Source organism: Procambarus clarkii, chromosome 39 (assembly GCF_040958095.1).
Source record: "Procambarus clarkii isolate CNS0578487 chromosome 39, FALCON_Pclarkii_2.0, whole genome shotgun sequence".
Classification (NCBI taxonomy): Eukaryota; Metazoa; Arthropoda; class Malacostraca; order Decapoda; family Cambaridae; genus Procambarus; species Procambarus clarkii.
In genome coordinates this window covers 1,313,361-1,378,461 of record NC_091188.1, presented here as the reverse complement: position 1 = coordinate 1,378,461, position 65,101 = coordinate 1,313,361, and the positions used below count along the sequence as shown (strand labels likewise).

At 43.7% G+C, this 65,101-nt stretch overlaps 3 protein-coding genes across 9 annotated transcripts in view; 1 reads left to right on the top strand and 2 right to left on the bottom strand.

Annotated features, from left to right (window-relative positions):
* LOC123760351 (uncharacterized) overlaps window positions 1-3,251 on the top strand; it is a 55,058-nt gene extending 51,807 nt beyond the window's left edge. For all 4 annotated transcript variants that reach the window (XM_069338279.1, XM_069338278.1, XM_045745965.2 and 1 more), the window contains exons 8-10: window positions 1-48; window positions 217-379; window positions 2,068-3,251. The exon at window positions 1-48 is cut by the window's left edge and continues 102 nt beyond it. In XM_069338279.1, coding sequence (XP_069194380.1) covers window positions 1-48; window positions 217-379; window positions 2,068-3,041 — 1,185 coding nt within the window. In that variant the 3' untranslated portion in view covers window positions 3,042-3,251. The remainder of the gene's footprint in view (window positions 49-216; window positions 380-2,067) is intronic.
* A 2,459-nt stretch (window positions 3,252-5,710) lies between these two features.
* Window positions 5,711-25,989, bottom strand: LOC123760520 (ventral anterior homeobox 2). The gene is made up of 4 exons (XM_069337976.1): window positions 25,658-25,989; window positions 19,719-19,898; window positions 7,842-8,029; window positions 5,711-6,926 (listed from the first exon to the last, which is right to left on the bottom strand). Exons 2-4 carry the CDS (start codon window positions 19,885-19,887, stop codon window positions 6,279-6,281), a joined length of 1,005 nt encoding a protein of 334 aa, XP_069194077.1. The 5' UTR covers window positions 19,888-19,898; window positions 25,658-25,989; the 3' UTR covers window positions 5,711-6,278.
* A 4,099-nt stretch (window positions 25,990-30,088) lies between these two features.
* Window positions 30,089-50,500, bottom strand: LOC123760353 (uncharacterized). Of its 4 annotated transcripts, none has more exons than XM_045745973.2 (9): window positions 50,462-50,500; window positions 38,479-38,766; window positions 37,995-38,082; window positions 37,703-37,838; window positions 36,932-37,158; window positions 32,125-32,911; window positions 31,480-31,664; window positions 31,130-31,296; window positions 30,089-30,791 (listed from the first exon to the last, which is right to left on the bottom strand). In XM_045745973.2, the coding sequence occupies exons 2-9, from the start codon at window positions 38,758-38,760 to the stop codon at window positions 30,582-30,584; spliced, it is 2,082 nt and encodes a 693-aa protein (XP_045601929.2). In that variant the 5' UTR covers window positions 38,761-38,766; window positions 50,462-50,500; the 3' UTR covers window positions 30,089-30,581. The 4 variants fall into 4 exon arrangements, with proteins under 4 accessions (XP_045601929.2, XP_069194377.1, XP_045601928.2 ...); XM_069338276.1 differs by having other exon boundaries at window positions 32,125-32,440; XM_045745972.2 differs by lacking the exon at window positions 50,462-50,500 and adding an exon at window positions 42,370-42,479.
* Window positions 50,501-65,101: the final 14,601 nt, after the last annotated feature.

Sequence of the window (65,101 nt, the reverse complement as noted above, 5' to 3'; positions counted from 1 at the left end):
ACCCTTAGAACCGACCTGGTGCTGGGACTCGCCACCGAGCTGAGACAGGTGAGGCTACTTTGGCTTCTTCACATGTTATTAAACATTAGGATGTGTTGTCAAAAGCTCAAATAGGCACTCCCATCGGTCAGTTGGCCTACTACAGGAATCCAGCTTCCTAATAGTCAGTAGGCCTACTATAGTGTTTCTTTTAATTTCGTATACCTGTGACTGCAGGTACTGCCATACGAGGCCGTGTGGCGCACGAAAATAGAGACGTACATGGAGCGTCTGGAGACAGCCGTGCTGGACGCGGCGAGGGCCGGCTACGCCTCCAGAGCGCCTACATGGACAATGTCGGGTGCCCTCCTGTATTCAGCCTCACTCACCACGCTCGTAGGTATGTCCTCACGTTGTCTTCACCAACGTGAGCTCAGTGGTACAAGTCCAAGGTGGGAAAGTAAGAGAATAAGGCTCCCAGAAGCTTCCATAGAAACAATACTCTCAAATTACTGGGAATAACCAACAATTGTAATGAAACGAGCGAGTGAGAATTTTCAAAATATTTGAAACTTAACAGCAAATTAATGCTGGCTGAAGATTAGGCTTTGTATATATATATATATATATATATATATATATATATATATATATATATATATATATATATATATATATATATATATATAACTGTTTACTAATATATTTACATAAATTTCAAAATATAATGTTAACTAGCATCCATGGCCCATCAACATAGAGAGCCTTTACACTTTCATCTCAGATTAGGTGTTGTCTATCGTTTTTATGTGTTGCTGAGCTGTAACATTCGATACGCAAGAAATAATTCACGATACCTAAAACACCGTATTTATGAACATTAGGATATCTCTTACCGTTCAGGTTTCCCACTTAGTCAAGTTGCGACCTCCACAATACGTGATCATTGAGAAACCACGAGTCCCCCCTTTCACCTACACCGATCTCACTGTACTGTCTTCCACTTCTTTTAGATAATATCACAACATCTTGGAATCGCTTCATATTGTTAGAATGACACCCGAGTTGAACAACTCAAGAATCTTCCATTTTTCATTTCCTTAACTTCAGCTTCTGCAAGTGGGTTGTTAGTTTTTTTTTTTTACTGTGTACAGTATATCTTTTATCTTTTTTGTATATACTTTGAACAGTTCGTCCTCGTCAACATGGGCCAATGTTAATTCCTTGCAGCCGTCAAACCCCGTGTTTATGAATAAAAACGCTTTACACGACTCATAACTGATGATGTTCGAACATTTCTTGAACGACCTCTATTCGAATTGCCGCTCTGTAAATGCTTCCCATGTTCTACCAATACAACAGTCCATCCTTATCAACAAAGGGGAAATGCTCGTTAATCCAGCCGCCAAACCCCCTGTTTAATGTTGAAATCGTGCGTAAACAGTTTACCCTCAACTCAAAACTGACGGCGTTCCAACATTTCTCGAACAGTGGTTCGCTGACGACCTCTTTTCGAACCGAATCGCTATAAATGCTTCACCCACGTACTTAAAATACAAATAATCGCTAACAGAACCTAAACACCTAACCTAACCTACGCGTAAATATGCACAATGTAATAATATGGATTTATATCTAAGAAAATTCCTATTTTGAATGAACATCATATTCAAAGTTATGAACGCGTCGTTGGTGTCGGCCGCTGGAGGGAATGAATATAGCCTGAGGACGGGTTGCTTTGTATTGTGTTTTATTATTTTAGTCTTTCCAAATACATTGATTTCTATAAATATTTTAACTAGTTTTTATTCATATCTTTAGCTAATTTTTTGTGCTGAATAATTATGTTATATTTTTAGCACTGATGATGTAGTATTATTACCAAAGCGTTTTTTTTTTAAATCTGTGAAGATGTACGTCTTATGTGTTGTATTAATGTTCTTCATATACGACACTAGCACCACATGGTGCACCTTGATAAATTATTGATCTATTTTACATCTATTTGCATTTACCATATTTTTTTTAATTTGGTGTGACAGTAGTAGTTTGTGTTGCTGATCCTAATTGACCTCTGACCTCTATTAGGTCCCAGCGGCATGACTCTTCGCACAGGCTTCAGCCGGATTTTTGCTATTCTCTTCTCCCTGGTTGGCGCGCCGCTTGTCCTTCTCCTAGCCATTAGCGGCGCCTTCACTATCCGCGAGGGGATAGGGAAGGCGTGGGAGTGGCGCTGTGGATATGGAAAACAAGCCAGAATTGCAGATGGACGTGGCCAAGTTGTGGAAGGTCGAGCGGGCCAGTATGGCAGTGGTCGAGGTGGTTCAGCCATCAGCACCCTCAACTTGGCCAGCAGACCCCAGAGTTCGACCAGCGCGGGTGTTGGCCCCGGAGCCTCGGAGCGAGGTACCCGGGTCACGCCCAATGGTCCCGGCGAATTACCTGGCTCTATAGGGCCGCCCAATAGTGCCAATCAAAGACACCCGGGAGGAAAGTCAGACTTCCAGCAGCAGTCCCGCGTGCCAACCCTAGACTCAACTCTCCGTTCCACCAATGTTTATTCTTCAAAAGACACAGACCAAAGCAGTGCCTCCAGTGAAACTTCAAACAGTATCTCCGGCAGTGGTCCCAATACCTTACCGAGCAGCTCTCAGTATCGGACTGTGAGAAGTGAACAAACGTCTTCTGGAGGTGTCAACACTGCTCAGAGAGCAGGAGACGCGCAGGCGCCGAGGCGTAGCCATGCGGTGCCCTGGGCTATATACCTGGCTCTATTAGTTTTGTACATCATCCTAGGACTGGCCATTTTTGCGCCTATCCAGCGGTGGAGCCTGCCATCGTCCCTATACATTGTAGTGAGTACCTTGCTGACCCTGGACAATGACAGCCTAGGGGAGAAGCAGCAGCTGGGGACGAGCCGGATCATCGTACCGTACGTGGTGTACATGCTGCTGGGGCTGGTACTGGTGGCCACGCTCGTCATCAGCGTCTGGTCCTCCATCTGCAGCTCCCTCGTCACCACCGGCAAGTACCTCACCGTCGTCAGACCCACGCCCAGATAACACTGACTCCACGACACCTATAGACAATTTTTTGAGACTATTTTTACAGAATGTTTATATTATGTCGTAAACCTCAACCGTTACTCCGATGCATTGATTTACAATTTTATAACTGTTTTTCCTAGTGAGGCGGGAGAGGAAGGGACTGGAGCCGGGGTGGCTCTCTGTCCCACCTTTGTGACACCTGGTCAAATAAAAATGACAACTAATTCTTGTCTGTTCATTCCCGTTGTCATTTTATTACTGATCTGTTTCGTTCACAGCTGTAATGCGTGTGAACACAGTTAACTCCTTAATATGTCAGCCTTCTACAATGTTGTATATTAAAATATACATCTTATGGTTTTTGATAATGTGCAACAAATTACATTTATAACAAAATATTATAATGAATGTAGATGATCTGGAGAGTGCACGGAGAAGGATAGCTAAGTTACCGTAATCACTAGCATTTGCCAAATTGTTTATGTAGAGCGTTTAAGAAAAATAATTAGAATTCAGGCGAAAATGAAAAGCGCAGCCATAGTTCTACAGCGCACAGAGTGCTCAAATGGTTTAGTAAGAGGGATATAAACTGCTTTATATAAACATAAAAGAATATATATTTATATACAGTTCTTTGAACGTAGCCACTTTTTACGTACTTGATACAAAAAATTGTCAATTGCATATGCCATTCCGGTTACTTTATCCTGTAGCTGTACTGTATCATTTACAGTATACTGTATGAAAAAATGTCGTTCCTGGATCGGCATCCAACTTATCAAAAATCCTTATGTTAACTAAGGGTTCTTTATTCAAACTATACTCTGATCATTCCTGAAAAACCTCGTCACGATCTCATATATAGTCCAGTAACAAACCGGAAGCATAAGTTTAGGTTCATTAAACCTGTATCACCCGACTGTGCAAGCGTCTAGTGTTTTATATTGGATAAATGCATTACTCAAAATCTTAATCTTTATCAAGTCACTTTTTTGGTGTTATCATAGTTCACATCCATTCTTAAAGAGTATGCATACACCTCTTAGGTGTACAGAATTCTTAGGTCTGTAATTTGGTATATTTACAAAACTAATTATCTAAAACTAATTAGTATCACCCTTGAGTGAAAATTATATTATTTTCATTCCTTAAGCTGCATAGATTATTTTTGATAAATTTAACGTTTGGTTTAATGGATAATTAACGTTAGTAATAATTACAACCTTTTATCTAAATTGATCTTTTATCTAAACTTATAGAAACTATAAGTCGAGCGTACAAAAATGAGCTGTTGTACTCCTCAAAAAAATAAAAGTTTTGTACTATTAATTTGGTAGTTGGAAAAAGAAATTAACAACAAAGCCTAACATTTCCTAAGCTTAGTATAGCACATATCTCTATCAAATTAAGCTAAGATGCCGTATATTAGGCCTACGCTTGCTTATTCAAGGCTGGGATAGGTTAGGTTGTACAGTTTCTCTTCCACTTGTAGGCCGCCGTATGGAGTATTCCAGTGCTACAAACCGTGAACTTTTGAACAAGCAGCTCATTTTGTACCTACAATAAATAGTTAGTATAAGTACTATCATTTTTGGAGGATGGGTCGATTAAGGGAGTGATTATCAAAAGAAGGCATCAACCCTTCTTGGTGCCTTCGAACAATTACAATTCAAACAGGTCGAACAATTAACATCAGCGCTCAGGACCTCGATTGCAATACATGGGAAGCCTCCTGTAGCTTATGCTTCTACGATTATGATAGCAAGTGGGAGGGGGAGAATAGTCAATAAAACTAACATTATTTTAAAACAATATTCAATTATTACTTGGAATAGACTCATACATGTTGAGTATTTTAACACAATGTTAAATATAACCACCTCAAGTTATCCCTTACAAACTATAGCCTCAGACCTTCAGGCACAAGAGATTAACAATAAGGCTTCCTCCTCCGACCACTTCACCGTCTATCTCCAAGCATTAATAATGCATCGCCCCAGACACTACTTCGCTAGGGCCATTAAAGTACCCAAACACCAACACCTCATAAGTTGAAATCCAAAACGAGTGTGCAATAAACTCGCCCTTAACATCAGAGGCTTGTTAGGAGGAGCTCGTAATGAACAGGAGCCCAGGAAAATCTTCCATGCCCTGGCGAGCAATTTTCCAAGTGGCGAGGAACTTAATTGAGCGAAGACTGAAGGGGGTTTAAAGCGCTTTGTTTCCGTGAGATGGTTGATTGTGCGTTGAGAGCGGGTCGTTACGTCTTGAGCGACCAGTACGCCGGCTGGCGGACCCGCGCGACGCCCACACTCCCTCCTTGGATATTGACAAGTGCTTCTGCCATGACCCGGAGCTTAGTTCTTTATTTATAGTTTAGGACAAAATTATAAGGAACTGTGAATACCATAACGCTGAGGAACACACACTCACAATTAGGTGAGCACACACACACACACACACACACACACACACACACACACACACACACACACACACACACACACACACACACACACACACACACACACACACACACACACACACATGCCAATATATGTTTATATTAAATATGCCAATATATGTTTATATTAAATATGCCAATATATGCCATATATTAAATATGCCAAAACTAGAAGACAGAAGAAAAAGAGGTGATATGATCACTACGTCACTACGTACAAAATAGTAACAGGAATTGATAAAATCGACAGGGAAGATTTCCTGAGACCTGGAACTTCAAGAACAAGAGGTCATAGATTTAAACTAGCCAAACACAGATGCCGAAGAAATATAAGAAAATTCACCTTCGCAAATAGAGTGGTAGACGGTTGGAACAAGTTAAGTGAGAAGGTGGTGGAGGCCAAGACCGTCAGTAGTTTCAAAGCGTTATATGGCAAAGAGTGCTGGGAAGACGGGACACCAAGAGCGTAGCTCTCATCCTGTAACTACACTTAGGTAATTACACTTAGGTAATCACACACACACACACACACACACACACACACACACACACACACACACACACACACACACACACACACAACGAATAGAACATTTCAAATTCAAAATCTTACTAATTAGTTTGGGCATTTATTTTGTACTTTACACAAACTTACATTATATCGAAACTTGAAGTGACCATCACCTTTTGATATTAATCATTAAGCCAGTTTGAGACAGCCAGCCATGACCCCTGCTTCCTGCATCACTCACTGCTACAGCTGGACACCACTGTAGTAGGCACTGCTGCTAAGGCAGCCAAGCTGGGTGTGGGCGTGAGAAAGCGTTAGGCTGGAGTGCGAGTGGGTGGAGCTGACGAGGGAAAAGTGGGCGGAAGGCCGAGGGTGCGAGAGTGGTTGGTGGGACGGAGTGGAAGGAGCCCAGCAGAGTTGGTAAGCTCTTGGTAAACGACCTCTCCAGTGGATAAGCTCCGTAGGTGCCAACGTCGAACTTCCCGGAGCCGCCCATGTGGTAGTCCAGGCCGCCGACGGCTAGTGTCTGCAAAGGCGATGGTGGTTTGGCGGTAGGCGGCGGAGAAGGGCAGTCTGACCGCCCCACGTGCTGCTCCTCGCCACCCACGGAAGCTCCAAACCCCCGCCCAGCCGTGGTCGCTGGGCGTGGATCTGGCGTGAGGGCGGCCATGGATGCAGACATCTTGGGCGGGAGCAAGCTGAGGGAGGAGGTGGTGGTGGGTGGGGCGGCTGGCGGGAAAGTAAAAAGGGCGGTGGTGGCAGGCGGCATGACTGGTGGGGTGAGGGGCGGCAGGATTGTGCGGGAAGTGGGTGTGATGGCGGTCGTGGGCGTGAGCGTGGGCGCAAGGCCGGCCGTGGGCGCCTCGTGCTCCCTCTCTCGGTCTCTCTTGTGCTTCGTACGACGGTTCTGGTACCACACCTTCACCTGCAACACCATAAAGCAAAATATAAATGAAAAACGCTAGACCAGGCAGTTACCCGCTATTTGCAACATCATAATGTATCAGGCTGTGTAAGGTGAGGAATCCGTGGTGTGTGTGTGTGTGGTTATCTAAGTGTAACTACAGGTTGAGATATGCTCATGTTTTTCCGCCTTCCCAGCACTCTCTGCCATATCACGGTTATGGCCTCCACCACCTCACCTAACTTGTTCCAAAAGTCTGCCAAAATAAAGTGCTCATTTGTTTCTGCCTCCGCCGGGGATCGAACCCGGGCCCTTAGGACTACGACACCAGAGCGCTGTCCACTCAGCCATCAGGCCCCTAGAGAGAGTGTGTGTGTATGTATACGTGCATGTGCGTTGGGAGCCTGTGTATGTATATGTGTACTCACCTAGATGTGCTTGCAGGGTCGAGCTAGGCTACTAGACCCTCGCTCCCATAGGCCCCACATGAGTGTATATATGAGTGAGGAGCCTGTGTGTGTGTGTTGGAAATCTATGTGAGTCGTTCTATGTGAGTGTCCTCGTCTAAGTATACCTGTGGGTGGAGCTTTTGCTGTGTGCGTGTGTGTGTGTACGTTTTGAGTGCACAAAACGTACACACGTATTTGTAAAAACGTATGTGTATGGCCTAACATATGTTCATAAAAGAGAAATAATATTCATTATTGATATTTTTATAATACGTATAGATAACACTAATTTGCATTAAACAAAATCGCGCATGAGTCGTACCCATGACCAATATCAATATATCAATGCATCCTCCCACCAACCCAGTGAGGCCAGTTCCCCAGACACCCCCACACACACAGCTGCAGTTACTGTCCCTTGAACACACTGCTTAACTCTCACTCGACATTTTCCTGGTGCTCACCAGGCTTTCTCCCTGAGCCTCACCTGTGTCTCGGAGAGGCCAAGCCTAGCCGCAAGGAGCGACCGCTCGCGGCCCACCAGGTACTGGTTGCGGCGGAACTCCCGCTCCAGGGCAGAGAGTTGGTCCCCGCTGAAGGTGGTGCGGGCACGCTTGGGCCGGTCCAGGTCCAGACCTTTAGGGAACACCAGCTCCCTCACCTGCCCGTTGGCGTCTGTAACACAACAAACTGTCAGTGGTAGTCATATATGTGTTCATGTCTATCAAACCATCCTTGAAACTAAGCTACTATGGATGGCATATACACATTATAAACTGTTGTACTTCTTTCCCCCCAAAAAATATTGGAATTTTAAAGAACAACAAAAAAACCGACTAACGATTAATCTGTCCTGTCCTAGATCAAAATATGCAATCTTAGGCCTAACATACACAATTCTAGGTCTATGATTTTTTTTCAGCCCCTCTACAAAATATATTGTTTAAAACGTGGACTTTTGAGCAGCAACAGTTGATATTTTGCACTATCACCCATGGTGACTATGAGTACTGCAGAGGCTAAGTCACAATAATGTGGTTGAACACCAGTAACCCAACACACACACATGTAATGAAAGTGACGACGATTATGTCCATTTTTGGCCCTTATCAGGTGGTAACCGAGTGACAGTGTGGAGGGAGTCATTATATGGAGGTGGAGTGATGGTCACAATAATGTGGTTGAACACCAGTAACCCAACACACACACATGTAATGAAAGTGACGACGATTATGTCCATTTTTGGCCCTTATCAGGTGGTAACCGAGTGACAGTGTGGAGGGAGTCATTATATGGAGGTGGAGTGATGGTGAGTGTGGAGGGATGGTGAGGCGAGGGGTAATTGTGAAGTAAAGCAAGAAGATAAAGTAAGCAGAAATGGAAAGAAGACAAACACGAAATGGAATAAGGGTAAAATAAGATAAGAGAACGAAAAGAGATACACACAGAAGGTATATAAGAGACCAAAGAAGCAAATAGTTAAGTCAGATCACGTAATAGTTAAGTCAGATATATTATATATATTATTTGATCGTCAAATAATAAATAATATATATATATATATATATGTCGTACCTAGTAGCCAGAACTCACTTCTATGCCTACTATGCAAGGCCCGATTTGCCTAATAAGCCAAGTTTTCATGAATTAATATATTTTCTTTATTTTTTTTCTTATGAAATGATAAAGCTACCCATTTCGTTATGTATGAGGTCAATATTTTTTTATTGGAGTTAAAATTAACGTAGATATATGACCGAACCTAACCAACCCTACCTAACCTAACCTAACCTATCTTTATAGGTTAGGTTAGGTTAGGTAGCTGAAAAGGTTAGGTTAGGTTAGGTAGGTTAGGTAGTCGAAAAACAATTAATTCATGAAAACCTGGCTTATTAGCCAAATCGGGCCTTGCGTAGTAGTCATAGAAGTGCGTTCTGGCTACTAGATACGACATATATATATATATATATATATATATATATATATATATATATATATATATATATATATATATATTATTTACTGTACTTTAATTAAGCCAGCAGAGGTCTGTGGCCTGTTAATCAAAGCTTGAATAGTATTATTTAAAATATACCATATTTAAATTCAGTTTTAACAACTTTATTCATAAATGGTTTTACATATAAAATTCAGTTAATTTACATGAAATATTAGCGCTTCATTTACAAAAGATATATTCGTATTAACAGCGTAACATGTAATCATTATAATTGTATACTGTATCTAGATTTAGATATACAAGTTATATCTTTCAATGTTTTACAAAATTAAAAAAAAATCAATCTATGAGACAAGGTTAAGAATATTTCAATATTCCAAACCAAGTTCTCAAGACTTCAGGTGTTATTAGGTTCAATGTTCTTATTGATCATTACTGTTATTCTTCTCTAGACTCATTGTTAAATATTTCTCGATTAATTGCGTTATTGGTCAGTTTATTTCTCGCTTCATTGTCACAATATTTATCAATCTCATCTAGGAATAATATGGCAATAATTTTGTGCAATACATTTTTTTTAATGAATAATTTTTGGCAATTGTAATGTGTGTATTTCTATTATTACACGATATTATCTTTCGATGTTGCATTTATATTATGTATATCAGTCTAAAACGTGATCACCAAAGATACCTTATTTACAAGATGGTATTTTGATCTGTACTCCTTGTATGTTTATTACTTCACACACACACACACGCACGCACGCACACACACACACACACACACACACACACACACACACACACACACACACACACACATACATACACACACACACACACACACACACACACACACACACACACACACACACACATCAATTAGTACAGTCTCGTAAATGGAGAACATATTGACTGTTTAATATTATGTAACAAATGGCCACCATCAAGCAATGGCCCCATTGTGAGAGAGCTTCATGCTACCCACCGCCCGTCAGGGAGGAGATTCAGACGAGTTGGCTAATTTAATCCTCTTCTTCACCTGTAAACCCACACCTCAAGCCTTATTTTGTTAGTTCGGTTATCCTCTTAATATTAGTCACGTTCTTAATTACAGCGAGAGTTGATCCTCTTTGTGCGCTGGACGGGCTCATTAAAGGGTGTTTGATCCTCTTAGCTGATGGGGAGTAGATGTTCGCGGGTCCTCCAGTCGACAAGGATTAGCCGATAGTCATCTGTTTCTCTCCACTGAGGTATGGAAGATGACGCCGAAGGAACATGCTTTCTCAATATGGATTAGCTGAACCGTTAAGCTGTTTTTATTATCATATGTTTTACTAAACAACACCGGGAATAATAACACACACAGGATGTACTCAGATCTCGGTACTTTCTCGTCTTCTCTAGTCAAATGTATTTGAAGCTGTGAAGGATATATTGCTGAAGGTGAATTAGTACATTTGTTTAATGTACAGTAAAAATCTTATATACTATAATGATCTTGATATTGAGTAAAATGTGCAACAATGTAAGCAAACTTGCAGTATATACTAAAATATAGCAAATTGCAAGGTCAAAAGAAGGTTTTAGAAATATAAATAAACTCCAAAAAATACTTCAAACATTGATATATAAATGATCAAAACAGCTTAGTCTTGACAGCTTTGAACATTTGAGCTTAGGTGAAGCTTCCGCAAAATATTGTGTGAGTTATGTAGGTTTAAGTGCAGCCTCATCACAGTTAACTAATTAGTGCACCACCATCAATTAAATAATGAACTACCATCAAATGCTGTACTAAAGTTAATTAAATATAGTTAAACATCCAATTACAAAATTTAAAATGTTGAGATGGTGTATATTGCTGAGGATATATAAACTTGGTAAGAATCACCCCAATAATATTAAAGATTTGTTTATAAATTGTAAATACGCCATTTATTTGTTTACAATACATAATATTTAATTTATTTTTAGTCTCTTAGGTTTGAGTTGACTTGTAATTTGAATTAGATGAAGACTCATTTAAAAGTGCAATCAAAAAATATATATCTAGTTCAAAACCATTCACCAGCTACTCATTAAACCAATTTAGACACGTAATAAAATAGTGTAAAGTAATTTGGTAATATTGTAGGCGAATTTGTGTAGCAATTCGTTAGATCTGCACTATAGTTTATTTACTAAAAATATAAAAAAACAAAAGGAAGAGAGGATATAATTTCTGGAAACGTGAATAGTTAATTTAGATGAAATGTCAAGTAGGATTCATCACAAGGGGGAAAGGAACTTTTTTTAATGTCTCCCATCTTTTAAACATTTATGGTCTTCGCAAACCTCTCTAAACTCCCGTCTGGGTAATAGAGTTCACAAAGCTCTTGTGAGGAGAATATATGCATATGTCAAGACAATGTTTATGGTCATCTTAAACATTAAATATGTTTTACATTACAATCACCTTAGGGCACCAGTTCTAGACTGTTTACGACGCCAGGTTAAAAATTCGATGTCCAAAGAGCTTGGAAAAGGTGGCGGGAAGGAAGAAGAATGCGGAATGGAAATTCTGGAAGAGGATGGAGGTTTGGGAGTGAGGAGACCTCAGGATACATCATGCTTCTGGTCCAAGTGTTAGATCACGCCATCAATATTGAGACACCTTACAACATCCCATGAAACTAATCTCTCATGCCATCTGTGTACCTGGCGAGTCTGCTTGACTAGCCTAGCGGCGCGGGTGCCGTTGGAGGATTAGGTTTGGACGTGAAATTCCTCTCCATGCCTTTGTCTCTCGTGATGGGACGCAGTTTACTTTCACTCATTTTCATTTTAATCTGACATCATGAATTGTTGGATTTTAATTTGGCCCAAATTACATATATATATATATATATATATATATATATATATATATATATATATATATATATATATATATATATATATATATATTCTTTATAATAAAGCAAGGATTGTTAGACTGATGCATCGGTGTGAATAAAATATTAGGGATTTATGAAACAACAATAGCTAAGTAAATGCCATAGTGAAATGACCTGCTAGCAAGCGACATACTACCCTACATCCTCACCCTAACAAGCGCCTGTCAGGCCAACTAGTTATAAAGCTAACAACTACCCCATCCTCCTCTAGGCTCAAGCTAGGTAACCTAAGCCTGTGTAATTACCCGCTGCTGGGACGTTGGCGCCACTGTCGGGCTTTGATTCCTTGCCCCCACTGACGAGTGTATTGAAAGCGTATTCAATACACCATTGCCCATTGTCCATTATCTGTTAAAACCATTAACATTGTGCATAGTTTGAACAGCAGCCCGACCAGCCGGGCAGTTCCCATGAAAGAAAGCAGTATGGTCACCCCTCCGACCCGCTCTCTTGCCCCTATTTCGCATCAATTCAATTGGCTCGTTTATTCATCCTAGATAACCACTTAAGATTAAATCAGAAACACGATTTTTGTGCTAGTGAGGAAGATACCCTTGAGAGGTGAGTAAGGAGAGGCAAGTGGAGGGTAAACTCACTCTTGTGGCGAGAGCTGGCATCGCGGGAGGGCATAAGGCGGCAGATGATACAATAATGGATCCAACCCCCCTGACTGACGCGTCGATGCTCTTTTCTTGACAAGTTTATTTAGCGCATCACCAGTCTCCGCCCACCGTGGCCGCCCCACACCAACATGTCCCACACAGCCCACACCAACATGCCCCCACACAACCCACACCAACATGGCGTCACAATCCACACCAATATGTCGTCACAACCCACACCAACATGCCCACACATCCCACACCAACATGACCCCACATCCCACACCAACATGCCCCCACAGCCCACACCAACATGCCCACACAACCCACACCAACATGTCGTCACAACCCACACCAACATGTCGTCACAACCCACACCAACATGTCGTCACAACCCACACCAACATGTCGTCACAACCCACACCAACATGTTACAACCCACACTAACATGAATCCACAATCCACACCAATATACCTGTAATTGTTACTACGTTACACCGATAGACAGAGCAAGAGAGACATGATAGCGACATACGAGATTCTACAGGGAATCGATAAAGTCGAGAAACAAGCGATGTCAAAATGGGGGAAATAGTGGAACAAGGTAAAACCGATGTTTGTAAACAAATAGCGCACGTTTAATGTTAATGTTGTTACAGCAAACTATATACAGCTTCACCTACACATTAGATGTTTGCAAAGTTATTGCATTAACCCTCCGACAGCTGGAAACGCGTGGCTTATGAGCTGAAGCTCAACCCAGCAAGCCCACGTAGGTGAGTACCCACTCAACCGTAAGAGGGAAGTAACAAAGTTTCCCTGAGAAAGCATTCCTGAGGGTTACTGTTACTTCAGTAACACTGCGAGTGAGGAGGCGGCTGCCAGACCCACGTTACTTCAGTAACACTGCGAGTGAGGAGGCGGCTGCCAGACCCACGTTACTTCAGTAACACTGCGAGTGAGGAGGCGGCTGCCAGACCCACGTTACTTCAGTAACACTGCGAGTGAGGAGGCGGCTGCCAGACCCACGTTACTTCAGTAACACTGCGAGTGAGGAGGCGGCTGCCAGACCCACGTTACTTCAGTAACACTGCGAGTGAGGAGGCGGCTGCCAGACCCACGTTACTTCAGTAACACTGCGAGTGAGGAGGCGGCCAGATCCTGCACTCAGTTTCTTGCGAATGGCTGCTATGATCAGATACAATCATCTGAGTTACATTCAGGAGGACAGCAGTATCAGATTGTATCACCAATGACACGGTTTACTCTCCGATCCGAGAGAGCTTAAGCTGACAGGTGGGCGTCAGTTGCGAGGGGGAGGCACAGAGGACCGTCTTACACCGGAATAAACGGGTAATCGCCTAACATCTACAACACACCTATTCAATCCTTTCATTAACATTTTCGTAACACTCGTCTGAGCCTCATCCTGTACGCGAACAAAAGATATGATAACTGTTATTGTGTTTCACAAGGCCTAGTTGGAGAGGGTGAAAAGGGTGCAGTCTGTGGTAAAATGGTTCCTTTAAACTGTTTTGTGATGCCACTGAGGGAAATGGATGAGGGGGGCGTGGCGAGCTGCCCTGTCTAAACTTGCTCTCATGTTTCAGCTTTGGCCACTTTAGTACCCCCTTCTCCACTAAGACAACCCCCCCCTCACTCTTTGGAAAGAAATGGGACAGCTTACCCCCCTCGTCCCCGAAATTACTCTTGTAAAATTGGCCTTAGTATTTGTCAAATTGGCCTCTAATTGAGCTCCTGAAACCTCCCACTACTGACGACCATTGAGCAAGACGGACCGACCTCGCTCACTGCAGTAAAGACGCTGGAGTCCTCCGACTGCCTGAGATTTTCACCACTATCTCCCCAAGAGGCCCAGCTTGTGAGAGACTTATCCCTTACTTTAAATACCCTTTGCAGTTTGTCCGCGGCCGAGATGGGATTGTGGGACTGTCAAACGATTATATTACAGTGTATTTATCTATTTGTGCGCGGCTCCCTCCACGCTCTCAGAGCCATAAGACGCCCTTGTCCGAAGACATCCATTATGTTTCTCCTTTCCCTTCTTCCAAGGGCATTATCGGTTCATTAAGGCGATAATATGGGAGACAGGGTAGCGCCCAGGGCTCTTGACACAGGGTTCGGACACACCACAACAATGCTTGATGGGACGCCAGCAGCCAGCCTTTCTTGGTCGTACCCACAACCAAAGGGAAAATTGTCTCCGCATTCGTATGAACGCACAAAGGAGGTGAATGGGAGGTTACCCAGTGTATATACAATTAGTTTAAATTTCGTGAGAGGAGAGGAGCGTACTGAACACCCAGACTTACCAGTACCTAGAAATATACGCGCCAGTTTCCAAGGGTTGAGATACACTATTGGATTCTACAGGTACACTTACGTACACTTACGTTACGTACATTAGGGTTATACAAGAGAGCTTAGGTGTGTACGTAATGTATAATAGGATTATACAGGAAAGTTTGTTCATCATCTAGGTGTATTTTGTATGTATCGGGGGGCCTCGTGGCTGGGTGGATAGCGCTTAGAGATCGTAGTCCTAAGAGCTCGGGTTCAATTCCCGGAGACAGCTGCTATGGGCTGCTTCCTGGGGGTGTGTAACTAAAAGGAGGCCTGGTCGAGGACCGGGCCGCGGGGACGCTAAGCCCCGAAATCATCTCAAGATAACCTCTCAAGATAGATCTCTCTCTTTCTCTCTCTCACACACACACACACGCGCGCGCGCGCGCACACACAGAGAAACGCTAGAGAACTGTTACGTTACGAACTAGAGACGTTAGAAAGAACTTTTTCATTGTCAGAGTAGTTAACAGATGGAATGCATTAGGCAGTGATGTGGTGGCGGCTGACTCCATACACAGTTTCAAATGTAGATATGATAGAGCCCAACAGGCTCAGGAATCTGTACACCAATTGATTAACAGTTGAGAGGCGGGACCAAAGAGCCAGAGCTCAACCCCCCCGCAAGCACAACCAGGTGAGTACACACACACACACACCTGCATGACGCGGGTTTGGAGGAACAACCAACAAAAGCTTTTTGATGTCTTCTCTCGAGAGAAGTGTCCAAGAGCCCAGCAAAGCCTCTTGTCCAACACAGAAAAAGGTTCTAAATACAAACTGAGGAGAGGAAGAGCATTGTAGCCTCATAATGTTTTCACACATTTAAACATTTTTCCCGAGAGCTGGAATAAGGTGTTGTGTGGAGGAAAGGAAATAGCCTATTCTGGAAGCACTGAAGTAATCTGTTCTGAAAGTAAGTTAGTACCTTGAACCAGTGAACAAACTGGTTGTTATTCCTATTAACAACTAGTCAGACAACATCCGGTGCCTCGGCAACAGTACACTAAACCAACTCTTGCACGATTCTGACCCACCTGACTGTTTGTTACTCAACATTCCAGCTTTCCTCTCTCCTCCCTTCTATTTTACCATGAAGGACAATATTAATCTTGAACGTCTATTATACATCTATCAAAGGCGGGGTATCTCTCCCTGCTGGTCGTTCCCTCAGTATGTGATACCCAACAGGTCCATCCTGCCAACCATCATAGTGCCCTTAATTGTAGCGTGCAATACAAACTTTTCAGCCGACAGAACCCACCATCAACGAAGGATGCGAACTTCCTCCCATCAAAGAACGATTCCAAAAGTATATACAAACGTTCAGTTCGTATTACGTGGCAATAATTAGTCACTGTGAAAGGGTCTCACCCGGGGGGTCGACTGGGAGCGATGCGTCAATACCTGATCAGGAGATTTTTCCGATCGTCTGACAACCATAGGATCAAACCCTTTGAGGCCCGCCATCGTGGGTGTTATTGGCTCAGATCCTCTTTGTGCCCTCCTCTAAGATGAGAACTCCCACGGTGGGAGTGAGGGGGCGGTGAACGGAGAGAGAGCTGTACCCTGGGAGATGGTGATGAGGGAGAGAACTGTGCTCTGGGAGGCTATATAACATGGGTACAGGCGAAGCAAAAGTACGAAGCGTCGGAGATATGCAGACAGTCCCCGACAAGACCTGCCCCTAGCAAGATGTGTGAAGTACTGCAGTACTCACGGTCACCCAGTACACAATATGTGGGAGGAACAGGAAGAGAGGCGGGTAGATGGGGGTGTCTGTACATCATATTCCACAGTACCCATGGCAAGCGCTTCTGTGTCCCCTCCTCAGCACCTTCACTCAATACCATCTCTGCCTTTTTACATAAAAAGCCACAGCAAATGCAAAGTAGCCTATTATATAGTGCAAGGGCACAGGTGTTACATTAAATATTTTCCTAAATACGTACGACTCCGAGAATGTATAACTATGGAATGAAGCGAGTTAGCTTGACCATCTTCTCTTGAGTTTGAAGTACTCTTGAGACCATCATCGTGAGTTTGAATCATTTAAAATACTTCACACTTTAGGAAATGAAAACCTTAGTAGACACAACTCCAACACCAGAGGGAAGAAAACATGGGCAGAGTAGCGCTAGCAGGAACTTGAACGAAAGAACTTTACGACTGAAATATACAATTTATATGAGATCCAGTCCTGCGTATACTGTCCGTGCATGACACCTCCCATTTAAACATACAAATGAAGAAATGGTCCGTAGATATGTTTGCTATTGAAACGTAGCAACAACAGAAAGATGAGATGTCAAGAGAAACTATATCAGCGTAAGAGTCGTAAATAAATGAAATATATTATATAGTTTTCGATACTAGCTGAGTACAGAGTTTTATATGTAAATATTGATAAGAAAACAAATGAATAGTCAATGCATAAATTCTTAATAATAGTCGAATAGCTGAGTTTCAGTGATAACACTCGACCGTACAAGTGTATCTAAGTTAATCAGGGGAAAGCGCCAAGCCATTACGACTATATAGCACTTGGAAGGGGTCTGGATAAGGATTTGGGATGGGACGGGGGAAAAGGAATGGTGCGCAACCACTTGGACGGTTGGGGATTGAACGCCGACCTGCTGAAGCTGAAACTAGAGTCTGGAGAAAGAAGTAAGCCAAGCCTGTCCCCGTATAACACAATTAAGCTGGCTTTATCCTGTGCACTACCGCACATGGAGCAGCTATTTCCGTGTTATTCTAAAGAGGAGCGTCCACCCAGCGGGGTAAAGAGTAGGGGCGGGTGAGGACATTCTTGTCCAGCCCGTCTCAGGAACCCACAGAGGGCGCAGAGCCACGCCCTCTCACTCACATGCCGCCCACAGAGCAGAGGGCCGCCCTACCACCCACAGATTCAAGCGCCACATTTCCACCCAGATGCCGCCCACAAAGTTAAGCCCTGCCCTGCCCTACCATCTACAAACAGAGCCCAACGCCGCCCACAAACGGAGTCCAGCGCCTCGCCGCCCACAGAGCCGGGCGCCGCTCCACTACCCAGACGCCGCCCGCCACAATAGCAGCGCATCCCTATGTAGAAGTCACACGGGTCCGGCCATTGTTGTTCCAATACCTTATTCTCTGCCCTTGCCTGGCCTCCCCGGGGTAGATGCCAGGCTTCTCAAAGGACATCCTGGCTATATTATGGCTATTATACGATTCGTGGGTATCGTATCAATGGCTGTTTTATGAGGAATGTTTGACGAGTGACCCAAGGATTTTTTCTCTGTAAAGAAATTTCCCGCCTTTACCTCCAGATTTTGGTAAAAAAAAAAGGCACGAGCCGACAGTTGCTTCACAAGCTTCAATAAGTAAAGTAGGCTGAACTTTATTACCGGTCAAAGTGGAATATAATTCACACCCAATAATATATATTTGACACCTAATAATGTGATAATTATATCGTGATTAACGGGAATTGTGGATTACTTGTAGATTTGTATTGAGCACCAACTTCCACTCGGCTGTCATCAAGATGCTCAATTGTTTCAATAGACGCAAAAACCCTTTGGTTATAAGATAGAATGAATTTGGGATATACAATTCGGGTCAAATCTGACCTGAAATTAACTTCATTCTCTCCAAGAAAAAATACATATATCACACGTAAAATTAATTTGTAAATTTTGGTGTTAGTTGGTTGATGATGGTTGGCTTGAGTTGCTTGATGTGTAATGCCTCGCCAATGTCCAATCTTCTATTGTTGCTCTATTTGTCTATTATTTTGGTGTTGTTTGTCGGGATATCTCTGGTGATGATCTGGTTATATGTAAAGACTATATATTCCTTGACAGGGCCTTGATGTTGGTGCATTGTTAGGCGCCGTGAATGGAAGGTTGTTTTCTTGCCTATATACTGAGATTATTGAGGCTGACAGTTCCCAAGTGAGTATCTGAAGGCATAGACAACATTTTGTCTCTTTCAGGGAATTCTGTTTAGTGTCAGGAAAGTTCATGAGCATGTCCGCAGTCTTCTGGCCTTTACAGTATTTTATTAATTAAATCTTCCGGTTGGTGTTGAAAAGTGTACAGTTAATTCCGACTTCATTTTATATATATATATATATATATATATATATATATATATATATATATATATATATATATATATATATATATATATAAATTAGCCGAAAACGCGTTAAGCATTCTCTATTTTTCAAATGTGGTTTTTCCGCATATTAAAAAATATATATGTTTTTCCGCAAGCCACTCCCCGCCACTCCATGGCGGGGAGTGGCTTGGGGGCAGGGAAGGCCAGATGGCAACGGACCAGGTGAGAGAAGTGCCGTGGATAGAGGTGACCAGGTGAGGAGTGACCAGGTGAGGAGTGAGGAGTGACCAGGCAGATGGGTAACAACCCCACAAAGAGTAGACAACAATACATGACAAGTAAGCACTACATCAACGTAAGGTACACTACTGTATACTAGTGGAGCACACTTACCTCTGACTGTTAACGTCTGTACGTAGTCCGGAAGGCTTGGTTTACCCTCGCTGGTGGTGGTGGTGGGCGTGGGCGTGTGGGCGGGCGTGGTAGAGCAGGTCGGCAGTGTCGTGGGCGTGACCTGGGCGGCGCAGTGAGAGGGAGGCGGAGCTGAAGCCGTCGACGACATATCTGAAGAGGCTTAAGAACAAAACATGCTTATATTTTCTGATTTCCTTCGTGTAGCTTGTCCCGCTAATTGTAAATCAGTCACTAAACAATATATATGTGGTAAAAGATGAACTGAAAGGGAGTGCCAGTTGGCTCTATCCACATCCTGTCCTCTCAACTAATAGGTCACTTTTTGTACGTTATGGCAACAAGCCTACCAAATGCCACCAACTATGAAAAGTTAAAAATGTAGTTCGGATCTCCGAACTATAGTTTAATACGGACCTAAAAATAAAAGCAATAGTGCATAAATGCTCGAAATATTTTCAACTTGGTACGAAGATTCACAGCAAAAAACCTTAATAGTAAAAAACACTGTTTAGGATATATATACACCGACAGGTATACCCTGCTTCGCGGCGTATATACGTGCTTGTTGGTCAGCAAGCTATTGTGGTGTCTTTAATAACCCTCCAGAGGCTGATGGTCCTTAAGCCCAACAGCAGACCAAACAAGTGTTATCCTTCGGCTTGATCTGGCCCTTGTGGGACCCCCACTTGGATAATCCGGTACAATCCTGAGCGTCGTATTATGAAACGGACGTAAACTTAACTAAAAGTAATACTGAGAAAAATAAGCAAACTCAATTTGCAGTCTCTCGGAAAGCTTAGAACAAGTGGATACAAGACTGAAATATGCAAATATATGAAAAAGTTTAAGGTTGATATGAATAAGTTGCTGAAAATACAAACCCAAGTTAGAAAAACAAACATTGGATTCAAGTAGGATAAATTTAGCTTTGGATTATTAAATATGCAAACGCTGGCTTGAAAATAAGGATGCAGACCTTATGAAAACAAGCTACAAGGTAACATCATTGTAGCAAACTCACTGGAAAGTTTGAAGCTAGTGTTAAATAAACTTGAGTGGAGAGAGAGAGAAAAATTTTAATGTCATTACTATCTTCTAAGCATAGGCTTTCAGCTGTCTTATCTGATCTTATGTTCTTATCCCAAGGACTCTTTTTTTTAATGTTCTTAGCCCAAGGAATATATATGTTTTAGCCATGTTATTATTTTAATTCATTATATGTTCTTATGATCTTATCCTATTAAATAATTTCGTGTTCTGTACAATTTTACACGCATAAAACATTGCATCATTAATTTACACGAAAAAAAGAGTACAAGCGTTAATATCAACTTATACAAAACTGTGTAAGCATTAATTAGCGTTAATTTATCGCCCAGCACTATGCTCTGAGTTTGATCTCTTTCATACCTACGTACTGGCATTAATATCCACTTATACAAAACTCTACAAACATTTTTTCCATTTAAACAGCACACTGCACACATTGATTAAAGTTATACATCCCCGTAGAAGCATTCATAGTACTTCTAATAAGCATTTATTGTACTTCTAACAAGCATTCATTGTACTTCTAACAAATACAAACATTATTTATTTAAAGTTTTGCTAATGCAGGCGGTCAGTGCGTATATCTGAAGTTGTGTTCGTTTTTATACAAATTTTCTCATGCATTGTGCACAGGGTTTTCGACAGCCAGCAAGGTCCATAATACTAATCATAATAATAATAAAAAGGTCCATAATCATTGTGTATTTAATAGAGCTGCACTTACTTATTAAATTCTATTTCAACTAAATCGAACTTATTACTTTATAATAACAGATTTTATGTAAAACTTTGATTTTGAGTTTATTATACAATGAATCATATATTCCTATTAATATATACAAAATAAACTTAATGTTGGGATTAAATTTGACGAAAGGTCTAATGCATTACAGCGTAATGCATTACATTACAAATATTAATATATTGGTTTTGTGTTGGGCTTACAACCTCTGGGTTATTAAAGCCACTACATCAGCTTATACTGACCAACCAGAAAGTATACTCTAGACCTGTATATAATCCAGGACTTAAGTAAACTCCCAATGTATATACCGAGAATCTGGGTACCCCTTTTGAAACATATATATCGCTATTCAAATATTTCAGTCCATATTCTGACATTATTGTGCCTTACTGAAGACATACTTAACTATCTCACCAATATAAACACTCGGTGAGTTCCAAGACACTAATTTTTTACAATAATTCATCCTTATTTACAGCCTAAAATTAATTGATTTTTACAGGTATTGCATGCCCTCTTGCACTCTCTCTATATACCTATGTTCGAGTCTGTAATATTGACCTAAACCTTCGTCTGTATCTAGAGAAGTCAAGTGACATTTCTTGAGGGTTGATACAGTACCCCTATACACACCAACTCATTTTAAACAATTAAATAAATTTTTTTAATAATCTGCTGGATAAATTTTAATGCAGTCATCAATTTAGCATCGCATTTTGAACTGTCTAATTAACTGATAAACGCAATGCATTTCTCAAGCTCTGGATTGTACCGTACTTATTTTATTATACAGTGATTGTGTATCAACAATCACTTGCCCAATGGAAATTGCAATTTTCATTTAAATGAGTTCACTGTTATTTTTTATTTGAGACCTCTTCCTGATGTCTTTTAACCACAGGTTACCACTTAAGCATATCTTGTAACCACTAAGTCGCTTAAAATAAATTTATTTACGTTTTATTCCTTAAGCTTAATGTGTCTCTATACTTAAGTGTAAGTGATTCTAGAGTAAATCGAAACAGACAAGTCCCGAACACTTAGGTCAAGATAACAATCAGATTACAGAAACATTTCAAACTGTAGAGACCTGCTGTAATTATATATATACTTTGCCCTTGTAAGCACAGATCTGTAGAAATTACGACTGAAATACGGTTGATATGTACCCTGCTTATCGGTGTATATAAGCTCTCAGTTTACTGGGCTATGTTCAAGATCAAAGTATACTTACTGGCTGGTCTGTAGGGTATTGTTGAGGCCTTAATACCCCTCTAGAGGTTGATGTTGCATCTACTTAATCGGGGCCACATTTTACAGGGCGCACATTCTGATACACGGTGAATCTTGCCACATATTGAAATGATTTTCTGTTTATTACAACTTAGAATCTGTATTACATTAACTGCTATATTGTACCTGTGTTATATAAAGGGTTGAATTAAATATGTGACATATATTTCCCTTAATCCTTCCTTTGTGATCTGCACTCTTACATTGTCACAGTGTTTATCATGAGTTAATTTCTTAGTGATTTACACACACAATATTATATTATTGATATATATATATAATATATTATATATATATAATATATTATATATATATATATATGTATATATATATATATATATGTATATATATATATATGTATATATATGTCGTACCTAATAGCCAGAACGCACTTCTCAGCCTACTATGCAAGGCCCGATTTGCCTAATAAGCCAAGTTTTCTTGAATTAATTGTTTTTCGACTACCTAACCTAACCTAACCTAACTTTTTCGGCTACCTAACCTAACCTAACTTTTTCGGCTACCTAACCTAACCTAACCTATACAGATAGGTTAGGTTAGGTTAGGTAGGGTTGGTTAGGTTCGGTCATATATCTACGTTAATTTTAACTCCAATAAAAAAATTTGACCTCATACATAATGAAATGGGTAGCTTTATCATTTCATAAGAAAAAAAATAGAGAAAATATATTAATTCAGGAAAACTTGGCTTATTAGGCAAATCGGGCCTTGCATAGTAGGCCGAGTACGACGTTCTGGCTACTAGGTACAACATATATATATATATATATATATATATATATATATATATATATATATATATATGACAATGTCAGACCACGGAGGAAAAAGAAACAGGAATTTCCTTAAGTACTTTCGTATATTAATACATCTTCAGAAGGAGTATTTATGAATATTTCAGAAGGAGTATGACTCCTTCTGAAGATGTATTAATATACGAAAGTACTTAAGGAAATTCCTGTTTCTTTTTCCTCCGTGGTCTGACATTGTCACATTTTTAATCACGTGTTTATTTTCGTGATATACACATATATATATATATATATATATATATATATATATATATATATATATATATATATATATATATATATAATTTCGTTGAAAACGACAGAAAGTTTTATATTTATGATTCTGGTGCGAATCTTCTCGATATTCCTTATGTTTTTCTTCACTGAAGCTGGAAGTTGAAAAATTAACTCTTCAAAGTTCATTTTTACTTTATATTTAGCTCTGACGCCTAGTGATCTCACCTCACATTCTCAAAGACAAATTCTACTGTGCGTAGCAACTGGTTATATCCTCTTATGCTGAGCTGGTTAGATGTCATTTGGATGAAGGATATTACACGGGGGATATTAATAAGGTATTAAATGTATCAACATTTAGTGTGACATGTTGGCAGCTTATAATTCTTCTGGCTGCTTCCGTTCCTGTTGCAGGGTCATTCAGACCAGCATTCAGTCCAACGCAGGGTCATTCTGCGTTGGTCCGGGGTCTTGAAGTGGGTAGAGTGTAATTGTGTATTAGCCGGTTATTGATTACTGGTCTAGATTTCTTGATATGTAGCGCTTCACTGATGTCTAATTTTCTACTGTCATTGTATCTATAAATTATTTCGGTGTTGCTCGTCAAAATATTCCTGGTGATCGTCTTGTTGTGTGTGGCGATTATATGTTCCTTGAATATGTTGAATTTATATGTTCCCTGTTGTTTGTGCATTGTTAATCATCTAGAGAGGGACGTTGTTGTCTTGCCTTTATATCTGAGTTCCTTGGGGCTGACAATCCCCAAGTGGGCGTGTGATTCACATGCCAATAAAGAACCTCCCACCAGAATATAGCAACACCCATCCCAGTAAAGCAAAATCCACCAAAATATGACAGTACTCACCCCAGCAGAGCACAACTCACAAAGCGAAGATGGTCAAAGTAGTAAACTAATATTATCCGGAACTATCTCTGGATGAACATTCATTATCAGTTCTAACAGCACAGGAGAACCAACATTGAACACTGTTATACAGCGGGGGAGTGAACACTGTTATACACCGGGGGAGTGAACATTGTTATACAGCGGGGGAGTGAACACTGTTATACAGCGGGGGAGTGAACAATGTTATATAACACTGGAGTGAACAATGTTATATAACACTGGAGTGAACAATGTTATATAACACTGGAGTGAACAATGTTATATAACACTGGAGTGAACACTGTTATACAACGCTGGAGTGAACACTTATACAACACTGGAGTGAACACTGTTATACAACGCTGGAGTGAACACTTATACAACACTGGAGTGAACAATGTTATTCAACGCTGGAGTGAACACTGTTACACAAAGAGGGTTTGGACAGCAGCAAATCACCTTAAACACTGCATATTGGTCATAGTACCAAATTACATTACTGTTCTGTTTCCTCTAACTAATTATACCAAATAACTCGATGTTATAACTTGCTCAGGAGATATAAGCCATTGTGAGAAATTTATCCACTCTCAAGATGACGAACATATCACTAAAACAGTAACTAAATTTAATTAAATAAATCAAACTTTTACAGTTAAACAAAGTTACAAAAACCAGTATCATTACAATGTTAAAATTAATCCTAGATCAACAAACCTGCTTCACTCGACCTTAGGCTTTTTCACAGAAATAGCCTAAGCTACTCTATCCCTTTGAGATGTATTTTCCGGTCACAATAGACATGAACTTGAACCAAGAGTTAAGTTTTACGAGAGTAGGGGAAGTAAGTAGTGCGCTTCTAGTCGACACTCGACCATAAAACAACTGAACTAACCTGTCAACGTTTGTGCTTAGTGACTGACTGACGGGCACACTGCTGGTGGGTCGATGGTAGTCAGCCTTGCTGTCTGGTCGACAGACACTCTTGGCTGATCAACAGTGAGACACTCTTAACTGGTCGATAGTGAGACACTATTGACTGATCGACAATGACAAACACTTTTCAGATCGCTTTTCCATACAATCCTGGCCAGGTCGACGGTCTCCTTCACTCCAGGCTGATCGACAGTGACAGACAGACACAGACACACACTGGCTGACAGACAGTCCGTGACAGGCAGGCACGGGCTGAGCAAACAGCGCACAACCTCCTCCGTCGCTGACAGACCCCCCAATGGCCGGCATTAATCCTCTAACAACCTCTTGGGGTCTGGCCAATAGCACTCAACCCTCGCTGCCTATACGGGTACTTAAGGCTCGGTTGCCAGCTTGGGTCTTTGTTGTTATTCCTGGTGGGGGTGGTACCTCTGTGGTATCCTGGTGGGGGGGTGGTATCTCTGTGGTATCCTGGTGGGGGGGGGTGGTACCTCTGTGGTATCCTGGTGGGGGTGGTACCTCTGTGGTATCCTGGTGGGGGGTGGTACGTCTGTGGTATCCTGGTGGGGGTGGTACCTCTGTGGTATCCTGGTGGGGGTGGTACCTCTGTGGTATCCTGGTGGGGGGGGGGTGGTATCTCTGTGGTATCCTGGTGGGGGGGGGGGGTGGTACCTCTGTGGTATCCTGGTGGGGGTGGTACCTCTGTGGTATCCTGGTGGGGGGTGGTACGTCTGTGGTATCCTGGTGGGGGTGGTACCTCTGTGGTATCCTGGTGGGGGGGGTGGTATCTCTGTGGTATCCTGGTGGGGGGGGGGTACCTCTGTGGTATCCTGGTGGGGGTGGTACCTCTGTGGTATCCTGGTGGGGGGTGGTACGTCTGTGGTATCCTGGTGGGGGTGGTACCTCTGTGGTATCCTGGTGGGGGGGGTGGTACCTCTGTGGTATCCTGGTGGGGGGTGGTACGTCTGTGGTATCCTGGTGGGGGTGGTACCTCTGTGATATCCTGGTGGGGGTGGTACCTCTGTGGTATCCTGGTGGGGGGGGGGGTGGTACCTCTGTGGTATCCTGGTGGGGGGTGGTACCTCTGTGGTATCCTGGTGGAGGGTGGTACGTCTATGGTAGCCTCGTGGAGGTGGTACCTCTGTTATATTCTAGTGGAGGTGGTACCTCTGTGGTATCCTGGTGGGGGTGGCACCTCTGTTGTATCCTGGTGTGGGGGAGGTACCTCTGTGGTGTCCTGGTAGAGGGTGGTACCTCTATGGTGTCCTGGTAGAGGGTGGTACCTCTGTGGTATCTTGGTGGGGTGGTACCTCTATGGTGTCCTGGTGGGGGTGGTACCTCTATGGTGTCCTGGTAGAGGGTGGTAACCCTGTGGTATCCTGGTGGGGGGGTGGTACCTCTGTGGTATCCTGGTGGGGGTGGTACCTCTGTGGCATCCTGGTGGGGGGGTGGTACCTCTGTGGTATCCTGGTTGGGGGGTGGTACCTCTATGGTATCCTGGTAGAAGTGGTACCTCTATTGTATCCTGGTATTATATCCTGTATTCTGGAAAATTATATTTTCGAAAAAAATATATATATACATTTTTTTACACTCATAACTATTCAAGAAAAATTCTAATATAATATTTTCAAGACATTGTCGAATATTTAGTCAATATTGTTTACGTTTTCTGCATTAATTAAACATGAATGATGTTAAAATATTGTTGTAAGAAAACGGGGTTGCAGCGAGCGACAGCCAGTGATTGGACAGGTAAGTCATTACGTCATCAACCCCGCAGCCAATGGGAGCGTCGCTACCCAAGCCCGGCCACAGATGGCGGGCCCCAATGCGAGTGATTTCTTGTGTAAAATTGTTTTCATAGCTGTTAGATATACAACGCCGCTAAGGTAACTTTAGAGAGCCTTACAGATAGCTACGAAGCAATGCATTAAATAATATATGGTCTCAGTATAGCGTTAGCGGAGCATGGCATTACAGACAGGCTAAAACAAGTCTTAGTGCGGTGTTAGAGAAGCCTAGCGTCCGATTAGCGGGGTCCAGCAGGGTAATGTTGTTTATTAAAAGACTGAAAAAGAGGACAAGAGGGACCAAAGGTCTCTGGGACCAGCAGGTTTTTTCCTTGTACATCGTCGTTTTCCTTCTCGAGAAGACAATTAAAATAATTTTTTGGTGGTTGGTCACGCACTGTATTACAGTGTATTAACGGTATTTTAAATTTATTTTTTTATAGCAAACTTTTATGCTATTTATTATAGAGTTCCTGGGCCGGAAGGTATATTAACACATTATATGTGTATATATATATATATATATATATATATATATATATATATATATATATATATATATATATATATATATATATATATATATAATGTGATGTATATATGAGAAAATGGGGCACTGGCGAGGAATTTAAGGTCCTCACCTCCATCCACAAATTTAAGGTTCGATTCGACAAAGAATTTGAAAGTTAAAATAGTGACACTGAAACGCAATAGGTACAAGGCTAGTAGGCGGGGCATAAGGAGCTAAACCTGAATTACACGACCACAGCACCACCGTCAAATGGCTACTAAAGTTCAACCCGAATAAATGTAAGGTAATGAAACTAGGCAGTGGAAACAGGAGGCCAGACACAGGATACAGAGTGGGAGATGAAGTCCTTCATAAAACGGACGGAGAGAAAGATCTAGGAGTTGATATCACGCCAAACCTGTCTCCTGAAGCCCACATCTAGAGAATAGCATCTGCGGCGTATGCGAGGCTGGCTAACATCAGAACTGCCTTCAGGAACCTGTGTAAGGAATCATTCAGAACCTTGTATACCACATATATAAGACCAATCCTGGAGTGTGCGGCCCCAGCATGGAGCCCGTACCTTGTCAAGCACACGGTGAAGCTTGAAAAAGTTCAGAGATATGCCACTAGGTTAGTCCCAGAACTAAGAGGCTTGAGTTACGAAGACAGGCTGCGTGAAATACACCTCACGACACTGGAAGACAGAAGAGTAAGGGGAGACATGATCACTACCTACAAAATTCTCAGAGGAATTGACAGGGTAGATAAAGATAGACTGTTAAACACGGGTGGTACGCGAACAAGGGAACACAGGTGGAAACCGAGTACCCAAATGAGCCACAGGGACGTTAGAAAGAACTTTTTCAGTGTCAGAGTAGTTAACAGATGGAATGCATTAGGCAGTGATGTGGTGGAGGCTGACTCCATACACAATTTTAAATGTAGATATAATAGCAATCAGGGAGTAAAAAAAAAACTATTGTAAGGGGGAAGCACTAAGCCATTACGAATACATAGCACCTGGAAGAAACATCAGGATAAGGATTTAGAACAGGACGGAGCTGCATCAAAATTTGACAGTTATACCGTTCAGCGATACACAACGGCTGGCGCGCCGCCACCAGAGGGCGGACTCCTGGGAAGGGAAACTCGCTTACTAAAACTGGAACACAGCGGCGGGCGGGAACCTCTTGGACCATTAACCCATGGGACAATAGCCGGTCTAGCGCTCTGGCGTGCGCTAATTGCTCAACTGCTCATTTAAGCAAACAGATTTAAACACCCCCAGTGCCCTTTTGATATCTTGAAACAATGATCTGTGCAGCGAAGTATATAATTTTCAAATTGCTTAAATGAATTAGGCTATTAATGTAAAGTTACTCATAATACTCATTAGACTCTATATTCATCGTCTCTATTATGTACTACATATTCATCTTACTCATATTAGTAAACTTTCTGCACTAATTAGTTTTTTTCACTCATTATACTCTGTGCTCATTGTTCCCTCTTAACTCATATTTATTTCCAATTCTTAGTCACGCAGTTCATTATATCATTAAATATGTTATGCTCTTCTATTCATTATAGTTCCTGTGCTCATTATACTTCCGTATTGATAATTTTGCTTCCTGCAGTAATTATGCTCGTTATTCTCATCGTATTATTTGAACTTCGCCTTTATTTATTTATTACATATTGAACTCATTATACTCATAAACTCATTTTCTTATTCATTATATTCCATGAGCTTATAATGTTTATTTATTTTTGTACTATTTATGATTCCAGAATGCATTATTCTCACTTAATTTACTATACTCGCTAACTTTGTTTATATATATATATATATATATATATATATATATATATATATATATATATATATATATATATATATATATATATATATATATATATAATATTTACTCGCTAAATCCATTATAATCACTGGTCACATATCATTATCTTTATTGACAAAATTAATATAGAATTTTCCCTGATCGAAGCAAGGAACAATTCTATTAGGTGTTCTTTCAATGAGGGTAATGCTTAGGATAATGGCACAAGTCAAACATTTCCAAAGTTGGAGACAATTTTATTATCAGAAGTAATAAATAATACTGTCAACATAACATTTCTCACACACCTTTAGAAACACGTTGTGACATCACCCAGCCTTCACGTCACCAAGTCCTGACATTACTGATAGAGCTTTAAGTAAAACCGCTTTTGCCATAGCACCTTGAAACAAAAGAAAATTCAGAATACAGATGGTGGCACTCAATACAGTCTGTATGAATACTATGTGAGTCCCTGCAGTACTCCTCACAGTCTGGTTTAAGATTGAAAAGTACAGTAATATGTAAGTTTTGTCTTGAAAACAAACATATTTTTCTACTATAGACCTGAAGAAGGACTAAAGCCACGCGACGCTTTTGTCTGTGATGAAGTTTAATGTACATTTTCTTCTACATGTCACAATGACTTTTAGCTGGACTTTGACTAAAGCACAGTACTGTCTTCGGTGGAGACAGACCCACTACCAGAGCAGCACCAGCGCTGGACGGTCGGCGTTAGCACTCGCCGGATAAGCAACACCCGCCGTCAGTAACCATCATGGCGTCCAAGGCGACGGTTGCGCCCTCGGTGGCGGGTCCCAGGGTCATCACCACCAGGAAGGGCGACTTCACGTTGCTGAGAGTAACACGACTCATCTCCCAGATGCCAGGGGCGCCCGGGATTGTCCTGCGGGTCATCTCTCCTCCAGCGGTCATCACTCCTACCTACACACACCAAATACAGTAATAATTAATGGTATATACAGTTACTCACAGGCCCGAAGCAGGACCATTGAGTTACTAGTCATTATTGTTATTGTTGTTTAACCTTGTAATCTTGTATGTATAGTATCTGTGGACCATCTGACAAATGGACTTCATTATTTCTAACGTTAATGTTGCTTTATGTGAGACGGTTTTAATGTGAAACTTTATTCTTATAAAACACTTGCATCATGAGTGCTGTGTGTGTGTGGCTTGCCGTACACCATGGGTACTGTGTGTGTGACTTGCCTTACACCATGGGTGCTGTGTGTGAAGCAGCGTGAGGCTTGAGCACTCACCTGCAGCTGTGGTATGTTAGCGTCAGAAGGCGCGTCGGGCGACAGGTCGCGTCGGTGTGAGAGGGCGACGCACACTGCCTCTGTGCTGGGCGCCGTCACCAGCTCCTCCACCACCACCTGGGCGCCCTCACCCTCCCCCAGCAGGGCCACGGCGTACCGACCCTCACCTGCAACACACCAAATACTCACCATTGTAAATTAACTTCAAAATGTTAGCATTAAGCTGAACTGTAAATACCACTGCAGTTATATTTGAACAAGAATTTTAGATCATCATATCCACCGGTTACTTATTATCAAAGATGTTTAAATAAGCATATACAGAAGGACAATGTGTATGGTCAGCTCACTCTCGCTGTTGGCCACTGTCCAGTTTCCTCCGATGGGGGTGACCTCGCACGGCGCGAAGTCGAGATCGCAGGCGAGGAGGGGCTGAGGTCCCCTCTGGTGTCCTCTGGTGGTGGTGGAGCGGCCGTGGCGCTTGATGGGTGCCAGGGTGCCAGCATCCAGCTCTGTCAGCTGCCCTGACCCTGACCTGCAGGAGGGTACCTTTATCTTGATAAATTCATTTGAATATATATGTCAAGAAATTATTTGAGAAAATGCAAAGTCAGGCAGGTGCGAGTAACTGTACACAATGTTTCCTCTGCCTCTCAAGACTATACATGCCCACTCCTAATATTAACATATACCCATCAGCGATGCTGTCAACTGCTGTGCAAGCCCACATATATTATGACAAATATTCATTAAAGCTTTTAATTGCAAACTACCTGTAGAAAATGATGACCAGACCACACACTAGAAGGTGAAGGGACGAAGACGTTTCGGTCCGTCCTGGACCATTTTCAAGTCGATTGATCAAGTTGATTGACAATCGACTTGAGAATGGTCCAGGACGGACCGAAACGTCGTCGTCCCTTCACCTTCACCTTCTAGTGTGTGGTCTGGTGATCATACTTTAGCCACGTTATTCTGACTCATCGCCTGCATACCTGTATAGAACGATGGGTTTAAGGCCCTTAGGAAGAGCATTGATGATGCTCTGGACGCTGGAGAGAGAAGAGGTCCTGATGATCTGAGGGTCCATCCCCGCCCGACGTAAGAACGGCATCAGGTCCGATGTTACGGGCTGGTTACCACTGAACGGGATGAACATGTTATCTTGTTCCTGTGAGTCTTGGTGGACAGATCCAGTGACCAGCTGCTTTGCGTCCTGGTTCGTGTTAGCGGCGAAGAACGACTGAGTGCCGGAGGGTCTAGTTCGTTGCGTCAGGATCTTGTTGGTAAAGCTCGGAGCACTGGCTGCACCTTGTGGGGAGGGTGTGGTTATAGCAGAGGAAGCTCCAGAGGGCGTCTTAGTGGATGATGTGGTTTTGGTAGTGGTTGTAGAAGCTGTGGTGGGAATAGCTGTAGCCTTGCTGACGGGAGGAGTTTTGATGGATGAAGGTAATGTGGTAGAAGCAATAGTTGGTCTGACCATGATTATAGGTCTCACCTGACCACCCTGGTTAGAATTACTTAGTGAAGTCCTGTGTGTTGTTGTTGTTGTCCTCCACCGGTTGTTGAAGAACGCTATTAAAGAGTTCAGATCTACGTTGTTGGGGTTAATGTTGTTAACGTTAGTTAGCCCATTAAAACCATTGTTGGTGTTGCCCGGGGAAATGGAGATGGTGTTAACCCGATTGTTGTTGTGATCGCTGATGTTGGGAGGCATGGTGGTGGTGGTGGTAGCAGTGGTTGGTCTACGTGGCGCCACCTTGCTGGAAACTGAGCTGTTATCTGCAATACACAAAGCCAAGCATCCCTCAACCATTATAGCACCAATCAGTATAGTGGTGTGTCCTGCCCTCAGTCAGTATGGCCATGAATGCCGTGTCCTGGCCTCGACCAACCCCGTGTCACCATAAAACAAATCAAAAGGCCAGAGAGAACATGAGAAAATCAGTACGAATCATGATGAGGATTCCAACCTGCACCCAGTATGCAGGTTTGAATCTTTAACATGACTTCCACTGATTTCGTCATTGATACATCTACGTTAATATTATTTCTTTGTGCGATCGAGAGAACTTGCAATACCTTCCAAAATTTGTATTTTATATAATGTGTTTGGTGTGGCACCTTGTGTGACACCTTGCCCCTGGCCAGAGTACATGGACTATCTGTAGAAGAGAAGGATTGGCCTGCTCTATCGGCCTTGATGTTGGAAAACTAAACACTTGTCCGTGATTTAAGGCCACTATCTCCAGCCAGAATTACACGTCGCTGTAGGTAGGTAGGCGAAATATATTGATTCCATAACGTGGCACTTTGAAGAGCTCATAGTTAAAAGCAACGCGACTTCGGCGAGTTTAGACGAGGACACGACAGTGAGGGTCAACCTAGTCACGTCTAACACACGTAGCGAGGAATGCATTGCTCACTGCAGCTGTGGCTACATCTAACAGACGTGTAGCGAGGAATGCATTGCTCACTTCATATGTAATCACATCTAACAGACGTGTAGCGATAAATGCATTAATCACTACAGTTGTGGAACATGAAGCAATGTGCTACTCAGAGTCACTGTGGAGCTCTACCTGGTTATATAACAAAAAAAGCATTGCTCAGTACAATGTTATTACTTAATATTAGTACATAAACTCCAGTCACTTAAGCTATGCCTGTTCTACCCTTTGCTATTTACTATACATGCAGACTAAATTTAACACGCTCCATGACTGAACATAACCATGGTGCTTTATTAATATATTGCATATGAGTAAAATAATACATCATGGAGCATAAAGGAAAATATTGACTCTTTATAATCAAAATTATAATTTCATACAAGAAGTAAATATTGAGACCAAACTGATGCCTATGCCAGCCTCTCAGCTCCCACTGCTGATACTGTGAATTATTCTACAATTTAAATTAATAAATAAGAAATCGACCCTAGGTCATTGATGTACTGACGAAAATATTGAATCAGCCTTCGAAGGAAAATCTTGTCAATCTAGAAAATGTTCTAGAAGGAAAATCTTGCCAACAGTCAGCAAAAGATCACAATTATGTGATCTATGTGATGCCAGATCATGTTATTTGTGTGATGACAGAATCGTATCATCTCAATATTGAATCTCGTCCGTTAAACTTTATTAACTTAATTTCCTGATGTTCCGGTAGATTATAACTAGCACCAAAAATGTAATCTGGTATGTATAAAGCTAAAGTTACCTAAGGACTAAGAGGAATTAACTTTAAAGAAGCAACGGTCTAAGAATCCACACGAAAATGTAAAGCTAGGCTTAAAATGCCTTGTTAGACAAACAAGCAAACTTCAGCCGCTCGGAGTATACATGAAATTTCAGTGTTATTATTTATATTTTCATAAACTGTGCTGGAGGATTAGTAATAAGTAATCTGTGTTTTAGATTATTTTGTTAATTGTGTATTCCAACAAATCTAGATCTTTTGGATGTTTATCATGTCTTTTTTCGAATCCCCCCCCCCCCCTCGATATAAGCCTAACGAGTATGAATACACTCTGGCTGCCTGTCCCCCTCGACACAATGAATTATTAAATCTGAACATTGATAATTTTGTATTGATAAATATTCTACCTGTGAATGTAAGTCACATTATACTCAAGACACTTCGCTAACGGATTTTAAAACCAACCTAACCCTGTTTAACATAGCCTAACACACCTTAACAATATATAAAGTTTTGACAATCTGATAACAAGCTTCGACGAACTGTCTTGTGTATAAGAAAAGAAAAATCTTATATATAATCTATGTATTAATATATGTTTAGAGATTGATTTTAATTTATACTATACTAAACATTTGAAAGATGTTTCAACTAAATTTTTGTAAGACATTCTCGTGTGCGCCTAGGTTTGTACATTACGAGTATATCCCTACAACTTACAAAATTAGAACAAAAATGTAGTATTTATTTCTTTTTGTTGGATTCTAGTTAACCGTCTTACAGTTAAATTATTTAATAAAATCAGTCGGGGTTAAATATAGTGGTAACATTGTAACAATATTTGCTGTCATCTCCCTGTCTGATTTAAATAATACACGATCGTGACAAAATCTTTGGACTGTCAGGAATATATCTTGTTGGTTATGAAGAGAGTGAGTTATCCCATTATTATTGTGTATAGCTAGATTATTCTAGAATCCAATTTGGCGTCAGACTTAACTGTGACGTCAGTCCCGGCGACGTGGCACAGAGTAGCCAATGGGGAGCGACCTGGCACATGTGGCGTCATCAGGTGGGCTGTGAGTGGCCAGGTTAGGTCACTTGCATGTGAGACGCCATAAGGCGTGTATGTGCCCTGCTTGGCTCCTTCTGTGGTCACACCATTAATGGCGTGGTGAACATAGAGTTTGCACACACCACGGCTTAACGATGGTCATAATAGTGGTGCGAGACGTCCATCATCTCTCCAGCACTATGTCTTGTCTGAAGGAATGAGAGCATCGCTTGGCAGCGGAGTCGTGGTACAGAAGCCACGCTGCTGCGAGGTCAACACCCACGTGGAGACCTGCTGCCACACCACGTGTAGTCATTGTGGGGGGAATACCGCAGGAAACTTCAGGTAAGTGTTTCAAGCCCTTAAGTGTCATTGTGTTTTCTCCAGTTCAATGATACCGTGTGAGGCAGTATCGACCCAAGACCTAACACAGTGGATAAGGAAGGGCCATAGTTGTCTCAAGTGTGTGTGGGTCTTCCAGCAGTGAGCCAAGACTGAGGAACTGACCACGTCTGTGTTTTGTCCTTCACAAAGGTAGGACAAGAGTGAACATAGTGAACAATGAATTTATAGTGCCCTAGAGTTTTCCCCAGAAAAAAAAGGCTAATATTATCAGTGCAGGAGTCGTTTAGGGCACCACTGCTCGCCGCCACCGACCGCGAGCGACTGACGTGGTGTTTAGCGGCCCCCCCCTCCGAGGGACCGTCAGTGACAGTTGCCAGGTAACGCTATTGTTGAAAGTACGAGTAATGAGAAACGTTGGTGCCAGAAATATTTCTATTTCTATATTTGTACGTATTATTATTATTACTAATTTATTATCATTAGAACACTGATAAGTGTTTATATACTTAGGCTACACCCCACTCACAATTCATGACTTTCGAACAGTGCTTCGCTGACGATCTCTGTTCGAATCACAACTCGGCAAATGCTTCACCTACTTACTACAAATAAAATTAACTCCACATTGAACTTTAATATATAATATTAATTTATATATGAATCCTATTTTTAATACGTTAAAATTGATGAATACGGTTAGGGGGGGGGCGCTTTAACGAGCTGAGGATAGGAGAAAATTTATATACGAGAAAATATACACAATTGTGTATTAATATGAATGCGTCTTGGGAGCACCCATGCCTAACTATAACCAAATTATAATTTATAACAAATTTATATTTGATAAAACACCAATTTTGAATACTTAGTACGTAAAGTGGCGACTGTGTGCTTGGTGTAGGCTGCCGCCTGGGCCATCATTACCCGAGGACTGGTCCAGTGTGCTGATCACTACCATAGTAACACAGTGGATAAGTCTACCATAGTCTTGTGGGTCGTTTACCGACATGAGTAGACGTGCTTGCTCCTAGCCACCTCTCACAACTTGTTCACTCCACTTCTTGACCACTCGTACAAAATGAATTGTAGTCTGAACATTGTTGTCAACTGTTATGGACGAGGCAGCTAGAGGAGCCGTGCAGGTGCCGTCAACTTACCACAGTGCTGAGAACTGTCTGGGGCAGGAGGAGGAGAAGACTTACCACAGAGCCCCGGGAACTTCCTGGAGCAAGAGGTCCCGTCAGGGCATGAGGAGCACGGGGTCCCTCGGTTGTACATCTGGCTGAATATAATGTTGCCTGCAGGACCATAGTTACAAGTATAGAGTTTCTTCCACCAGCCGCCTTCCTGGAACATGGTGAAGCCGCAGCCCACCCGGTCAGTCTTCCACCATAACATCTGCGTGTAGTGCCCAACCCCCTTCGCGAACCTGTACCCGAGAACCTACAGTTACACGCCAGCCTCGCCGTCCTTACCACTAACTCTTCCACCACCATCACTACCACAGCCATAACCATTACCCTGCCGCTACCTCCACCGTCACTAGCAGATATACTAGCTGTTATGACGTGTAAAACTATAGAAGCTCTTCTACTTGATTTGGTATTGGGCTTAAGGTCTATCGACCTCAGGGTGGTTATTAAGACCACACAATATCATTCTGACCATCCAAACAGTGTACTTTAGTCCTGAACATAGTCCAGGATTAATGTAAACTCTCAGTTTATATGCACCCTTGTCAATGATCCACTTTATAGTGACCTCTTAGTAATATAAATTTTCTGATGAACTAAAATATTTTGGATTATCATCACAATAGGCTAGGCCTTGAACATAGATAGCTTGACAAAGCAGAAGTATTGTTGACAAAAAAATATGGGGGGATTGTGGGCCAAAGGAGACAGGATTCACGGGTAATTGAGGGGTCAGGTAAACTCATTGGATGTGTAGTTTAAGACGACAGGTAAACTCACTGGAAGGGCTCTATGTCAGCTGGAGAGAAGTCGGCCACTTCGTCGTACCAAGACTTGATAGCTCGGCTCCACTGGACACGAGCGTCGAAGTTGCTCTGGAAACTGATGAACAGGTTCTGGCCAACGCCAAACCTTGCTGTAAGGGTGTTGGGGGGCTTGTTATAATGGTCATTAGGAACCACTGTAAGTACACACACACACACACACACACACACACACACACACACACACACACACACACACACACACACACACACACACACACACAGTAACAAAGCAAGGAGGAACTCACAGACGCGGCGGCAGTCGGCACACTCGTGGTCGAACACGCACTGGTCAGCGTGTCTTTGGGCCACCACCGCTAGCTCCGCGTCCCACTCCTGTGGACCATAACCATATATTCATACCTAAAATATCAAATGCTTCTCAGAATGTTTGAGTCTAATGCAGACATTGTTTACCCAGTTGAACAGATTTGTCCAACCCATCGTCGCACGTCCGATTTGTTGCACACCGTCTACCTACGTCAAATTTGTTGCAAACCATTGTCATAAGTCTCATTTCTTGCACACCATCGTACATCCGAACTGTTGCACACCAGCATTGTACGTCCGATTTGTTGCACAGCATCGTCGTTCGTCTGATTTTCACTAATTTGGTCTTCATTTGTGTTTTATAAGTACAAAAATATTATATAATATACATTAGAGCACAACAGGCCTGCCACCATCATTTCTGCCACCACACACCCACCAAGGCTGCCACCACACACCCACCATAAGCATCATATTGCCAGCTTTGGGCTGAGGCCCGGGCGTTCCACGACGCTCTTGTCCCATGGCGACGCGGGACCTGGCTTGGTTGTGCTGTAGCACTATGGCGGCGGCGTCCTGGGCTCCCACGCCGCGGGTCTGCACCTTGGAGCCGCACCTGGGGGCCACACCCGAGTGCTTGCACATGGTGTGTTGTGGTGTGAAGCTGCAGTAGGGCGAGGCCTGCCCCGCCGCCCATCTCGACCACGTCGCTACCACCACCAGCAAGCACAACCGTCCGGCCATCGTCAGCTGAAAGGCAAGATAACCTCAACTTTATATTAGTGAAAATGATGCCAGACAGCTGGTTAACAAAGTGTTCGTATTATACGAACAGTTCAAGACAATAATCACACAGCAGCGAGAGTACAGTTATCCGAGCGTGTGTACCTTGATGTAATGGCCCGGTTTTCTTCACTTTATGTCCTATATGATGAGACCACTAGATCTGGGAGAAGCGGACCATGCCGGACCACGGCCACTCCCCAATGTCAGGGTCGCCACCTGCCTTCGGCCAAGTCAAGCGCGAACATGTGTGTTGAAGAATACCCACGTGACGAACGTATTATATATAGCTTAACACTGATCGTTGGCCAGTTGCTGTGAAGGAGGCAGGTCGCGGCGTGGTGCGAGCAGGACTGTCCCCGTCTGCGGTGTGGCGCCGCACTGTTGCCTGGCCTGACGCAGCGTACCTTTATCCTCCTCCTCCTGCTCTCCAGTGGACGTCATTAGCAGCGTGTCTGGGGTAACATCCGCGTGGCAGGGACTGGCCTCCCCCTGGCCTTGAGGGTCACGCATGCCTCGCCATCACGCTCGCGGATATGAAGACTCGACTGAGTGCTGATTACAGTTTACATGGCACGGATGCTCTGCAGGGTATGTGGCACTGTTTACCTCATCAGTGGTCCGGCTAGGTTGAAAACTGGAGGTTGTTAGGAACCGGTTGCCTAGCTAGCCCTTCGGAGTAATTTATAACTCATTGAATTAAACTTGATTTTATAAAAGATACTCTAACACTCCTACGCCAATGCCTGGGCTCGAACCCCGGTTCAGAATAGGACCGCACCTCAAACTTCAAAGGTAATGTTTACACCCACAGAATCCGAATTATTCGACGGGGGTCTCTGGTTACAGTTGTGTGTATAAAGTTTAGGGTAACACAGATGTGTGTGTCTATCACTGTTAAAGTCCAAGTTTGAAAACAGAGCCCCAACTTCTCTATGGAAGAGTCGTTGGAAAACTGCTTCGCTTCCTGAGCGACACTCGTCCTCTTAGCTGGTCTTCCCAGCTCGGGCCACCAGAGGGATGCTCTAAAAATGAGGATGACACCCACGCGGTCCAGTTGGGACAGTCCTCCTGGGACTGTCCAAGACAGATGGAATATTGAAGCTCGAACTTTACTAAGTTATGCGAACTGCTAAAGACAAAATAAGTTGGAGCATGACGAGGATTCGAACCTGCTTCCTGAAAACTCAGAAGCACGTGCCTTAGACCACTTCACCACCGGGAGTTTCCCAGCCATAGACGACTGTCACAGACATTGACAGCAGTTACAATACACATTTTATAGAAACAAGAAACGTTTTATTTTCAGACGAAAGTTACTGAGACGCAATCCAAGGTGGCGTCTATTATCATATTGTTGTCGATGACTTGGGGAGACACCGTCAAGCCATTCGAGATTCATTGTCAGGAAAGTAAATTTCCACTGATGGAGAGCATATAATTAACACCGCGTGGCCCTCCAATAATTGCAAGTGGGAACACAAAAGACGAGTGTATGAAGAACTGCTGGAGAAGGCCGTTGACAATTCGAAGACTTCACAACATGGTTTTACTAAAGGCCACTTGTTTCGAGGTAATTTACTGTCATTCTTTTCCAACATTTTTCTAACAGTAAATATCGGAAATGACTGCGACATTCTGTATTAGTATTGGCAAAGGCAGTGAGTGAGTGCCTCACTAAAGACTCGTTAAAACGACAGGCGAATGCTATTGGTTAGTGGGGTTGTCCTTAGCTGCATTAGGTAGTGTTTATTTCGAAGAAAATAGTGGGCTGGCATAAATGGAGTAAAGTCCGAGTGGGAAACCAGACATTATGATGCCAGTTGGGTCGCATTAAGAAGATTATATGCAGTGCAATGAGAGGAAATACGGCATTAGAAATGTGGAAACAAAGCAGTAATTTACTCTTGTGGAATGTTCGGAGAGGCGGCATTATGTCAACAATGAGGAGAGGCATCATTTTGTCAGTCAGAGGCGGTATTATATTAACAATGAGGAGAGACTCATTCCTGAGTTGAGGGAGTCAATACATGAGGAAGGACACGAGGAAGTGAGCCTCGCCACACTGGAGGGGGAGATGCAACAGAAAGGATATGATTACGACATGTACGATTAATGTGACATGGCATAGTGGACAAACACCTAATGTTGAAAGTAAGTCATAAGAGTTGTCAGAAAGAGAGTCGTTACTGCAGGAGCACTATATATACTGTCATTGGTGAACTGAGACGGACTTAAAGCTAACTTAATACAGAATATTAAATGGAAATATGATAATGGAGATTTAAGCTTCATCAACAATAATGGGGACTAGAGACTAGCCATATTGGGGGACTGAAGAGTCATCAACAATACAACTGTAGGCAAAGCGGATGAACCAGCAGAAAGATTGTTGATATATATTATGTCATACTTCAGAATAACAAGGATGAACCAAATTTTATGCTAATTCCTTGAGATAATCGAGGTTATGCCGGAACACCACCACATACTTAAGGACATAGATATGTACACACATGATTCATAAGCTCATGTAACAATCACAATCGACTTGAGAATGGTCCAGGACGGACCGAAACGTCGTCGTCCCTTCCCTTTATATTGTGTGGTTTGGTCAACATTAGGATATGGTTTCCCCCACAGACACCAGGATATAATTTTCTGGAAGTGCCTGGGTACTACTTGTATGGTTCATCTTCATATCGTTTATAAACTGCACATAGTCAGCACTCTATAAGTATATAGTAGAGGTATAGGAGAGTACAGTACCAGCGCAGGACCTGGGAACGTTAGTATGAAAGTTTTCCAAATTGTAGGTATGGTTAGGTTAGGCTGCGGGGAGCGATCAGATTAAACTCTTCTGAAACTCTCCCTTACCGTCAGTACCTGCCGGACCGCTCATGCACCTTCCAGCAAAAACCCAAACACTACATATTTTTACCGTGATGTGCCAGATGTTCCACTGTCACCAGCAACAGGATATCACTGTTAATTTTTTTTTTGGAGGGGGGTGTTTGTCAACAACGCTGATAGCCTAGTCGTGTCTTCACCACTCTCCTGTATCTCTCACCTCACAATACGGTACAGTGGTATGTTATAGCTGTGTGTATTGGTTGAACACGTAGGGTGAAACATTAGTGACAACATGGTGTGCGTGTATCGGGGGTGAGTGTGTGAGTGGGATGTGTGTGGCGGGGGCGAGTGTGTGGCTGGGGTGAGTGTGTGAGTGGGATGCGTGTGGCGGGGGCGAGTGTGTGGCGAGGGTAAGTGTGTGAGTGGGATGCGTGTGGCGGGGGCGAGTGTGTGGCTGGGGTGAGTGTGTGAGTGGGGTGCGTGCAGGTCCAGCCGGAGCTCTCAACACCACATAAACAAGGAATCATCGGAACAGGTTGTAAGTCCCGCGACAGGAGCCATTAGTGGGGTCGTGACTGTCTCACACTTAACAATATACTGGACAAAATACCAACACAAAACAAAAGAATTCTCTCATTCTTTGTTATTTTCCCTAAACCATAACGTACAATTACATTTAAAACATTTGGTATTAAAATACACGACAGTAAATCTTACCTAAACAAATCCTTGCGTAAACCAATTTATAAATTTATTTGGTGTTGAGAGGGCAGTTACGAGAGGCACTGGTTCGCGCGGCCGCTGCGTGATGAATGACTCTGATCACCACCTGACCAGCTGTAATAAGCATAGTTGACGTCCAGGGCAGTACGCATGCGCGGCGCTCACCTGGGGCCAAATTCACGAAGCATTTACGCAAGTAACTTACGAACGTGTACATCTTTTCTCAATCTTTGACGGCTTTGGTTGCATTTATTAAAGAGTTTACAAGCATGAAAACTTACCAATAAACTGTTGTTATTGTTATAAACAGCTTCCTGGTGCTTCAGAGCTCATTAACTGTTTAATAATTGTAAACAAATTCGCAAAAGATTGCGAAAAGATGTACAGGTTCGTAACTGCTTCGTGAATCTGGCCCCAGGCCAGTTAGTGGTGGCTCGCCACTCTTGGAGACCTGCTTGGTGACGCCTTCCTTTCGCTTAAAAAACTCACCATCCATCATCTAAACCGAATGGTGCCATTCTGAGGGGCGCCACCATCCACCACAGGGCCCAGACCAGGCAGGTCGGGTCCTTCAGAAGAGCCAACACCCATTGACAATGGAGATTATTGTGGGTAATGATGTTCAGTTTTGACCGTCAGTGTACAATGTCGCAACTGTATAACACGGGAGCCTCGCTAAGGAGACCAGGACAAGGTATGTATTAGAAGCGGTGCCTGGGGGTCTGTCTGTCTCTCTCTACCGTCCCTCCTCCTCCCGTCCTATACTTAGTCCTTATCCTGATCCTTTCCAAGTGCTAAATAGTCGTAATGGCTTGGCGCTTTCTCCTGATGGTCCCCTTCCTGTCTGTCTGTGTGTGTGTGTCTCTCTCTCTCTCTCTCTCTCTCTCTCTCTCTCTCTCTCTCTCTCTCTCTCTCTCTCTCTCTCTCTCTCTCTCTCTCTCTCTCTCTCTCTCTCTCTCACACACACACATGTGTAGCTGAAACAGAAAAGAAAACAAAGATAAAATCCATGAACTCATCAAAGTTTATTCAGGCTTTTAAAAGGTAAGTATTACGATTGAATTTTGTCAACTTTGGCATGATCAGCAAATAATGTTTTATGATACAGAAAGCGAAAAATAAATTAGGAGTCAAGCCAGATTGCAAGAGCAAAAGCCGTCGAAGGGGGTCGATTTGCGACTTTGTCACGCGGTACTCGTTTTAATGATGCCATCGACTACCATGGTGACCACCAAATTAGTGGCAGGTGGTTGGCAGAGTCCCTAGAATTTGTTTACTTTTTCGGATCTACCCACAGGGTGACTACGAGGGGCAGCGAACCACCTAGATAATTATGGGTAAAGACCACAATTTCGTGGGTAATATGATTTCATTCACGTGGACGTTCAACCCTTCACACACTTAAATTTCTTAGTACATTTACCTACATCTGTCACTTGTTGTATTAATACAAAGTTGTATCAATCTCTTCGTATAATGTAATGACCAGTGATCTTGACACAGTGTCACAGCTGTCATCGTAAATCCTGCCCGCTTTCACCGTGTTGTGATATCGCTATGAAAGTTGTGTGTGTGAGGGGCGGATGTGTGGCGCCGCCTGGTGGTGGCTGTCGGATGTAGTGTGGCCGGCGGGTGATATATGAGCACCAGGTGTGCCAACCCTATTGTCACATCACAACTCTGTCTTAATTTGCACAAAGCTGAGCATCCGTCCACCCTCGGCCAGCGGGCGGACGGACCCCTGTCACATTCACCGCCGTGTATCATGGTCAGGGGTGATGGACCTTGGTGACAATTATAGCTGCCCGCTTTCCCTACTTCCTTCCCCCCTGTCGACCCCTCGTTGCCTTCAGGGACTCCAGCTACCGTCACCTGACGAGGTCACAACCTGTCGACACTGTCACCTGTTTTTGAGGTTTCTGACTAGAGGGGTGACGCCAGCCTTTACTGGTGGTGACAGTCGACCTTCAGGCTTCGTAAAGATGACTCCTTTCCGCCCTCAGCAAGGTCGAAGGACCATCTTCCTTTATTGTCTTAATGCTTCACTTCTCAAGACGCTAATAATTTTCGAGGGTGAAATAGGACACATTTCACATATTCGGAAACGTTGTCCCTACCAGAACCTTTGTTTTGTTTCTCTATCCAGCGTCATCCACAGGTTGTAGGATGACCTCTTCTACAACACACACACGCCAGGCCATGTATAATTGCGCCGTGCTTGCAAGCGTGAGTGGCTGTGAGGCTCGCCAGCGCTGTGCAGGAGCCTCCAGGTGGCAGCGTGGGGGGGAAAGAAGATCCGAAGTCAACCTTCACGCACCAGGAGCACCACAAGCCTTGTTTGTCCCCGCACACGCTCCTCAAGGTTGAGTGAGACCTGTCGCGGTGATACCATGTGGAGGTGGAGGTGCAGGGTGGAGGAGCAGGGTAGGGTGGGGGGGGAGGGAGGAACAGGATGAAGGAGAGGCAACGAGATTTTAATTATATTATTAAATATATTTTATCATTATAGGTATAAATATCGTTAATATTATTAACGATATTATTATTAGTAATATTAATATTATTATTAAAATTATCGCCTGAGTTATAACTTACACTAACCAGTTTAGTACGGGTAAAGTGTTATTATTACATAATATATAAGTATTATAAGTAGTATTATCGTGAGGCTGCTGGCGCGTGACTTGCCATTCATGCCGCAGCTTCCCGACCGAACACCCGAGAGATGAAGAAGTTCAGTCATGAGCCCGTGGGAGCCTAGGCGACCCAAGGAGCCTGTCGTAGGAAACCAGTGTGTGAGGGGGAGAGGGAGACACAGCCTCCAAACTGGGGTACACTAAGTGTGAGGCCAGGGTGGCGGGGTGGCTGCCTTAGAGTGATCGTGACTAAGGGTTGTGCTGACATTAAACGCGGTCCGTACTCACACTTCCTGACGACCCTGGGTTACGGGGTTAAGTTGTGTTGACAGCTCCAGCCTCACTTCAAGTTGTAAGATAAATGGGTGGGTGAGTATGCACTAGGGGGTGGAGGGGAGCTGTCAGGAGCAACACCCTACACCTTGCACTCTAGGGCGCCTGGTGAGTGAGACGAGTGTCTCCACTCGCAGCCACCACCAATGTGACAAGCCTACCCCGAAAGGAAAGTGGCTGTCATTACTAATTTGAGCATGAAATAGGCTTTCCACAGCTACTTGTATTCGTAAGTTCTTAATCATATTATGATCTTACTGACAAGGGCGACTTTAACCTGTGTATTACTACTAGTTTACTAATATGGGGCCGGATTCACGAAGCAGTTACGCAAGTACTTACGAACGTGTACATCTTTCCTCAATCTTTGACGGATTTGGTTACATTTATTAAACAATTTACAAGTATGAAAACTTTCCAGTTAATTGTTGGTTTTGTTATAAACAGCCTCCTGGTTCTTCGGAGCTCATTAACTGTTTAATAAGTATAATCAAAGCCGCCAAAGATTGAGAAAAGATGTACAGGTTCGTAAGTGTTTGCGTAACTGTTTCGTGAATCTGGCTTATGAACGATAGTAAAACTAGAGTGCATGCTGTAGCCTCTTCACTAAATTACCACTACGTAAAAAAATGCAGCGCTTCTGCCCTAAGCAAAAGTGTCAGAACTTACACAACCAGCCAAACCTACCGGACCCCCACATTAGGCACAGGAAGCGTCAATATTGCGGTGATTTTCATTGACCTAAACCACCGCAACTTTAACGTTGCGGCCCATAGCCTAAACAAAAATATAGCGTGTTCAGTAAGGGAACAGATGGATGAGGCTTCCCGGCTGGATTCTTTCTTACGATCTCGTTAAATGTTCCGATCTTTCCTCTCGTTCAACTTATTCTTTAAAACGGGCACATGTGTATATATATGGAGAGTCTTACACACACACACACACACACACACTGTGCACCATCCTGGAGAGTGATGGTGAACAGTGCACGTAGCTACCCTTTTACAGCTCCTAAGCTATCAAGCCTCGCATCACCACCGGCCATGAGATAACTCCCTCACATAATATACAAAATTACTCCTTCGAAGTGTCCTCTGTGAGGGTGGGGATGAGGGACGTCCTCATAAAGTGTGAGGTTGATTACAGCTATCACGATGGACGGCGGAGATCACGTCATCTGATCACGTCAGCTCGGAGGTTCAGCATCCCTAGCATCAAGATACGCGGCGGAGATCACGTCTGCTCGGAGCCTCAGCATCCCTAGTCGACTCCACCAATATATAGTAAAATTTACCCAAAATACCGAAACACAAAAATCGACAACGAAATATAAGAACTGGTTAATTAAAAAGAAACTTTTGAAAGCCTCCGTACGAGTCAATTCATATTTATCTCGTACTCATTTTCATATGTCTAACCTACGCTTGAAACAACAAAGTGATTCCATGTCTATCATGTTACCCGGTAGCCTGTTCCATAAATCAGCAACCCTGTTTCCAAACCAGTATTTACCCAGGTCTCTCCTGAATCTAAATTAATCCAATTTGTATCCACCGATTTGTTTTCAATTTTGTGTTGATTATATTTAATGTCTCATTAATATCCTCTGTGCGTTATGCCCAGTCATTCACTTGTATACTTCAGTCATATACCCTCTAGGATGGTGCGCAGTATGCGTAGGACCCTCCAGGATAGTACGCAGTATGCGTAGGACCTTCCAGGATGGTGCGCAGTATGCATAGGACCCTCCAGGATGGTGCGCAGTATGTGTAGGACCCTCTAGGATGGTACGCAGTATGTGTAGGACCCTCCAGGATGGTGCGCAGTATGCGTAGGACCCTCCAGGATGGTGCGCAGTATGTGTAGGACCCTCTAGGATGGTACGCAGTATGTGTAGGACCCTCCAGGATGGTGCGCAGTATGCGTAGGACCTTCCAGGATGGTGCGCAGTATGCGTAGGACCTTCCAGGATATTAGACTTCTGTGGCCTTCACTGTCGGCTCATCAATCGTGTCCTGACGTTAATGTTGGCTGTTCTTCGCCATCTTCATGATGCTCTGTCTCGGAGTGTCACGATTGATGCTCCGGGTTGGGCTCTCCCCCCGCCTCACTAAGTCCCCCTGGGACTCCCTGGGACCCCCTGGGCCTCCCTGGGACCCCCAGGGACTCCCTGGGACTCCATGGGACTCCCTGGGACCCCCTGGGACTCCCTGGGACCCCCTGGGACTCCCTGGGATTCCCAGGGACTCGCTGGGTAGGAGTCTTCCTTACCTCACTTGGGACTACTACACCCCCTTATTAACTGCTTCAAAAAATGCTTACTAACATTAAGGAAACTTTGAACCCACTACTTCTCTCTCTCTCTCTCTCTCTCTCTCTCTCTCTCTCTCTCTCTCTCTCTCTCTCTCTCTCTCTCTCTCTCTCTCTCTCTCTCTCCTGCTACGCTCCACATACTCACGAGGTCTACTCACAGTGTACACACGCTCCTCCAACATACCTGAAGCATGTGTGTGAGGTATGTGTTGAGTAGCGATGGTGACATCACACACACACACATGCCTGATGCACACACCTCTATTAATAACTAGCTTCCCAACACTGTGGTGTCTTCTCTAGCATACTCCTCTCTTGTAGACACTTATTATCTGCAATACGATCTTGTTCTCGTGGTGTAGAACATCTTGTTCTTGTGGTGTAGAACTTATCATCTTGTTCTTGTGGTGTAGAACTTATCATTTTGTTCTTGTGGTGTAGAACATCTTGTTCTTGTGGTATAGAACATCTTGTTCTTGTGGTATAGAACTTATCATCTTGTTCTTGTGGTGTAGAACTTATCATCTTGTTCTTGTGGTGTAGAACTTATCATCTTGTTCTTGTGGTGTAGAACTTATCATCTTGTTCTTGTGGTGTAGAACTTATCATCTTGTTCTTGTGGTGTAGAACTTATCATCTTGTTCTTGTGGTGTAGAACTTATCATCTTGTTCTTGTGGTATAGAACTTATCATCTTGTTCTTGTGGTGTAGAACTTATCATCTTGTTCTTGTGGTGTAGAACTTATCATCTTGTTCTTGTGGTGTAGAACTTATCATCTTGTTCTTGTGGTGTAGAACTTATCATCTTGTTCTTGTGGTGTAGAACTTATCATCTTGTTCTTGTGGTGTAGAACTTATCATCTTGTTCTTGTGGTGTAGAACTTATCATCTTGTTCTTGTGGTATAGAACTTATCATCTTGTTCTTGTGGTGTAGAACTTATCATCTTGTTCTTGTGGTGTAGAACTTATCATCTTGTTGTTGTGGTATAGAACTTATCATCTTGTTCTTGTGGTGTAGAACTTATCATCTTGTTCTTGTGGTGTAGAACTTATCATCTTGTTCTTGTGGTATAGAACTTATCATCTTGTTCTTGTGGTATAGAACTTATCATCTTGTTCTTGTGGTATAGAACATCTTGTTCTTGTGGTGTAGAACTTATCATCTTGTTCTTGTGGTATAGAACTTATCATCTTGTTCTTGTGGTATAGAACTTATCATCTTGTTCTTGTGGTATAGAACATCTTGTTCTTGTGGTGTAGAACTTATCATCTTGTTCTTGTGGTATAGAACATCTTGTTCTTGTGGTGTAGAACTTATCTTGTTCTCGTGGTATAGAACATATCATCTTGTTCTCGTGGTATAGAACATATCATCTTGTTCTTGTGGTATAGAATATCTTGTTCTTGTCTGCAATACGATCTTGTTCTTGTGTAGAACATACCAGTTTGTTCTTGTGGTGCAGAACATATCATTTTGTTCTTATAAACACTTCTAATACGGTATAAAAACCATAAATTTTTGACCTTCAATATAACAAGATGACCCTTGACCCCTGAGCCTCTAACGAAACCCAATATTGTAGCAGTTCTTGCGTCCTGTACGACGCATGCGTAGACCAGATTTACGAAGCGGTTACGCAAGTACTTACGAACGTGTACGTCTTTCCTCAGTCTTTGACGGCTTTGGCTACATTTATTAAACAGTTTACAAGCATGAAAACTTGCCAATCAACTGTTGTTATTGTTATAAACAGCCTCCTGGTGCTTCGGAGCTCATTAACTGTTTAATAATTGTAAACAAAGCCGCCAAAGATAGAGAAAAGATGGACGGGTTCGTAAGTGCTTGCGTAACTGCTTCGTGAATCTGGCCCCTGATGGTTCAAGTCTTGCTAATAATGGATCGCTAATGTGTAATTACCTGGAGGTCACCCCCAGCAGTCTCTTGGAGGTCACGAGGTCACCCTGCTGACAACACGACAACTTGGCAGTTATCTTGCTGCGAGTTGTAGATGCTGCGACTGTCGAATGCTATCATCTTGGGTTATCTTGGATGCTGCGAGTGTCGGATGCTATCATCTTGGGTTATCTTGGATGCTGCGAGTTTCAGATGCTGTCATGTCATTCTATGCTGCGAGTGTCAGTGTCAAGACATATTGGGAGGCTGGAACAACCCCGGTAAATTATACCAGGCTGTTGTTGATGTCTCTTAACGGTCACCCCCCCCCCTCCCACCTGGGGTGTCATCTGATGCTGTTGTCACCTCCCACAGTAGTGTCATCCACTGTCACCTCCCACAGTAGTGTCATCCACTGTCACCTCCCACAGTAGTGTCATCCACTGTCACCTCCAACAGTAGTGGCATCCACTGTCACCTCCAACAGTAGTGTCATCCACTGTCACCTCCAACAGTAGTGTCATCCACTGTCACCTCCCACAGTAGTGTCATCCACTGTCACCTCCCACAGTAGTGTCATCCACTGTCACCTCCCACAGTAGTGTCATCCACTGTCACCTCCCACAGTAGTGTCATCCACTGTCACCTCCCACAGTAGTGTCATCCACTGTCACCTCCCACAGTAGTGTCATCCACTGTCACCTCCCACAGTAGTGTCATCCACTGTCACCTCCCACAGTAGTGTCATCCACTGTCACCTCCCACAGTAGTGTCATCCACTGTCACCTCCCACAGTAGTGTCATCCACTGTCACCTCCCACAGTAGTGTCATCCACTGTCACCTTCCCCCATTAGCGTCACTGGCCGACAGTGACGCTCCAAACCTCACCCAATAGAGACAAGACTGACCTCTCTCGTAGCGACCTGGGTTGGGCAAGCGACTTCGGCGACTGTGCCCTTGCCCGCCTCCCTCGTCTCTTATATAGCCTTTGTCTGCTCCCCCTCCCTCCCCTCCCCCCCTCCCCCCTCCCCCCAAGACCCGTTCCTCTGTTCTCCCCCCTCCCCACACCCCCACCCATTAGCCACCCCCTTACCCAACCCTCTATGTATTGCGTATGTATATCAGCCAAAGAAAGCAATCTTGTGCTTCCAGTTGTGTTGTCACGCCAAGGGCCTCAATGTGTTCTATCACGTCAAGGGCCTCAATGTGTCCTACCACGTCAAGGGCCTCGATGTGTCCTACCACGTCAAGGGCCTCGATGTGTCCTACCACGTCAAGGGCCTCGATGTGTTCTATCACACCAAGGGCCTCAATGTGTTCTATCACGTCAAGGGCCTCGATGTGTCTACCACGTCAAGGGCCTCGATGTGTTCTATCACACCAAGGGCCTCAATGTGTTCTATCACGCCAAGGGCTTCAATGTGTTCTATAACGCTACGGGCCTCAATGTGTTCTATCACGTCAAGGGCCCTCAATGTGTCCTATCACGTCAAGGGCCCTCAATGTGTCCTATCACGCCAAGGGACCTCGATGTGTCCTATCACGCCAAGGGACCTCGATGTGTCCTATCACGCCAAGGGACCTCGATGTGTCCTATCACGCCAAGGGACCTCGATGTGTCCTATCACGCCAAGGGACCTCGATGTGTCCTTCGGGACAATTTCCTCAACTTGTGTCCCCGGCTCTTCTGTCACTTCAGCTTTGTATAAACAAGAAGTAAGAAGACATAACAGACAAAGGTTAATGAGAGAACAATAGACTCGAGGCCTCGGAGGTGTGCAACTCTGGTCTTCTGTTGTTTTAGATTCAGCTTCTCGGGGGCAAAAGTTGCAAGTAGCACGGGCTATGGTGAGCCCGTAGTGGACGTACCTGACACAAGAGCGGGGCTGTAACTGCTGTATCTGGTCTCATTTTGGTGATGTAAATACTTTCCTAGGTGTAGTGTGTGAGGGATGGGCCCTCGCAGTGAGTGTGGGGGGAGGTGGGGTCTTCTTCTCCAGTCTACTGGAGACTGCACCTACAGTCAGCAAATTTTGGATACTTGGCTAAGATTCCTGACAGTACATCATTATGAATGAAGTACTGACACATTTCTTGGACACCATTGATGGTGTTATCTTTGAATTCTGCTATTTTTTCACATTCCATTATATAATGACGCAAAGTATGCGAATAGTTCTACTGACAGAGTTTACATTTAGTCAAATATACATGAGCAGATGTTACAAACTCCCAGAGGTACTTGTAGCCGAGCCTAAGCCTAGCAGTGGTAACATCTGGAAGTCTGCTAACCTTCTTGGATGACCCATAGACGTGCGGATCTTCCTGCTTAATAGAATGATGATAGATGTAGTAACTGGTGTGAATTTCACTTTGCCTCAAGTCTACTAGATTTTGTTGATGTTCCCGGAATAATACTGCCCTCAGGCTGCTTAAAAGCCGTCCAAGATGGTAATAATGTCCCTCTTTACCAGCAAAGGGTTTGGCTAATTCCCATTCGGAGACCAATATGGGAAGAAATCCACAGGAGACAAACTCCGACTCCATCATTGATTATTCCATTATATCTGTGTTTAGCTTCAGAGACAATCACGTCACAATTATGCCTCGGGGAACTGAGGGCAGTCAAGGATGACAAGGAGTCACTTACAATTAATGTGTCAACTTTGGATTACCCACATCAGGCATACTGGCGTTGCTTGCCTGAGATTGTTCATAGTATACCATTTTAAAAGCTTTAGCTAGTCATCAACATATCTAAATTCATTAATTTGTTCACACTCAATTACAAGGCGTTCACATAATTGCTCCACAGGTTTACATTTCAATAAATTACATATAAAAGCTAATCAGCACTATCTTGGACGCAGTTTAAATATGAAAACAATATGAGAGAGACGCCATGTGGTAGAGGAACTAATATACACAGCTGGGAGATGGGTTCTGAGCGGAGAGAACAGGTTGCATCCAATTCCTGGATGTTGTTGGAATGTTTGATAACCTCGAAGACGAAGGTAATATTACCAGGATTGCGTGTCTTTGGGCCGTCAGGCGACCTGTGATGTGCCCCTCCTGGGGTTTCGACGCATACACCTGTTACTATGCAAAGCCTGGTGCATTGTCTCTGGTCGTCTTCCCTATTAGCTGTCTTCATTGCTCTGTGTGTGTGTGTGTGTTCACCTATTTGTATTAACTTATTTGTTCTTGCTGGGGTTCAGCTCTGCTCTTTCGGCCCGCCTCTCAACTGTCAATCAACTGTAACTACTATTTTTTTTTCCTCGCACACACACACACAGGGACGTTAGAAGGAACTTTTTCAGTGTCAGAGTAGTTAACGGATGGAATGCATTAGGCAATGATGTGGTGGAGGCTGACTCCATACGCAGTGTCCAAATGTAGATATGATAGAGCCCAGTAGACTCGGGAATCTGTACACCAGTTGATTGACAGTTGAGAGGCGGGACCAAAGAGACAAAGCTCAACCCCCACAAGCACAAATAGGTGAGTACACCCAGGAAGCAGCTCCGTAACAGCTGTCTAACTCCCAGGTACCTATTTACTGCTCGGTAACAGGGGGCATCAGGAGTGAAAGAAACTTTGTCCATTTGTTTATGCCTGCTCCGGGAATCGAACCCGGGCCACAGAATTAAGAGTCCTATGCGTTGTCAGCTACCAGTACTCACGTAATTGTGCTTGCGCCACTTGACATCAGAGTGGCATCTCGCCACTCTGATGTCTCCCCACTCACCGTTACTCGCTGTTTCCTGTTCCTTAAGTACTCTCTTATCCACCGGAGCACCTTCCCTCCACCTCAGTATATATGTGTGTGTGAGTGTGTACTCACCTAGTTGTACTCACCTAGTTGTGTCTGCAGGATCGAGCATTGACTCTTGGATCCCGCCTTTCGAGCATCGGTTGTTTACAGCAATGACTTCTGTCCCATTTCCCTATCATACCTGGTTTTAAAATTATGAATAGTATTTGTGTGTGTGTGTGTGTGTGTGTGTGTGTGTGTGTGTGTGTGTGTTGACAACACTTAAGCGATGTCACTATATATAAACTGGCAGACAATTCATTATTGTAATTTTGCTAGTGTTGCGGAGCCCCGGACCCCGCGCCCAGAGACGTGAGACTTGGATAATAATCATAAATATATTTTAATTCCAACATGGAGGAGCCTGGCTGGCTGGCTGTGTGAGGAATAGGGGTCAAGGGTCGCATCACTGGCGGGGTGGGTCAGATCCTCTTGTCTCAGCTGATTGGGGAGTGTGCGGATTGTGTTGTTTTCCGGACATAGAGAGCAGTAGCCTGGTCCCCATTGTCGGGGACAGGAGACCTACTCGGCTCATTGAGGTCCGCACAGCCAACGACTGACACCATCCTAGGATTAACACACTCTAGTTGCTTGACTCCAGGGATGTCTTGTGTAAGGAAACGTCTCGCCCTCCGCGGGAATCGAACCCAGGACCAATCGTGTTGTACATGGGTAGTAGGGACGGCGTTTTTCCAGGCTTTAAGAAGCATGTGGGTTATAGATTTTTAACTTGCGTTGACCTGTTGGTTACTCTGTGTGTGTGGCGCCACACAGAGGTCATGAGTCCGGTAGCTTGGTAATGTCTCAACATTCTTCCCCGAGTCTTCCCAGGTATATTTTAAGTTACAATATGGCAAGGTTTGTTATTTTCTGGGTGGCATTTTATCCCTTCTTTTGTGTGTTCTGATCTCCGGCCTGGCGAGCGGCCCCTTGGGTCGTCACGCTCCACCTCTTGAAGAAATGGTTCGGATTTATTTCTCTTGTTTAATATATTAAATGTTTCAGTGTCAACCCAGTCGTGTCTTGTTTCAAGAGTTGACTGTCATGTTGCCTCAATCTTTCCTGGTAGCGAGTCTACTTAGTCATGTGAGACTTTCAACACTTTGTATCAAACATTTACCAATGCAATAATGTCATCCACGTTTCTTACCGCAGTTATTTCACATCGTTCTCAATTGAAATGATGTGATTTGAGGCGTTATAGTGATGTAGCTTTTAAGCAAGACTTATCCTTTCCAGGATTTAGCCATTTATTTAACCATTAAATTATTTTGTCGTTGATTCATATGTCTGTATTTAGCAGGATAATCTGTCGTGAGGTACTTCATCAAGTGCCTCGGACAAGTCCAAGCTGACAGCGGGGCAAGAGGTCATGGGATCTAGCAGAGGTGTCGCCTTCCGGGCTCACAGGTCGTGAGGCTCCTGCTACCTCCACGCCCCCTACTCCATATGTCAAGCTTACAATGTTAACACGAGTCTCTGGTGATAACTAATCCAGTCACTAGATGGCAGACTATCGTGTTATGGGCGCCACTGACTCCTACGTCCACAGTTTCCTTTCTTGGACAACTGTTGCTTCGCGCGCTAGCTGGCTCATGTGCCTTTCTCTCTCTGGCATAAACATTTCTGTCTATGGTAGACACGTCTAGCGTTACTTACGATGACACTCTATATTATCTTATTCGGACGTGTCACTCTCGACCACCTCACCTTATGTCACCACGTAGCCTAGTAATCGGTTAGCTGGAATTATCGTTCATGAGCTCAACAGGTAAAGAACTTGATGAAGATTTACTAGAGGCCATAAGCTCTTGTCCACTGTTATGTTTGGGGACCAACAACTACACTAAAACAATTGAGCTAGAGAGGTTAAAGTCAAGTTTGAGGGGGAAGATCAGATTCAAGGTTTAAATAAATTCTGGCACAAAGCTGTTTTTTTACTCCATATTACAAAAATTCTTAAAACATACGAGTAAGGATTTATCATATTGTATTTACTTAATGTTATCGCATATCTGTCCTCCACCGCCCACAGGATGGGGATGGGGGTGTCTTAGTGTGTGTCTGAAGAGTGGAAGACTTATGTCTGAGACTCTCCCCAGGAGGTTCAAGGCCATAAATATTATGGCCAAGGGCCCTGGGAAGCCAAGGGCGTGACTGATATTAGATTGATTGATGAAGATGAAGCCACCCAAAAGGTGGCACGGGCATGAATAGCCCGTAAGTGGTGGCCCTTTTGAGCCATTACCAGTATCAAGAGCTGATACTGGAGATCTGTGGAGGTGCAACTGCACCCTGCGTGACGGGAGATGTTTCCCGTGGACTGATATTAACTACCTAGAGAGCCAAATGATCACATATCTAGCGAGCGTTGTGTGTAGCACCTCCAGGGAGTGACCCCGCCTGAGGTGTGGCACCTGCCCCAACATACCCGTCTTCCCGCGCGCCAAGAGTGCCAAGTCTCTCCAGTACTCGCACAACTTCTCTACAAAACTTAAAGAATATTAACGTTGGAATCGAGACGTTGATGAAGGATGTTGCGGATGGTTTATCCGAGGAAGTTTCAAAAACATGTAGAAATAATGATGTGTGACCGCGATGATTTCTGTGGACACCGTCTGCACAAGTGGAGGTTCATAACATAACTTCTCGCCAGTAGATCTAGATACAAATAATAGTTCAATGATTCTGGTGGCAAAATTAAGGTCATCCCTGTTCATCCCTTTGACTTCTACAGCACTTTTCAATCCTAATGGTTGTAGATTTATTTATTCATGGTGTTCACACATTTAAACTAATTCATGGAGTTCAATGTGTTGACTCAATTATCTTAATCTTGAAATACAAGGTATTCAAATTATAAATGATTTAAAAATATTTTCGTCCAGAGACTAGAACCATTTGGTTCTAGTCTGTCATCACAACTTGTATTTTGCATGTTAATGTCTAAATTCAGCATATTATGATCAGACAATGAAACTATGAGTTTCGTGGCCACAATTTTTATGCAGACTTCATGAGGATCACCACTGGAGCTGAATCCGCATAAATCAGGCAGTTGGTTCTATCCCTACTAGCTTATGACAGCCCCCTCAACCCCACCAGTCACACTGCAAAGTTGGGTGAGGTTAGCCCCTAGCATCTGGCCTTCAAACCTTGGACCGAGAGACATTCTCTTGTATAGACATAGACAGTCAAATAACAATGATCCAAAATGCATATGCAGGAGCCTAAAGAACCAAATCGAAAAAAAGAAGCCTATATACAACCGAATTAAGACTGGGGGAATTCTATCTAGAACAACAATTTGTCAAAGTAGCAAGAAGTAAAAAGAAAACAAGTAAGAGAATCCAAAAGAAACAAAGAGGAACGTATAGCAAGTTAGGTAAAGACAAATGCCGAAAAGTTTTACAAAAATGTATATATATATAAAATAAAAATTAAACAAAACTGAGACAAGTCAGGTAATTGATAATGACAGAGAATGGGTGATATTTTGAACAAGAATATCTATATTTTATACTAGAGAATTTTTATATATGTCTATATTTACTAGAGAAGAACCTGGAGTTATGCTTGATGCTCTAAACAGACCCATCCATGTAGGCGGTGAAGAGGACAGATTTAGTAATTAACAAGGAGGAAGTTATTAAACAATTAGAACAATTAAAGCTTAACAAATCCCCAGGGCCAGACGAAGTATTTACCGAGGTGACTAAGAGATGTAAAGACCATTATCAAATGGAAAGAGAGTGGAAGAGCTAAACAATATGAAGGAAGAGAGTGAGAGATGAATGACAAGTAGGAATAACATGAAAAATAATAAGAAAAAAAGGTAAGAATAAAGAGAATCGGGTAAAGTATAGGAAAGGTTAGAAGTAAGGCACGGAAAAAGGAATAGAAAAAAGGGATAAATAAGAAAAGGATAAATAGAAAAGTAAAAATAACATCAAATTGCAAGAAGCCTAATATCGAAGAAAAACTTTAGTAATTAAAGAAACAGACAGACAGGACAGCCTAGAGAGGGAGGGCAAAGGTAAGTAAGATCACATCTGACAATATTATTGGTGATAAGTTTACATTCTCTCAACTTAAACAAAATGTAAACATGAAATCTATTTAAGATTTCTTAATACTTAAAATTAGTGCCAACAGTCAAATAGGAAAGGAAATTGATGTAACTTTAAATTTTGTTTTAAGTATTATATACATCCTTTGCTACTGGTGAGTTTTTACTTGTATCGTGGAGATTGGAAACGGCATGACAGGAACCTTAACATGGAGAGGTGGTGGATATCGTGGCTCACGACGACAGCCTAACATCTTGTCAGATGAATGCATGACTTATCTCCCTTCACACGAAAACAACAAGCTTGTGCGTGCGTGTGTGTGTGTGTGTGTGTGTGTGTGTGTGTGTGTGTGTGTGTGTGTGTGTGTGTGTGTGTGTGTGTGTGTGTGCGTGTGTGTGCTCACCTGGTGCTTGCGGGGGTTGAGCTCTGGCTCTTTGGTCCAGCCTCTCAACTGTCAATCAACAGGTGTACAGGTTCCTGAGCCTATTGGGCTCTATCATATCTACACTTGAAACTGTGTATGGAGTCAGCCTCCACACCATATTGTGTGTGTGTGTGTGTTTGCGCTGGATATACTTACCTACATGTTCAATGTAGTGACTTTTTCACTCGGTTTTTCTTATCATTTGTACATTTAAAACTATGTATCGAATTGGCCTTGATAATTTACTCACACAATCCGTCCCACCCACTTAACAACCCTTAAACTGTAAACGTTTCTTCTGACAACTCTTTTATGTGTCATGTGTCACTATTTTTCTATTAGTACGTATCCCCCTCTGCTGCACCTGACTCTAACCCTCTTTAGAGTCAGGAGGGTTAGGAAGAGGAACAATATTGTTCCTCTATCTAGTCACAAATATATGGACCACATCCCCACATACATACTCACTCGCATAACAATAATGATCTGTAAAATTACAGAGGAAGCTTAAGAATTTTGTAATAGGTATTGAACAATCAGAACAATGTGACTTTGTGAGTTAAGAGCCTCGGTAGTTAACTCTCATCTTGTTCCTCCCATCTTCACCCCAGATACCTTTCTTCGCTCCCTCTCTATACCTTTAACCCCCTTTCTATCTCTTCCCTGCCCTTCCTTCCTTCTTCTTACCTGTCCGTTCCACAAGACCCAATCTTCCATCCCACCAAGCAAAGTAATCATCCCAGTGAAGAGTTTCTACCTCTCTACAAAGACCCCTTCGCGTTCCATGCATCATAGCAAACCTTTTCCCACTTTAAAGACTCGCTGGTCGTACCTTTCAGTCTTTTTTTTTTAGCCCTGTCTCTTATACGTCACCCAACTCTAGCTTGTGTATATATAGTGTCTCTGGTGCTCATTTGGTTATTAAGTTACTACCTGTGTCCTCTTGTTCGTGTTCCACCCGTGCTGAATACTTTGTCTTTGTTCACCGTGTGTGTGTGTGTGTGTGTGTGTGTGTCTGTTCTTGTTTAAGATTCAGCTAATGGGAACAAAAGGTTCCGAGTAGCATGGACTATGGTGAGCCCGTAATGGACTTACCTGACACAGAAGCGGGGCTCTGTGTAGCTCCCGATGATTGATTGATAAAGATTAAGTCACCCAAGAGGTGGCACGGGCATGAATAGCCCGTAAGTGGTGGCCCTTTTGAGCCATTACCAGTATCAAGAGCTGGTACTGGAGATCTGTGGAGGCGCGACTGCACCCTGCGTGACGGGAGATGTCTCCCGTGTGTAGCTCCCACTTCTTCCTGTCTCCTATACGCTAACCACCTCTCCCTGTCCTAGCCTCCTCGCAGCAAGGTATTCGGGCGTGAGGTCTAGCTGGTCTGTATACACGAAGGCTTTTGGAGAAGTAAACACGTTAGAGATCCGGCTCTAATACCGGCAATAGAGGCCGCAGGCAGGGACTCATGAGTGGACTGCCTTCAGTGTTCACAGATGGACACATCCGTCCATCAGCCGCGTGTGTACTCACCTTACGGTACTCGAGTGCATTTCCGCCTCTTACCCATTGTTTGCCGTGCCAGTTAGAGCCATCCTCAGATCATGTGCCAATTAGAGCCATCCTCAAGCATAGTGCCAATTAGAGCCATCCTCAGGCACAGTGCCAATTAGAGCCATCCTCAGGCACAGTGCCAATTAGAGGCATCCTCTAATGGTTTACAAACCCCTGGCCTTAAGATTCACTCATGCGGTATTAAGACACAGATGAAAGTATGAGATACTCATCGCAGCTCAAGCTTCCCGTCACGCGTGAGGACAGTTCAAGCTTCTCAAGGAAAAATGTCTTTCTTGGGAAAGGTCAAACGTCGACAGCAAGCGAAGCATAACAGCTTTCCTCTCCTGTTATGTTCCTGGTAATGTTGAGAGGAGCAGCTGGTCACTGTCCTCAAGTTTTCTGACTAATTCATTCTCATCAAGGAGTGTGTGTGTGTGTCACTAACGATCTGAATGTCATCTCAGCTTACATGTAACGACTGTTACCTGGCGTCTAAACGACTATGGTCCTCATCCCGCCACTTGGACAATGAGTGCCTTGTGCTGAAGAATGCCGACGGGGACTCGACGCCACTAGCCATACCATGGAGCCCAACACCGCTCAGCACGCTACCATCGGCATCTTCGACGATCTCAGTGATGAACTTCATGGTTGTGTACCTGGCTACCAGGCATCTCCGGTGGCCTTGAAACAAACTTCATGATGGCCCGACCCCATCTTGCTCATGCATGAATGTACACTGGTACACATTCTATCGTAAGCCTAATCTCCAGACGCCGACGCCCAACATTAGGGTGTTGCCATGGGCCTACCAGGGTGTTGCCATGGGCCTGCGAGGGTGTTGCCATGGGCCTGCCAGGGTGTTGCCATGGGCCTGCCAGGGTGTTGCCATGGGCCTGCCAGGGTGCTGCCATGGGCCTGCCAGGGTGTGGCCATGGGCCTGCCAGGGTGCTGCCATGGGCCTGCCAGGGTGCTGCCATGGGCCTGCCAGGGTGCTGCCATGGGCCTGCCAGGGTGCTGCCATGGGCCTGCCAGGGTGTTGCCAGGATGATGGAGACTGGTGGTAATCTACAATGGTCGTACAATGAGGGCCAAACTCTCACGAACCATCGACGCCACCGCGAACTGATAACAAAAACTGCTGACCCTTGACACTGCTGACTCGGCCTTGAACCTACAAGCACTGCAGCAGCAGCAGGACGAAAAACAGCACAATTGCTTATTATATTCCTACTCGAGTGCTGCAGTTTGAAATACCCTAATTATTAACAACGTACTTCAGGTAATGTTCTGAAATGCCAGGTAAGCAGCACAAAGTTTGGTATGGTAGGACTGGGCAGGTGTATTGAACCTCTCTATAGTGGTGTTCGTTATCATTCTCTGCGTGCGCCTGTGCATTTTCGTTATATCATCCCCTGCTTGTTCCGTTTACAGTATTTACGATACACTTTTCGTTGTTTTCTGCGATTAATTTTTATGTGAATTTTGTGGCGCCATAAACGGGTGTGTGGGGGGGGGGGTGAGCCCATTATCACACGTCACGATGGTGTATTGTGGTGCTGGTGGGGAGGTCTCCTGCCCTGCCCTGCCCTAGGGAGGGCATGGAAGAGGTCTCCTGCCCTGCCCTACCACAAGAAAGACAAGGAAGAGGTCTCTTGCCCTTCCCTTCTCTTCCCTTCCCTGTGTTCTTTCGTAAAGAGTTGTGTAGAGGTGAGTGGTTGTGGTGGCTTGGTGTGGTTGTGGCAGTGGTGAGAGTTAGAGGTACGACCCGATCCCATTCTCTCGGTAGAGGCACGACCCAATCCCATTCTCTCGGTAGAGGCACGACCCGATCCCATTCTCTCGGTAGAGGCACGACCCAATCCCATTCTCTCGGTAGAGGCACGACCCAATCCCATTCTCTCGGTAGAGGCACGACCCGATCCCATTCTCTCGGTAGAGGCACGACCCAATCCCATTCTCTCGGTAGAGGCACGACCCAATCCCATTCTCTCGGTAGAGGCACGACCCGATCCCATTCTCTCGGTGACCACAAAGAAAGCATAGAGGCAGCAAACGACCTTCGCCTGCTTTAAATCGCTGCACCGTGTAAGCTAATCCACTGATCTGGAAACACTATTGCAATTATTCCTTGGAATCTGGCCATATATGTTAGGTTCACGGGCAGCAGGTCCCGGGACCCGCTGCCTCACAGGGACACACCAAACGGAGCCATGCACGGAGAAATTTTTACATACATGTATGTACTTAAAATTGATTTTAAAGCCAAAATTATATTCTTGTGTTGGCTGCAGCCCATCTTCCTGTTTAGACTGTACTTACAGTAACGATGTGAGCTATCGTACATATATATCTATTGACGTAATGGACAATTAGAAAGTAGAATTTGGTATTATTGAATTTGGACAAACCTAAAAAGGTTTTGTTTTTTTATGTTGCTAATGATACTTAACCTATCCTTTCTAGGCCTAATACACGCTATCTGAGGCCTAGTATAGGACATATACATATATATGCTATACTAAGCTTAGGAATATATATGTTTGACTCTTAGCTTTATTTTTTCCAGGATCTATAAAGTGGAATACGTAGTACCAAATTCTACGGTCTAATTGTCCATTACGTCAATATATGTACGATGGTGCACATACAGACGAGCAGTCACAATAACGTGGCTGAGAAATTGATGACCAAACGACACATCAGGAGATGGAGAGACGACGACGTTTCGGTCCGTCGTGGACCAGTATTACATCACTTGAGAATGGTCCACGACGGACCGAAACGTCGTGGCTTAATTCTCAGTCTTGTGAGTTGTGGTCACCAGGGTCCACAGAGTTACTGAAAGTACTGTCTAAAACAGAGGATGGGTTGGTTTGCTGTGTTAAATCCAGAATATAATATATAGCCGTATATGTGTGTGTGTACTTACCTAGTTGTGCTTGCGGGGGTTGAGCTCTGGCTCTTTGACTGTCAATCAACTGGTGTACAGGTTCCTGAGCCTATTGGGCTCTATCATATCTACACTTGAAACTGTGTATGGAGTCAGCCTCCACCACATCACTGACTAATGCATTCCACCTGTTAACTACTCTGACACTGAAAAAGTTCTTTCCTGGTTAGGTTCTTTCTTGGTTCCAGGATGGTGCTGCATACTCTAGGACTGGTCCCAGCTGTGTGTGTGAGGAGGGGGGGGGGAAGGTGCGTGCGCGTGCGTGAGCGCGACCGTCAACCAACAGGTATTATGTGATAACGTGTACATTTTATTTCCTTGTCTCTGCATATATAAATACCGAAGGAAATTGTTAGCAAAACCCGATACTCGAAAATTTTATCGTTCGCTCGATTTTCCAAGTAATCTACACATTTATACTTTCTCGGTGATATATAAGTGAATTTAAATGAAAGTCTGGATATCCGGTGTCACTTTACACACCACAATGTATTTGCTGGAAGTGCCAGCCAGTCTACACACACCAGTGTACTTGCTGGAAGTGCCAGCCAGTCTACACACACCAGTGTACTTGCTGGAAGTGGCAGCCAGTCTACACACACCAGTGTACTTGCTGGAAGTGGCAGCCAGTCTACACACACCAGTGTACTTGCTGGAAGTGGCAGCCAGTCTACACACACCAGTGTACTTGCTGGAAGTGGCAGCCAGTCTACACACACCAGTGTACTTGCTGGAAGTGGCAGCCAGTCTACACACACCAGTGTACTTGCTGGAAGTGCCAGCCAGTCTACACACACCAGTGTACTTGCTGGAAGTGGCAGCCAGTCTACACACACCAGTGTACTTGCTGGAAGTGGCAGCCAGTCTACACACACCAGTGTACTTGCTGGAAGTGCCAGCCAGTCTACACACACCAGTGTACTTGCTGGAAGTGCCAGCCAGTCTACACACACCAGTGTACTTGCTGGAAGTGCCAGCCAGTCTACACACACCAGTGTACTTGCTGGAAGTGCCAGCCAGTCTACACACACCAGTGTACTTGCTGGAAGTGGCAGCCAGTCTACACACACCAGTGTACTTGCTGGAAGGTAAGCAAACCTGTGCCATGGAAGACGAGCAGAGGTTGGGTCGTTAACGACAAACACACACCGAAACTATGACGTTGCTACAACGTTCGAACAAGTTTTAACACCTCCTAACCAGTTATAACAACCAATATAGCAAGTTGTAACAACGTTCTAATGCGTCATAAACACGTTAAGCCAAGATATAACAACTTTATTACAAGTTTTAACAAACGGAAAATAGAGACAGTTACGGTTTGTTTCCAGGGTTGTGAGTGTTGCACCGGTCTCTCTCTCTCCCTCGTCCTAACTGGTTATCGAGGAATTTCAGGAGGCGAGAGTTAGGTCTCTGGCACTCTCAGGTATCCCAGACTAGGATACCTCGCGTGGACTGGCCGTGGTTGCTCAGGGGAGACATCTCCCGTCACGCAGGGTGCAGTCGCACCTCCACAGATCTCCAGTATCAGCTCTTGATACTGGTAATGGCTTAAAAGGGCCTCCGCTTACGGGCTATTCATGCCCGTGCCACCTTTTGGGTGGCCTAATCTTCATCAATCATCATCAATCAATCGTTGTTGCTGGCGTCTGGTCCAGAGGGGACGAGGAGGTAGACGCATCGTGTGGACGCCGTGGAGTCAGCTGCCTCGGGGAGTGTGGCTTCCCCACTGGTCACTACCGGATAGTACAGGTACTGCTGGGGTAGTACCTCTACGATAGTACCCGCTACTGCCCCATGAACACCCTAGTGTTTGTGCTCACATAGCTGTCTTTCCTGGGCAACAAGCTCCAGCTCCTGGCCCGCGTCTCACCCTTTGGTTACCGGGTACATTGACACGCGAATTTCGTGTTTCTCGTGTATAGTGTTCAGACCATGATTGCCATTGTCGGAAACAGAAAGTCTGTACTAAAGCTTGTATCGAGGTCCCCTCCCCTCCCCCCCGCAAGGTCAGCTACTGACCTTCCTCGGGATGCTTTCCACAACAGTTGCCTAACTCGTGGGTGCCTACTTTACTGTTGCGTGAACAGGTGAAAGAAAACGTGTTCAAGCATTATTGTCTCGCCCTGGGATCGAACTCTCATGTATGATATTATCTTCTACTACCTCCTTATATAACTCTTTCCACTTGCCCACTGTCCTCATACTTATCACCATTCCCCTGATTCCGGTTATCACCTGTGTCTCCCTCATTCTGTTCCCAAACCAGTCTCTCCATGACAGCTCTGTCTCTTAGAATTTTGTATAGTATGATCATGTCTCTTGTATCGTGATAATGCTTTCTCTTGTATCATGTCTCCTCTAGGGAGAGAGGGAAATATCAGGGGGGATGCGACGAGGGGAAGGAATGGTGCCCAACCACGTGTGGACGGTCGGGGATTGAACGTCGACCTGCATGAAGCGAGACCGTCGCTCTGTCTCCTCTAGGGTGACCATGTTATGGTTCCAGCTGTGTTATGGGGGAGCAGGAAGCCCTGGCTATGCTGTCTCCTCTTGTGTATGTGAGCTGTTAAAGGTCACTGTTGTACAGAGGGGCGCTAAGAACAGCATCATGGACCCCCCCCCCCCCCCCCCACACCTGGATAATACGACTACATGGGGCAAAAAATGAGGTGGAGAGGTTAGCAGCAGACGTGGGTGGGCGTGTGAGTGAGAAGCAAGTGTGTGGGTGGG

What these genes read in the sequence shown, in the direction of transcription:
- LOC123760520 (XM_069337976.1), bottom strand. Translation starts at nt 19,887, where the DNA reads ATGTCGTCGACGGCTTCAGCTCCGCCTCCCTCTCACTGCGCCGCCCAG. An exon ending in ACAGACGTTAACAGTCAGAG is followed by an intron (nt 8,030 to 19,718) that starts GTAAGTGTGCTC and finishes GTTGTGTTACAG; the next exon opens with ACGCCAACGGGCAGGTGAGG. An exon ending in TTGGCCTCTCCGAGACACAG is followed by an intron (nt 6,927 to 7,841) that starts GTGAGGCTCAGG and finishes ATGGTGTTGCAG; the next exon opens with GTGAAGGTGTGGTACCAGAA.
- LOC123760353 (XM_045745973.2), bottom strand. Translation starts at nt 38,760, where the DNA reads ATGGCCGGACGGTTGTGCTTGCTGGTGGTGGTAGCGACGTGGTCGAGA. An exon ending in GAAGTTCCCGGGGCTCTGTG is followed by an intron (nt 32,912 to 36,931) that starts GTAAGTCTTCTC and finishes TGTGTATTGCAG; the next exon opens with ATAACAGCTCAGTTTCCAGC. An exon ending in CTAACATACCACAGCTGCAG is followed by an intron (nt 30,792 to 31,129) that starts GTGAGTGCTCAA and finishes TGGTGTGTGTAG; the next exon opens with GTAGGAGTGATGACCGCTGG.